This window comes from Bidens hawaiensis, unplaced genomic scaffold (genome assembly GCF_021521415.1).
Source record: "Bidens hawaiensis isolate Kalapana, Puna unplaced genomic scaffold, B.hawaiensis_p1.1 tig00041199_1, whole genome shotgun sequence".
NCBI lineage: Eukaryota > Viridiplantae > Streptophyta > Magnoliopsida > Asterales > Asteraceae > Bidens > Bidens hawaiensis.
This window is the reverse complement of record NW_027505705.1, coordinates 65,340-137,428: the sequence shown is the minus strand read 5'-3', so window position 1 is coordinate 137,428 and position 72,089 is coordinate 65,340. Positions and strand designations below refer to the sequence as shown.

The 72,089-nt window shown below is 37.2% G+C and overlaps 3 protein-coding genes across 4 annotated transcripts; 2 read left to right on the top strand and 1 right to left on the bottom strand.

The window, feature by feature from the left end:
• Positions 1-13,973: 13,973 nt before the first annotated feature.
• On the top strand, positions 13,974-18,153 carry LOC143614841 (uncharacterized). The gene is made up of 12 exons (XM_077088162.1): positions 13,974-14,116; positions 15,053-15,137; positions 15,222-15,273; positions 15,373-15,393; positions 15,481-15,534; positions 15,662-15,712; positions 16,288-16,350; positions 16,465-16,530; positions 16,654-16,692; positions 16,791-16,907; positions 16,983-17,075; positions 17,829-18,153. Exons 1-12 carry the CDS (start codon positions 14,029-14,031, stop codon positions 18,102-18,104), a joined length of 1,005 nt encoding a protein of 334 aa, XP_076944277.1. The 5' UTR covers positions 13,974-14,028; the 3' UTR covers positions 18,105-18,153.
• Positions 18,154-18,971: 818 nt separating this feature from the next.
• LOC143614844 (protein ARABIDILLO 1-like) lies at positions 18,972-31,442 on the bottom strand. 2 transcript variants are annotated; one of them, XM_077088168.1, is made up of 13 exons: positions 31,257-31,442; positions 29,574-31,159; positions 28,983-29,141; positions 28,833-28,913; positions 27,903-28,034; positions 27,670-27,797; positions 27,355-27,442; positions 22,218-22,312; positions 21,420-21,483; positions 20,716-20,891; positions 20,396-20,617; positions 19,471-19,555; positions 18,972-19,382 (listed from the first exon to the last, which is right to left on the bottom strand). In XM_077088168.1, the coding sequence occupies exons 2-13, from the start codon at positions 30,951-30,953 to the stop codon at positions 19,209-19,211; spliced, it is 2,784 nt and encodes a 927-aa protein (XP_076944283.1). In that variant the 5' UTR covers positions 30,954-31,159; positions 31,257-31,442; the 3' UTR covers positions 18,972-19,208. The 2 variants fall into 2 exon arrangements, with proteins under 2 accessions (XP_076944283.1, XP_076944282.1); XM_077088167.1 differs by having other exon boundaries at positions 29,574-31,442.
• LOC143614842 (uncharacterized) lies at positions 31,348-36,032 on the top strand. Its single transcript, XM_077088164.1, has 6 exons — positions 31,348-31,445; positions 31,709-31,775; positions 33,048-34,034; positions 34,190-34,667; positions 34,756-35,022; positions 35,701-36,032. The coding sequence occupies exons 1-6, from the start codon at positions 31,348-31,350 to the stop codon at positions 36,030-36,032; spliced, it is 2,229 nt and encodes a 742-aa protein (XP_076944279.1).
• The last annotated feature ends 36,057 nt before the right edge of the window (positions 36,033-72,089 follow it).

The window sequence follows — 72,089 nt, the reverse complement described above, 5'->3', positions numbered from 1 at the left end:
AAACTTGAAAATTGGCTAATAAATTTTAAAAGTGGATATTTGTAATGTGACAAATAAAAAAGGAAATGCAGAAACTTTTAATGGGACGGAGGGAGTACTTCTCATAACTTCTTGTTAATTCGTATAACCTTAACTAACTCACTAACATATGTCAAGGCTCATTAAGACACAAGATTGTTATCTAGCCATACATATGTATATAACAACAATAACAACCATACCTAGTAAAATCTCACTTATAACAAAGTTATAAATAGGATCCCAAGAGGGTATGATGTAGGCAAACCATACCTCTATCCCAAATGACAGAGATACTTCCAAAGAGACCCTGACTCAAAAAAACATATGTATAAGACAATATAAAAGGAAAACAAAATTCAACACTAAACATCTAAACATCGGAGAAAACAACAAATACAATATATTAATAATAATAATAATAATAATAATAAATAAATAAATAATAAATGGTGATAATAGTAATAAATAATAAAGGTATATATACCATAATTATGTAAAAAAAATATATATATTAAAAATATTTTATCGTTTAGCACTAAAAAAGTAGGTAGACAACTAGGAACTTGAAGAACTATTAGTATATGAAAAGAAAATATCATAGTGCCACGTGACAAAAGAAGGTAAAAAGAAACTCTTAAGATATTTCTAACCTAAAGACTATAAGTTTATTTCTAAAAGTTCTTAACCTTAATTTAACGTCTCCAAGAATTCCGATTCTCAACCATGTCCTTAGAGAGGTGTTGGTCTATCAAATCCTGCTTAATTTCTCTTCCTAAGTCAATTTGGGTCGGCCTCTACCCCTCGTTCCCTCTATAGTAATGTTTCTACATATCTAACAGGATCCGTTGTCTTTCTTCTCTTCACATGTCCAAACCATCTCAATCTGCCCTCGTTTATCTTATCTAATATGCTAGTCAACCCTAATCTTTCCCGAAAATCGTTGTTTCTTATTCGGTATAACCTTGTGTGCCATACATCCACTTTATCATTCTCATCTCAACGACCTCCACTATGTGCATATGTGCCTTCTTAATGGCCCAACAATATGTTCTATATAGCAATGCAGATCTAACTGCGACCCTATAAAATTTTCTCTTTAGTTTAGTTGGGAATCTCTTGTTGCACAAAGCACTTGTAGCTGCTCTCCATGTGCATCAGGATGCCTGGACGCGGTGGGTCGTGCCACTATCTAATTCTCCACCGCTCTAGACAAACGATCCTCCTTGTCGTTTACCATACCAAAGTCACGATGTAGATACTCAGTCTTAGAGCGACTAATCTTTTAACATTTCCTCTCTAAAGTTGCTCGCTAATCCTCTAGTCTCATGTTTAGATCTAGTTTTATCTCGGAAACTAATGCAATATCATCTACGGACATCATGAACCACGGTACTGTCTCCTAAATAGACTTTGACAACTCGTCTAAGACTACTGCAAAGATAAACGAGCTCAACGCTGACCCTGATGAAGGCCTACCTCCGTGGGGAAGAAGACAGTATCCCCAACAGGCGCACGAACGCTTGTTGTCTCCAAACATACAAATTATCTCTTTATACTTCTCTAGGACCCCTCTACTCTCAAGGAAATCCCAAATCACTTGACGTGGCGCACTGTCGTACGCCTTTTCTAGGTCAATGAACAAGTCGGTTCAAAATAACTTGTTATAATCTATTATGGGCTTGTATAGAGTATTCACACACAATAATTAATAGGCCAAAATTGGCTTGTTGTAACGTGAGGCAAGTTTGTTTAATTAAACTGTATTAATGTCTATTATGGTCGAAAAACAAAACAAAAATAGATATCCGCCGACAATTATTAATAGATTTAAGAACACCGCTAAACTTGTTAATCTCTCTCGTCGGTGACTATGGTGATAAATGATACTATTAATTATTAACATAATATATAAAAATTGTTACTATTCGTTTACTATTTGTTAACATAATATATAACATTATAATATTAATTAATAAATATTACAGTTTTTATCAAATTGAAACGAAAAATGGTTAAAAAAAGATTTATGAATTGATAATGTGCCCTCACCTAGATGGGGTTTAACATAGAAGTACGACTCCGTTAATCAATTGAACTGAAATTGTTACAATATGAAACTTTAATGACTCAATTGTTAAAAGTTTGTCAATTAGATTAAAATGTTAATAATAACAAACCACAAGGACCAAAATAGAAGTTCTCTCGATTAATAATTGTAGTAGTTATGATTATAGTTATTAATATTATAAGAATAATATTTGCCATTATTGATGACATTTTCGTGTGTTATTTTTCCATGCTTCAAGGTCAAACAAAACAAGAAGCATGCTTGTCACAAACTCATAATCAAGCTCGACTAAACTTCAAACAACCTAAATACAACACAACTTTAGTCCATTATGAAATCAAGGAACAAAACAATGATATCAACACTCTCTAATACTAAAATTAGATTAGACCATCAACTATGATTATCTGTAAACAAAGAACACTAATAATCGGCTATATCTCATAACTGAGAACCCTACTTTTGGGATAGAATATGTTTTTAAAGAGTGAGACGATGCGAATGATTATCGGGTAAAAACAATCTGTGCTTTTAACACTCTTTTTATGTTATCAATAACAAACATGTGGCCTTGGGCCTTGACTTTCATGAGTTTCCATCCAACCCATCAGACTTCAGTCTGTAATTCATAAGCAAACCACCTTGCAGCATCGACTTCAAGCCCAATAGCTCTGGATGACCAGCCCAAAACATATGTGTGACATTCGCCATTTTCAATTGTATATGAATTCATATTTTTATTTGTATATTCAGGTCCATTTTTATTAATAAAATAATGGAATCATGTTTTATTTTATTTTATGTTATCTCGTCTTGATGTTATAGTATCAATACCATGCCTTAACTCGCTTAATTCTTGCTCAAAATCGCATTTTGGGATGTCTAGGGGCTAAAAATGTGAAAAAAAAGTTAAAAATCTGGCTAAAGTCCACCCGTAGCGCGTTGCGACGGGGAGACTTCAAGCCCGTTGCGGTGCGTGACGGGGCTTTGAACCAACAAAAATCGTTTTTTGTTCGTTTTCGATCGTTTAACCATCCAAACTCGTTTATAACCCGTCCAAACCAACCATGACCCGACCTATAATAATTTTACAAACCTCTAACTTATTTTTATCTCTGGTTATTTATTTAAGTTCATAATCTTTTGATTTAAAATTTTAAACTCCCAACTATCTTACATGAAGGCTCATTGATGGAGCTTGTTCTTCTTGTCTCTAAACCCTAATATCTCCCCTGTAAATACCCATTCCCCTTCATCCTTATTCTCTTGCTCATCTTCTTCTACTCTCCAAACTATTTATATTGCAAGTTGTTCTAGCTAATTTTGCTTAAGTTTGACTTTAAAAGTCAACATAACCGAATCTTGCTTTTCAATCCGTTTCTGGTAAATACTTTTGATGTTTCTCTAATTTTGCTTAAGTTTGACTTTAAAAGTTAACATAACCGAATCTTGCTTTTTAATCCATTTCTGGTAAATACTTTTGATGTTTCTCTGTTGTTCTAAGCTATTTTATATTAATGGAACCATTCCCCTTCTTCAAACCTCATTTGGTTAAGGGTTTTGGCATCCAAATACACATTTTTGCATTATAAGGCTATTTTGTTTATTTCAGGATTTTCACTTGTATAATCTTTCTATTTTGTTTAAGTTCTGTATTTTTAAGATTACATATTATTTCTATTGTTTTGGGTATGTGGCAACCATCCTTAGTCATACCGAGTCACGGACCGAGCCGAAACCCAACACTCATTTAAAACACTTTAATTAACATTTAAGCAATCAAGTTGCATGTTAAAGCTAGGATCCGAGTTTTACTCTTTCTCCACACTTACTTTATTATATTGGAAGTATTGGAACCGAGCTTGGTCATGTACCAAGCCTTGGACCAATAAACCAAAAAATCCGAATATTAACAGAAAACCTCGCTTAACCTCAAGAGTTGGTGTTTAAGCGAGCGAAACATATTTTTCTTATAAGTTTCTGTCCCATTCCATATTATTCATATTTCTTATGATTTTGGCATGTTGGAACCAAACTTGGTCCTGTGCCAAGTTCGGGACGGCTAGAACCGAACACTCGTTAAAGCTAAGATTTAGGGTTTTTCTTAATAAAACACCCAAATTTGTTTGGCTTCTATATTATTTAAGATATTTAATCTATTTCACATTATGTACTTGTTGGACCCAAAATTGATACAATATCAAGCTCCGGGCTGATCTAAATTGAACACTCGCTTAAACCCGAGTTTGGGATTTTAATTGATAAACCTCCCAAACTTGTTTACGTTATTGATTTTTATGAACTAATTCATATATTTTATTGTTAAGGAAGTCGGGTTCGAATTTCAATTTCTGAACCGACTAAACCGAACTGTAACATCCTACTTTTGATAATAATAAATAAAAGAATTTCGTTTACTTAATGGTGAATTATTATTTACCTAAGATAAATAAAAAGAATAGACTGTGGGCTTGGACAATAAAATATGGAATAAGGGGTGGTGATGGGCCTTAGGTCCATGGGCTTAAGGGTATATAAACACCCTTAAACCTCCCTAAAACCCGCATTTCAATAATCCAGCCTCCACCACACTCAAAAACACACACAAAGCTCTCTCATCATTTCGGACCTAGATCCGAGCTGAAAAAAGGTTGGAGTTCGTGTTCAAAGCATCAACAAACAACAAGAAACACGTCTAGATTCACGTGATTGAACCTAAAGCCGAAGCTAGAAGTGAACCAAAAAGGTACGCTTTATGATAAATGTTAAGTTTTTGAGGTTGGTTTGCCTTAGGATTTGATACTAAGACAAATCAGGCCTTATTATGTAAGAAAAATGTAAACTTGAACGTAAACATGGTGTTTGGAATGAAACGGGGTAAATGAGTGGCGTTTGGACCGTGTTAGAGTGAGAAAAATGAAGTTGTTATGGACCGAGACACGTTTTATCATTTAAAACGGGCATAGCGGGTTGCAAGGATGTGATTAGGAAGAAAAGACATGAAAAACCATGTATGAATCGAGTTCAGGAAAAACTCGATTCGTTTGTAAATAAAACTAGTCGAATCGAATGGAAACGAATCGAATCGAATTCAAACTCGATTCAATTGGAATTTCATACTCGATTCGATTGGTTTGAAACTCCATTCGATTGGTTTGAAACTCGATTCGAATGGCTTGAAAACTCGATTCGAATGATTTAAAAACTCGATTAGAATGGTTTAAACTTCAATTTTCTGATGAGGTTTTGAGTAAAGGTTTATTAATGAAAATAAAACTTTTCCAAGCTGACCTGCTAGCTCGACTGCAGCCAGGGGCTCTGCTCCTTTGACCCTACTATGGGCCATCGCTAGGGGTTTCACCAACCTATAAGAATGATATAAGTTAAAGGTAGTCATTGATACTTATAATTATTACATAGTTAGCTGTGCACAGCTAATCAGAGGTATTACAGTTAACTATGAGAGGCACAGGATATAGGTGAGTTTCTAGCCTCATTTTCTTGTTATGTTTTCGGGGCTGTGTGCATACTCGATGTGATTAGTTAATACATTTACCTTAAGTGGTAAGTGTATGATATGTGAATGTTCTATGAATGACGTATGAATGATATATGAATGATATAGAAAAGGTTAAGAGTATGTATGAAAGTATATGAATATAAATATAAAGAAAGGTATGTATGGTTGTATGGTAAGAGGGTGGCAGACCCTAATAATATATGTGAAAGGATGGTGGTAAACCCTAATAATATTTGTGAAAGGAGGGTGGCAGACCCTACTAATATATGTGAGGTTATAGGGCGAAAGGCTTTTTAAAATGTATAAGTATGTATGCAAAGTAAGATAAAACATGAAAGTATGAAAGAACGAAAGTATGAAAGCGAGAATGAAGGTATATACTTACGTATGTACAAAAGAAAGTAAAGCAGGTTAAGTATGTATGTGTGAACGTAATGTATGTTGCCTAATTAACTAGAACTCACACAGTGTAGCTGACTTTTAGTATGCACACATCTAAATAGGTTAAAGAAGCTAGCTTGAGGATGACACATGGTATGGACTGAACGGCTGGCATCTAGAGAAGGAAGACATGATGTTTTACTTTTATGTTTTATGTCGAGAAAATTTGTGATGTCTTAAGGCAAGTATTCTATGGTTTATAAGAAATGGTTGACCTTTAATATTTCCGCGAAAAGTTTTAATTCACTATGATATTTAGAACTGTGTTTATGAGTAAATCCAACGCTAAAGTAGAGCACCGGAACCGGGGCCTTACATGAACAATTCGTTTAAATCGAATTTTGATGCTTACATTAGTGGGATCATGCACACATGCATTAAACCAATTCCCCTGTGTAAAACTCAACAAAAGTTGAGTAAAACTAGGGGTGCAAACGAGCCGAGCCGAGCCCGAGCTCGACCAAGCTCGAGCTCGGCTCATTTAACTTACACAGAGCTCGAGCTCGAGCTCGGCTCATTTCGAGCTCTATTTTCAAAGCTCAAGCTCGGCTCGTAAGTAGATTTTCAAGCTCGAGCTCGGCTCGGGCTCGGCTCGTTTACCATTTATTAGTTATTTTTTAAATAATATAATTATTTTTATATATTATTTTCTATTATATTTTATGTATAAATAATATATATTATTTAGTTATTTTTATTTATTTTTTATAACATTATATATATATATATATAAATAATTATTAAATATATATTTTAAAAAATTATATAAATGGCAGGCTCGTTTAGGTTCGCGAGCTGGCTCGAGCTCGATAAGTGAAGCTCGGGCTCGGGCTCGTTTATTTAACGAGCTTACTTTTAGGCTTGAGCTCAGGCTCGGGCTCGATTAAGCTCGGCTCGTTCGAGCTTTTTAACGAGCCGACCCCGAGTAGCTCGCTAGCAGCTCGACACGTTTGCACCCCTAAGTAAAACTAAAACATCAAGCCCGATTTCACTTAATCTTATCATACTGTCACTTAACCAATTATTTAATGTTTCAAAATGCATAACTTAAATCCCGAAAACGCAAGTTTTATTTTTTTACTCTATTTTTATTTATGTTTTACTCCTCAAATACTTGAAATTAACTTCAAGCACTTGCATAATAGGACACGTGACGTGTGTGAATATATATATTAAAATTTAAGTAAAAGTTCCACACAAATCGGGTTTTAAAATAGGTTTTCATCTACAACTAAACCACACACGAAAGGCAAGTGTACCTATCGTTTGTAATAAAGTGTCGGTATGAACCAAGTATCAATCCATGGACACAACAAATTTCTAGTACTAAATCTTTGTAAATGACTAACCGAACAAGTAAATCTTAAGTTGAATTTTAATTAACTAAATTTGCATACAATGAAAATAAGCAAGTAAAAACACAAGAATATAATCAATCCAACAAACCACCTAGACATGAATCCACTCTACTAATATGATAAAATAGCAATAATATGGTAAAAAATCATGAATCTAAACATAAATACTAGATTACAATAAAGCAACCTAATACTAGCAAATAATCATCATGATGGGTTTTCAATCAAGAGATAAACATAGACTAACTTGTTTGTCAAAACAACAAAGTCTCATAATCAAAGGAAAGCTAGCATGAATAACATTCTAACCACCTAAGATTACACTAAAGTAGCCAAATTTATGAAATTAATATAAACTTATGAAACTTTAACTAGCAAGTCATCACCAAGTCAAGAATCATAACAACACTCATCAATTCTCCAATATTAAGTGAAAGGTTTCATACTCATCAATAATTATATAACCAAGTTAATTTTTACTAGTCATTCCTAACTTAGTAATATAAACAAAGATTTCATGAACATTCAAAGTTTACAAACAAACATCTAGAACATAGTTTTCCAACATGAATGCCTAAACATTTGCAAAACTAACAAGATTATGTAACATAACAAGCATGAACACCATCAATATCAACTTATAAATTCAACCATATTCTTGAAAGAAAACCACTTTCCCAAAATCATGCATAGATAATATATCACATTAATAAGAGTTTCAACATTGTCTAGATAGCAAAAGTAATTAGCCCATAAGGCTTAATACAACTACAATCAAACTAGAAATAAGCTTACAAAACATGTTCAAGAAAAATGGAGAGTAAACTAAGATCAAAGAAGGATTGAAGAATGGAATGATGGATCTTGAGGATGGTGGAAGCCTTCAAACTCTCAAGGAACACATAAACTAATTTTCAAGGGTTGAGAGAGAATCACCAAGGCTTCACACACCAAAATGAAGTGAAAATAAGTGTTTATAAGCTTATGATCAAAGTGCATGGTCATGCACAAAAAGTGCATGGTCGTGCACTACTTTGGGTAAGTCAAACTTTCACTTTCGGCGGCTCAGAGTTGCAGGTTCCAAAAAAGTGCACGGTCATGCACAAAAAGTGCATGGTTGTTCATATCCGTCACTAGCTAGTGCACTTTCAAAATTAATGTGTCTTGTCCTCGGCATCGGATAGTGCACGGGCTCGTGCCCTCGGAAGTGCATGATGGTGCACAAAAAGTGTATGTTGGTGCAGTTTCACTTTTGGCACGATAGTAGATGTGCACGGGTTCCAATAAAGGTGCACCGTCATGCACATAAAGCGCATGATGGTGCCGTTTCAGAGCATGGTCATGCACTTTCCTAGCATGATTATGATGTGCACGGGTTCCGATAAAGGTGCACCATCATACCCATAAAGTGCATTATGGTGCAGTTGCTCAGCATGGCCATACACTTTCTTAGCATGGTCATGCACTTTTTTAGCATGGTCATGCACTTTTGGCAGATTCTTGATTTTTGTCCAAAAAAATGCCATCTTTTCATCGTTTCTTCGTCGGGCAGGCGCCCGGACCTGCAAATTCATAAATAGCTCAAATAAGTACCGAATACAACGAATTTTCATGGAGTTTTACCAAAATTAGAGGATAATTTGATACTAAAAGGTGTACACTTTGTGTTACATCAACACGCATGTTAAACCGAACCGTTGGGCTCGCCTAGTTGAGGAATCGATTAAAGTCTTCTCCACCAAAGTCATCTTTCCAAGTGAGTAGTTTCACTCCATGTTTTCCATTTTATATTTTGGGGTAGCTTGTATAACACTATTCAACCACATTGTTTAAGACTTGGATCATAAACTGTAACATCTTACTTTCGGTTATATTAATAAAATAAAGTTCGTTTATTTTATAGCGGGTCGTTATCGGTTTAGTTGAATAGAATACGAGATGGACTTGTGTTGGGTAAATGGATATGGGTTATGGACTTGGGTTATGGAGGAATGAAGGAAAGACCATGGGCTTAAGCCCATGATCAAAATATATATATACCCTTAATCCTCCATTTAATTAATTTACACATATCCCTTACACCTCTCAAACACACACACTTAAGCTCTCTCTCTCTCTCTCTCTAGCCTCTCTAGCCGAAATATAGAAGAAGAATCGGATCCTGACCCAAGGTATGATAGTATTTTGTTGTATGAGCTTAAATCCGTTAGTTATGGTCACTAAACGACAAGTCGACACCGTTAAACCGTTTAAGTCACGAGATCCGGGTGGATTCGGGTATAAACCGAACCTATGATGAGCTTAGGAGTCACCCTAGCTCAGATCTGGATTGAACGGGACAAAAAACGGTGAAAAACGAGCTAAAACCCGTTTTTTCCGGCGAAATCGCGTTTTTCCGGCGGCTTTCCGGCAAAGGCGGCGCTGGAATAGTGGTACGAGGATAAGGAATGTCAGGGAATGTTCTGACATCCCCTGACCTAACCCTAGTTTGCTAGGGAGTAATTGACGAATTAGAAGCGATTCGCTAGCTGATTCGTCTAAGGGAATATAACGAACTAGCTTTGATTCGTGTACTAATTCGTTAAGGAAAGATTAGCGAACTAGCATGTCATTCGTTATGGAAATAAGGGCGAACTAGGCCATTCTCTAAGGCCATTCGCTAAGAGAGGGACGAATGAACCCCCTTCGTTATAGGGTTCATTCGTTGACCAGATCAGTTCGTTAAGGTCCAATTCGCTATAAGGACCAGTTCGTTAAGATGCCTGATTCGTTACAAAGGCAGATTCGCTATAATGGCTAATTTGTTATGAATTCCCATTCATTAAGAACTGAGTGACGAATTAGAACTTTGAAAGAATGACAGAACAGTCCCTGGACTTAGAAAAGAATGATTTAATTACAAATAAACCCTTGAACTTTTAAGTAGCATATTATTCAATGATTCAAAATGCTAATGGAAAATGTGATAAGACAGTTAATGAAAATAAAATTTTTCCAAGCTGACCTGGCAGCTTAACCCCAGCCAGGGGCTCTGTCTCTTGGACCCCGCTAGGGGCTGCCGCCCCTAGAACCCTGCTGCCAGGGGCGCTGCCCCCGTACCCCCGTTCGTTGAGGGTAATGATTAAACTAGAAAGGCGATATGTGTAGTGATAGTTTACTGAAACGTATAATTATTATACAGTTAGTCGTGCACAGCTCAAGAAGGGAATAACAGTAAACGGTGAACGCAACCGCATTGAGGTGAGTTTCTAGCCCCACTTCCTTGTTATGTTTTCGGGGCTGTGTGCATACTCGATGTGATAGTTAATACACTTATCTTAAGTGGTAAGTGTATGCCTTGTATGATTTATGTATGATGATTGTTTGACGGTGCGTGAACGATCTTTGGATATTGCATGTATCGTCAGGTGGTAGTTAAGATATGATTGATAAGTATGATGAAAGATATGATGTATGTATGAATATATGATGTATGCATAATGTATGTATGTTATGATGATGGTACGTGAACGCTCTTCAGAGATTGCACGTATTGTCAAGGAAAGTATGTATGAACAGGTACGGTATAGTTACACGAAACAAAGGGACCAGACCCTTATAATATCTGTGATGTTAGGGACCAGACCCTAATAATATCTGTGATGTTAGGGACCAGACCCTAATAATATCTGTGATGTTAGGGACCAGACCCTTATAATATCTGTGATGTTAGGGACCAGACCCTTATAATATCTGTGAGGTTATAGGGCGTAAGGCTCTTTAAAACGTATGATTATGTATGTAAAGGAAGTATGAAGGTAAGAATGAAAGTATATGCACTTACGTGTGTATGTAAGAAAGTTAAGAGGTTAAGTATGAAATGTAAGAAGGTATTGTATGATTATGTGATTAACTAGAACTCACTCAGCGTAGCTGACTTTTAGTATGCACGCAGGTGAGTAGGATGAGGCAGCTCGCTTGAGGAGACACGTGGCACTGAATAAGGGGCTGGCATAGGAAGACTCAAGACGTTTAAGTTTAATGTTTTGATTATTTTGAAAGACAAGATGTTGTTTTAAGACAAGAGGTGTTTTGTTATGAAATGTTTTATGAAAGCTTTTATATTCCGCGAATGTTTTAATTAACTCTGATATTTAGAACTGTGTTTATGAGTAAATCCAACACGAAAGTAGGACTACCGGTAACGGGGCCTTACATAAACCCACAATTCTAAATTGTGCGTTGCTTAGATAAATTTGCTCGATTGATGTTATAATGGATTATGTGCTTATTTGTTGTTGAGCCTCATCCTCATCCTCATCCTCATCCTCATCCAAGTATGATCATACGCCCCTCCTTGTAATTAGGTTGTTACCATAGAAATGAGCCTCATTTACTTACGTTTCATGTACTTCATTGTTGCATTTATTTATAGTTGAACACGTGAATTGTGATTTTGGCCTCATACACATATAAAAACTATTGAATTTCTACCAACATTCGTGTTGATCAAATTTATCTTTATACATGCTACATGTATGATAATAGGTTGAATGAAGATTTGAAGGCATATCACCTAGTTTAGACCGCAAGGTTATCTTGAATGGAAAAATAGTATTAAGTTGTTTGGTCGTTTCCTTATTTGAATTGTATTTTGTAATTGAACATGTTATACTTGAGTTTGAATTATTGAATGAGATGTTTAATTATTGTCACTTAAATAGTGTCATGTGTTCATGTGCAATCACGTTGCTCCCCGACATGTTTCACCGTTTTTGATCAGGTGTGACAATATGCAATTAAAACATAAGAGATTATTAAACAACTAACGGACATGTTTGGATATAAATTTGATAAAGACATGTTATTTTTCAGCAACACTAATTCTTATGTTAGCTTCAAATCGGAAAACACCACCACTGGTATTGTCGTTGTCCAAACACAACCAACGACCATCCATCCAGTTTCGATGTCCAGACGCAAATAACCGAACCGTCGAACATCCATACATCGTCACACCTACAACCCGATCGGAGACCATCCATTGTCGAGCATCCATCCATAGCTAGTATCCACAGCCGCTCTTGCACCCCATCGCACACCATTCACTGTCGGTATGTATATTGATTTATATTTTGTTGCCATTGTGGTTTGATGTACAAGCTTGTATTTTTTATTCTTTGTTTTGACGTTGCTAGTTAGGAAAAACTTAGTTAAAAAAAATCCCAAACCCCAATTTCAATACTCATAGACAAATACATTTCCCGGAGGTGAACACCATCGAAGCATTTTATTCTAATTCTTTGTCTAACCACGTGAGTTTCAACAGCAACAAAATACGAAGTCAAAGTAATTACATGGGCTAGTCTTATTATAGAGGTAGGGTAGTGAAAAACTCCAAATACCCATAAAGGAGTATTCGCGGGCCATCCAAGACTCCCTCAAAAGTCACCCGCGGAATGTCCTTATCACTCGCATAACTCAACTTAGAGGAAAAGTAGCGAAAAGCTCCAAGGACCATGAAACAAGACCCACGGACCACTTAAGACTCCCTCAGAAGTCATCCGCAGGGTATTCCCATCATCCACGAGATGATAGAAGGGTGACGTCAGCAAATCAGTTGTAACTAACTCCCTTCTTTGAAGATTTACATGAAGATTCCCTCGTGAAGAGCACGTGACGTAGCAACCAATCAGAGAATGACAGCTGGAAAGGTTGTTATAACCGTGCACATGGCCAATTGTCATACCCTGTCATATGAGGACACGTGTCCAGTTTGTTACGAAGAGCATCTTCTAGAAGAGGACAGTTATACCAATAATATTCCCTTAACCACCGGCTATAAATACACACTTCATTATCATGAGGTATGAATTGACACTTCAGATATTACATCAATCACTTTAGTACTTTCTTGTAAAAGGACTGTACTTATTCTCACGCCAGAGGGTGGTTACGGGAATGCTCCCACTCTTGTCCTTCCCGTAACGAGCTCATAGGGTCATGTTTTGCAGGTTTCCGTCGCCAAAATTGTTGAGCTTTCATTTGTGTTAACGTATTACTTGTCATTTAATCCATACCCGGTGGAATCATCCGTCTAACCTATTCGGGTTTAGATCCATGTTTTTTCACTTATAATAAACTAAGTATAAATTTAAAAGTCGGATCAATAAACAAACTTTTTTTTTTTCAGTTTAAAAAAATTATATAATTTAATAACTTCTCTCTCTCCAATCCAATTATTAAATTACTATATTAAAATGTGACAAGTGTGGGTGCAAAACATGTGGGTTATTTTACTAGAGATTTAATTTCAAATGATTATTGTCAATTTCTGCGTCTAACTGGAGCCTTCTTGAAACCCACGTGTCTCTCGATTGCATCACAAACTTCAACCAATCAACACACAATAGTAATTTGTCAAAATAATACTGTAATAACCTTATCTTTCGCACGCACACACAAACAGAAACGTGTAACTAATGTATATCTATCTATATCCAATAAAGATCTATCTATGTTAACCTTTTTACTGTTAAAAACTTGCACCTACCAAAACCAAACAAATCCCCAGATTCGATTAAAGGGTTTTGTTTGTAAGCTTTTGATCAATCTTTATACACTATAAAGCTTCCATTTTTATGGCATCTGTAACATTATTAAGAGTCTTTATCATCTTCACTTTGCTTCCACTAATCACACATTCAGTCCCTTTTGTTATCTTTCATGGTAAATCTTTTTTTCCCTCTTTGTTGTTTTTGTGTGAATTTGAGGAATATATGTTGTGGGTTTTGTTGAATTTGTATCTATCTGGGATCTTGCTTTGGTCTTAGGTTATTTTGTTGTTGTGAGAACTGAGAAGTGATGTTTGACTTCAAAAGTTCAGGACTTTATGTTTTCTAAAAGTTAAATGTACATTGTTGTGTATGTTCTGTTGCTCAAAATGTTATCTTTTTGCAAAATTCCCTTCTTTGTAGAACGACATGTTGGGGAAATTAGTGAAAACGGGTTATCTTGGATATCCGAGGGTCGCGAAAAGCACTTTCCGATCAAAACTATTTGTGGTTCCCACATGTTTTGACCGGATAAAACTCAGACTGAGGGCAAGAGTTTAAGTATGAATTTGATAGAGTTTTGTGAACCAGGAAGTTTCATCGTATGATCAACCGATGGTTATTAGGGTTAGGGTCAATGATAACTGCTTTGCAGTCATCATGTTTTGAATTTGAAAATCTTCAAAACACACTCCTGATTTTAACACCATATTTAACATACGAAATTTAAGAAATATAAATTTCTAATGCCTAATGCGATTTTAATGAAGCAACATATGTCAAAATAAAAAATTTCCACCCCAGCCAGGGGCTCTGTCTCTTGGACCCTGCCAGGGGCTGCCGCCCCCCGGATGTGGAGATTCTTAAGTTGATTATTGTGAATTCGGAGATTCAGATTCAGTTTATCAGTTGCTTAAAGTTTGGGATAGTTGCATAATTCTATAATTATGTCAATAATTAGGTTTCATACGGTTGCTTCTTACCTGACTCTCCATATCTATTGTAATCATAGTTAGTTTACCAATTCTAACTATTAATGATTTCTTCAAGTTCTTGATCCTATTGATGATTTCTTCAAGTTCTTGATATGTTTATGTTACCGTGTTTATAGGCATTGCGGATAGTTGCACCAAGAAAGGAGTCAAACATTTTACTGATCACTTAAGCGAGTGGGCTAATACTGAAGGATATTGCATGTCTGCACTCTTTTAACTTGTAATCCTATAAAAATCATTTCTTGATAAGTAAATGTTAAAAAAATTTTTTTGTCTTTTGTGTAGAGAAATTGGAAACGGAGTGTGGGATTCTTGGTTTATGCCCTTTGAGGACCAGGTGGTTAATCCATATTTGTTATGATAAAATGTTTACACTTTATTTATAATCAGTAGTTATTGGAATGATAACAAGGGATTTTCTTGTTTGGTCTTGTAGATAGAGATTGCTTGTGAGAAGGTAATGAAACTGATGCCTGATGCTCTCATATTTTAAAGATTTTCTTTTTAACTCGTTTTAGATGCATGTCTCTTCTGTGATTAACAGGTGAAGAACATGAGTGAACTCAGTCAAGGTTATAACATAGTTGGACTTTCCCAGGTCAGAATGATCAAGATCTGTTACATTTTTGCATAAAAATGACATTTTTATGGTTTTGTTGACCTGCAAAATGAAAATGTCAGAGATCAAGTTTGGTGAAAACTTAACAAGTGTAGTGGTTTTGCAGGGTAACCTCGTAGGCAGAGGAGTTCTTGAGTTTTGTGATGGAGCGCCTCCAGTAAGTGATTGGCAATAATATTTATGTACATGATAATATATTTGGAATCAAGGACTTCTAAGAATTGAAACTATAATATATATATGAGCTCATGTTTCTTAAGAAAACTCAAAACTATCTTTTGAAAAATATTAGTGTATTTTCTCATTTGACATGTTTTTTGTATGAAGGATCATTAATTTAGTTGTTTTGGTAAGTCTGGTAATTATTCGATCAAATATTGATTTGTTATTAGATGTTATTTATTATAGAAATGCATTTTTAGGAGTTGCATATTCGGGTAAAAGGTAAATTAAAATAATATTTATAAAAAGGGGATATTGATTTGTTATTTTGGTATAATATATGTTAATTCACAGGTTGTAATTTTTAAATCATTGCTGTTATGAGAAACTTAATATTTAAAGATGGTAAATTAATTGATAAACAGACAAAGTAAGTAGTAATGAATTATACTGAAAGTAGAAAACAATTCTCAAATTAGTAGGAGATGATTCAGCTTGTTAATTAAAATTTTAAAAGAATAATAAGTTGTAATTAAGTCAATATGCATGCAAATATACGTTTTGTAACAGGTGAAGAACTTCATATCAGTAGCAGGTCCTCATGCTGGGGAAGCATCGGTCCCATTTTGTGGTGTAAGTAGAAAAAAACACTCATATGCATGCGTATACGTATTTCTCATATTTTGTTTCTTAACGACAAAAGTTTAAACCATTTTGGTCATAAATATCTTATTTTTAAATTTGCAGACTGGTGTATTGTGCGTTTTGGTGGATAGTTTAATCCAGCTAGCAATTTATAGCGGCGCTCTCCAGGTTACATTTCAAGGGTAGATTAGGAATTTGATCAATAATGAAACATATTTTTGTTCACTTAAATTTAAAATCAGTCCAGATCTTGATTAAAATTCTTGTTAATGTATCATGTTGGTTATACAGGAACACTTGGCTCCAGCAAATTACATCAAGATCCCAACTGTCAGTAAAAATCTTTTTTATACATTCCTTACAATCATATGATCTTGCAGCATATAATAAAAAAGTGATGATTTTTTGATGATTTTTTTGTTTTATAGGATCTTGATGCGTATCGAGAAGGGTGTGAATTCCTACCAAAGCTAAACAATGAGTTTGAAAAAAATGCTACTTACAAAGAAAGATTCTCTAGTTTGCAAAACTTGGTGCTTATAATGGTAAGATTCCAAGTCCTAATGTACAACTTTTATTACATGAACTACAAGTTGATAACCGAGTTTTCGATTCCACAGTTTGATAAAGAATCAGTTTTGGTACCAAAAGAAACTTCTTGGTTTGGATACTTTCCTGATGGAGCCTGGGATCCAGTACTTCCAGCACAAGAGGTACATCATGCATTGATGAGTTGTACGGTACAGCTCATCAATGTATCCGCATGTCTGATCCATGCACCAATAGGTTTACATTACAATTTATCAATGCATTCATGGAATCTTGATTTATATAAGGGTGTGAATTTCTAGTGCGACACGAACCTAACACAAAATTCACGAGTTTGGGTTTTTTATAAACGGGTTCAGGTTGAACTCGCGAACCCATATAGCTAAATAGGTCTTGTTCGTGTGAACGCGGTGGGTTTGCATGTTGACCTATTTAACCCTTTTGTTTTTTGTTTTTGAAACTTTTTTTTTGTCATAAATTAAAATTGGTTGGGTGTTTTATGCCAAAAGTTCAAATTTAAAAGGGAAATTGAAAGTTCTTCCATTTATTCCTATAAAAAAGCAAGGATTCAAGAATCCCTTAATCCAAATCAAGGAACTATTCATACATTGTTGAATCGAAATAAGGAATCTCAATCTTTGATAATTTTGTCATCATCCAATTGTTCTCGAATAGGCCATATGCGAATGCAATTAATAAAATTAAAATTAAATCGTGTTGAAACGGTCGTGTTCGTGTCAACAAGCAAATATTCGTGTTATATTTAAGTTCATATTAAAAACGCTATTTTCTGGTTTGTGTAGTATCATGTTCAAGTTAGTGTCAAATTTTCGGGTTTGGATCAGGTTCGACCCTACCAACCGACAAACACACGCGTTTAGCACTCCTAATCTAATTCATGCATGTACCTTGTGCAGACGAAACTATATATCGAAGACTGGATTGGTTTGAGGACATTAGATGAAGCCAGGAGGGTCAAGTTTGTAAATGTGTCGGGAGGGCATCTCGATATGTCAGATGATGATATGAAGAAGTATATCGTGCCATATTTAATTGACGAAAATACACCTGGCCCGGTTCTGGCAAAATCAACTCGTGAACAAGCTTCACGGTCTTCTTCTAATGCCTTGGGTTTCATCAGAAAGCTAGGTGGACGTCAGGATCTTCAACTAAATGTTATTCATCACTCATAACACGATTATTGTTTCATCCATACATGATTTTTGCTTTTCTTGAAGGGCATATGTAATTCTACTAGATTTATACGTAATTTGATCCGTGTTCATCGTAGTTATCATCAATAAAATCGTTCAAAAGTAAATTGAAGTACTTTTCAATAGGTTGCTACTGTAAGCAGCACCGCCCCACAAAGAATATGCGTCGTATGAGGCCATTCAGCTGACCAACCCCGAACCGTGTGACTAAATTAAACTGGTTTGGGCATAAAACCCTGTCTGTGGGGTGGCCTATCACATTTTCTACATATTGTACAAGTCTAACATTTTTCATGTCTTACATGCTCGTTTAAAAACCTTTTGTTATACGGGCCTGTGCTACATTTTCTTTGTATCATACGTATAAGATTATACGAGTCATATGACATGTAGAATATGCTACGAGCCTCATGAATTGGTAATCGCGCATGGATAACGTGTCACTGGTGTTAATATAGCCGGCCTCTTACAATACAAAACTGACCAAACAAAAGCCAAAATTTTTGAAAAATTATAACCAACTTAACATATGATACTGTTTGATGTTGGTTGGATAATGGTCCATAAAAAGAAAAAAGAAACATAACGAGCCGATCAAGAATTTACTTTTCTTTTTTCATAAAAATTTATTTTTCTTTTCCAATTTATGGACCGACATGGTTAGAATCCGAACCGTACATATCTGGTCCGGCTGTGGTTTAGTTTGCAGAATTATATAAAAACTAGACTTAAAAAAAGGGTTGTTGAGTCAATGTTTTTCAAAATTTCTGAAAAAAAAATACTTACCCTACAAAACTAGAAAATTAAATTTTTACGTGTGTGTATACGGAGTGAAAAACATAATCTATAATAAAAAAAACACGCGAAAGTAACAACTAGGCAGTTTATAAAAGAAAGAATTTAAGTACAGACAAATCCATACAAACAGACTCGACTAGAGCTCACCAAGTTATGGTCCAAACGGTCCGACCCATAAAGCACTCAGAAAAAAGAGAAGAGAAGGGGGAGATTATGGGTAGGTATATGGTAGGTATATAACTGTTGACATTCAGGTTGACTTTATTATCTAAGTTAACCTTCCTTCTATGCTGACTCTATCTGGTGGTGCTCCAAGTTCCTGAGCACAATCCGTGCAAATATCTTTGCTTCTAATGGAGCCGAGGCTGCAGCAGCTGCAGCCCTTAGAACACGTGGTGCCCCCGATACTTGCAACAGGTTCACGTGGTGGGGTGCGTGTCGCCCACCAGGAACAGTAAACTGTACAGTTAATAATCAGAATAAGTTAGTTGATTGTAAGTTGTGTTGTTAAACAAGTGAAACGAGGGTGGGGTTGACTGTGTTTGACCTGAAGTAGAGCGAATGCAGCGCATGCTTTGAGCACGGGAGACTGATTGCGCAGCATGGATACGAATCGTCCAATTTCAGCTCCGCTGAGAATGTTAAAAAAAAGCACAACATAACACGTGAAAAGGTTAGGCGGGGCGTTTTAGACATTTCAGGACATATCGGAGGTCCCCTGTTTGTTACTCGAGATCAAAACGCCTTTCGTTAGGGACTTCATGCCATTGTAGCAACAGTGTAGTTTAAGAGACGTAATTTCATTTTCATCACATGTAGGGTTCGGTTAGGCAGGGGTAATTTAGTCATTGCCCCTAGCTTTCTCCTTTTTAGAAGAAAAAATGCCCATATTACACATGTATACAAATAGGAGTGTAAATGAGCCAAGCCCTAGCTCGTTTTGGCTTGAACTCAGCACATTTAGCTTACAAAGATCTCGAGCTTGGCTCGTTTCAAGCTCTATTTCTAAAGCTCGACTCACCTCGTTTATTATTTATTAATTAACTTGTCTACAACTATATTTATTTTTTATATATAAATTTTATTTATAACTATTATATATAACATGATATACATTATTCAATTATTTTTATTATAGTTTTACATATAATATTTACTAAAAAAATAACATTTAATAATTAATATACTAATTAAAAAATTATATAATATAAGATAATATCTAAGATATAACTGGTTAAATACATATATAATAAATCAAATAAAAACTATATTGTTGACAGGCTCGTTAGCCCACTTGAGCTCAATTAGTGAAAGCTCAAGCTTGGGCTCACTTATTAAACAAACTCATTTTAGGCTCGAGCTTGTTTAAGCTCAGCTCGATTCAAGCTTTCAGTGAGCCAATCTCGAGTAGCTCACGAGTTGCTTGGCGCCTTTACACCCCTATATGTGTGTGTGTACTTCAATAATCATACCTGCATCGCAAATGACCTGCTTCAAGAATCCGGGCAGATTCAGTCACTTGTGCCAATGGTGCAGGAGCCGACGACAGTGAGGCAGCAGAAAACGCTTGCGGGTCAGCAAAAGTCAACACAAAAGTTTCAATGTGTTTCAAGGCCATTCTCCTTGCCCTTTCTAAGCCAACACTCTTTGAACCGCCTTCTGCTGAACTCCCTACCAGAGCATACTCATCCATTCTGTACAGAAAACAACAAGATATAAGAAAAACCTTGACCACAAAAGTCAACACAGACCATAAGACTTGTTCAAGATAGATAACTGTTTGAAGATTTACCGGCCATCAAACATGTATGCCAAAGCTAAAGCAGCCATGAAGCGTGCCATTTTTGACATTGATGAAGAACAAAGATGAATTAAGGCGGGAACGCCACCATCTTCTACTATTCGTAGAGCGTTTCCTGGATTGAATGCAAGATTCCAAAGGGCCCCGGCTGCGGTCTCGTGGACATCCTGATATTGTACCGACATTTTAAAATTACATAAATCAGTTTAAAAAAAATATGCTAATATGTATCATAATACTATTACATATGTACTATAAACTGTTAGTTAATAATTTTGAGTGTTTCTAGAATTTTGACTAGTTAAAGACTTAAAGGTAAGATCACCAATAAGCAGATTATTACATATTATTAAATACTATAAACCGTCGATTAATAAGAACCTTTTTTATAACATTTGTAGTCTATGATTCCAAAAAACTATCTTTTTTATATATCATGTAGTAAATAATACAGGAGGTGAAAATATTTGAAACAGGGTAAAAACTAAAACTAAATTAGTAAATTTAGTTCTCATTTCTGATTATCAAGACAATTATAATCTGAAGATGTGTGAAACAATCAGCTTTGTTGAACAACAAACTTGAAGAGCACAATAAATTTCTTCTAAAGTATCAGAATATTTTTCTATAAATAAAAATATGAAACATGAATAACATGTATAGGAAGTAAAAAGGAAGGAGAAACAGTCACTCACTTCTGTCTGAGAACGTGCTAAATTTATGAGTGGTGCAACGCCCCCTTCTCGCCCAATTGCAATGCTAGTAGAGATCAAACAAAACACAAATAACGCAAATGTTATATGTGTGTTTTTTTGTATATATATACACACACACATATATAGATATATATGTATGTGTATGTATACGTATATGTGCGTATACGTATACGTTATGTTTATATATGTGTATATAGAGGATGGTTCTACGCAGAACACTAGATAGTGCAAGAACAAGCAGAACAAAATGAATCATTCGTTATTTAATCTTTACATTTTCTTTAAATAGATAAAATGATGGATATGTAATGTTTATTTGTCTCTCCTGAAATAAAAGAAATAAAAAAAAACTTTCATTTTTATATATATATAAACTACACATGTGTAAGTCATGTGTAGACTATAAAAGTACACATAACATGCATATGTATGTAGGTAAATGATTAAAATTTTACAAAGCAAGTGAAAAAAAATGCTTTTGAGTGTTCTTAATGCACATAAACGTATACACATTTGTATTTTAGAAGTACAAAATCTTGAAAATATGAACCATTAATAAAAAAAATTAAAAAGGTAAACTAAACGATTTAGGCTCGCTATTTTTGTTCGGGCAATAATTAAGTGTTTTGAAATGCAAAATCATACAAACTCTAAAAAGGGTACTTTCTGTATAGTTTCAATATAAAAGATGAAAAGATGCTTTAATCGAATAATATAGTTAGAACAAAAGTTGAAGTTTGAGGTTTTCATAAAAGAAGAAAGAGAATGTAAATGTACCTGTTAGCTTCTGAAACTGAGAGTCCCCAAAGAGCACCAGCTGCTCTCTCCTGAAGACTTGGAGACGCGTTTGAACATGACTGAGCAAGAGCAACCTAAAATCACAAGAAAAAAACAGACATTTAATGCACATAATTATTGGTTTTCAAGATTGATAATAACAAGGTATTACGCCTGCGCACCAGGATGAAATTTTTCAAGAGGCCCATTCAAAATCCAGTTTTGAAACTCCTTAAAAAGACTTACAAAAAATTTTTATACATTTTTCGCGTTTAAAATAGCATTTCAAATTACCAAGTAACCCGAGAAAGAATTAAAAGTGTTCTATGCTTCCAGTTTCCAAAGAATTTAAGATTCCAAAGAAAAAGATAAGTTCACTTTAAAAGTTGGTACGAGATTAATAAAAGTTATATGTTAATCCAAATTGGTTCTACTATAATCCCTATAGCCATATTGAACGTATTTTCCTCCAGCAATCCCATACGTATTTTCCATGTCATCAAAAAGGCTAACGGGGTTACTTTTTCAGTTAGTATGGAATTACAGGAGAAAAATACATTCAAAGTTGGGACTGTCTGTACGCATTTCCTAAGTTGGGATTAATCCCGGCCAACAGATGAAAATTGAGATTATTAAAATCAATAACTATTGTTTTTATCCCTTTTAGATCTTTCATAGGGGAGCAATATTTGACTCCAAAACAGTTACATAATAATAAGTTATGTTGTGTGGGAAGAAACGAGCACATGGCCATTGTAGATGGTAAGCAAATGAGCCCAGGAATCGAACAGAAATCACTTGTATTTCACAAGTTTAGATATGCAGTACATCCCTATTTATAGGCTAGGACTACAACTAACATACTAAACAACTAGACAAGTTGGTAAGTAAACTTGTAAGAATTAAGATACAAGGAATCTTATCTAATAATAACTATATAATTCCTTAAATTGGAGTATATATGTTAATCAAGCCCTAACTTGTTACAAATATAGCTTACTCTACTTCTACGCAAGGCTTTGGTGAATACATCTGCTAGCAGGCCTCCACTTCGTACATGAGACGTCTTAATCGTTCCATCTTCAAGCTTTTCTCAAGTGAAGTGACTATCGCTTTCTATACGCTTGGTTCTTTCATGTGATATTGGATTACTTGCAATATGAATTGCTGCTTGATTATCACACCATAGGTTCGTTGAATGTGTTTGTTTGAATCTAATTTTGCCAAGATTCCGAACCCAAACTTGCCATAGCCCTGTATTCTAATTTTGCACTCAAACAAGACACAACACTCCGCTTCTTACTTTTCCAAGACACAAATTTACCTCCCACAAGAACGCAGTATCCCGTTGTAGAACGTTTGTTTGTCGAGTCTCTATTATAATCATCATGGTAAACCCTTCTATTGTATGATGACCATGGTTTTGGCATGAGATCCCACGACTTGGTGCGCCTTTTAGGTACTTAAGAACGTGACAAACAACTTCTTAATGTGAGGTTCTAGAAGATGACATGAACCGACTAACCACATTTGGAAATGGTTGTAAAAATCCCGATTAGGCTCTGATTAATCTCGGTTAATCGTTAATCCCCACCCCGCCGGCCGACTAGCGATTACTACAACACTAGGGAAAACAATATATGGCGTGGTAATAGTCAGATGGTTTAACTTACCAATGATTCTTCTATATTTTTCAGGTTCTTCAAGATCACTATCACCTGCCTTCAACTTTTCGTTCAATATCACTAGCACATCTAGACTCTTTGCTTCAATCATCCCAGACTCTTTGAAGTACATCTAAGCAATATTTTCGTTGACTTAAGCACACCCGTTTTTTTTTACGGGAAACTTCATGTGACGATACAGAGAAGATTAACATGGACTAATTGAACACCCTAGGCAAATCCCACATCAGACGTGAACAAGAGAGATTCTTGGTTCATAACGAATGCCGCCTCTTAATCACCGACACGTTTTTTCCGTGAACAGGAGAGATTCTTGGTTGATAAAGAATGCCATGTCTCTTAAATCATCAACGTGCATTTTAATGTGGAGCACATGAAAACTCCACAGTTAAGCGTGCTATGGCAGGAGTGGCGATGAGTGACCTCCTAGGAAGCCTCCACCGGAGCAGGCAAAAACAAATCCGTGAGCTCCCGGATGGGCCATCCATCGGGGGCAAAGCAGACAGTATTGATGGTACGAGGGCGGATGTTACACTTCGATTCCTAGAAGGTATTTTAGTGTTCCTAAATCGTTTGTCTAAAACCGAGTCCCAATGAAACCTTTCAATTTCTTAATACCAACTTCATCACTTCCAATAATTGCTATATCATCTACACGTACCACTGGGAGTATACATCTTGAACCCGAAGAAGTGAAGAACGCCGTATGATCATAGGAACTTCTTTTTAATCCAAATTCAGTTACCACAATATTGAATTTACCAAACCAGGCATGAGGAGATTGCTTGAGACCATACAAGGATTTCTTAAATTTGCACGCTTTGCCTGACGTTCCCCCGTTCCCCTGAGCGAAAAATGCATTTTTGATATCGAATTGATACAATGCCCAATATATATGGGCTGCGGCGGCTAACGAAATGAACAGACAAACAAATGATAACTTGGAAACCAGAGAGAAACCTCCGAATAATCCATGCCACAGGTCTGAAGATAGCCTTTTGCCACTAGTCGAGGAACCATCTAGCTTGACTTTAACTGTGAACTCCCATTTGCAACCAATTGAGTTTTTGTTGACCGGTAGCTTTACAAGAGACCAAGGTACATTGTGTTCCAAGAGCTTTTACTTCCTCAATCTTGGTCTTACGCCATCTAGGATGAGCAAGAGCTTCACAACCGTTGTGGGAATCGAAATGAAATTGACTGCTGCAACGAATGATCGGGACAAATGAGGCAATGGGATACGCACAGGCATGTTTACCCTTACGAATGGCAATAGGGAGATCAGTACCGGGAGTATCAGGAGAATCATTTGATGAATCTTCCGACGGAGCAATTGATTCAGGAACAGGATATGATCTTGAATGATTTCACCATTGATAAACTTGACAAACAGGAGGTTGGTTAGTTACTGAGGGTTGCTGAGAAGTAGCTAGTTGTTCAGAGATTTGGGGCTGGACGGATTCAAAGATTTAGAGCTGGACAGACTCTGGCTGAGCAGGACCAGTGACTGGCTGAGATGGTGGAGGAGATACATTAAGTGGGTAGACTATAAAATCATCGTCACTGAGGAGATGCAGTAGCAAATTTACCTGCCTTAGAAATGTTGCAGTTGGAGGTACAATTTGTTCTTTTGAGACACCAACATTGTTGTTTGCAGCAAGATGGGCAAAAGAGTTTCTTGAGATGCTATTGTACTTCGTATGCCCAAACTCATGACAATAACTGCAATCAACATTGTTGTAGTCGGTTGTGGGAGCACAACCTCTTTGAGTGGGTGTATGATTGTTGTGACCACCACGTGAGTTACTTCGTATGTGGGCGGTAACTAATGGGCTATTATGAGCTGATGGTGTTGGAGATGGAATGCTTTCATGACGTAGTAATCAAGCAAATGTCTTCTAGAGAAACGAGATGGCAGATTCATTTAGCAGCCGGGATCGAATGACATTAAATTCTGCTTGTAGGCCGGTCAGGAAGGTCATCGCAGCAATTTGTTCTCGTTGGGTTTTCATTACCCGTACATCACACCTGAGGGGTAAGAGAGAGTTTAATTCCACATACGTCGTTAGTGATCAATCAACTTGAAATAGGGTCAATATCTGACGGGCGGATTAGAAGTCTGATTATCAAAGCAAAATCGAATAGAAAAATGTGATGCAGAACCGAAGTGCTTCAAATAAAAATTTTAAGTATACGGTTGTGGTTGGAAAAACCAGGCAATGGCAACGAATAAAGGAAGGCGGTGGTCCGGTGGCAGACACGCTCTCACGTGCCAGAGTGGGTGGCAGCGGTGGCATGTGGGCGGTGACTAGCGGCGTGTGGGGTGGTTTCTGGCCATAAAACTTTCAGGGTTACTACTTCGGAGGGTGGCGAACTCGATGGTGATGAAGGTGAGATGAGGTCATCATCATCATCATCATACTAAGTAAATCCCACCAATAGCAAAGCTATTGTAAGGTCTGAGGGGGTAAGATGTAGACAGCCTTACCTCTACCCCATAGGAATAGAGGCTGCTTCCGGTGAGACCCCCGGCTCGAAGGTTACTAAGGTTCAACTTTTGGAACATGATGTACAACTCTCAGAAGCAAAAGTTGGCTTTGATACCATGTAAATGGTAATACAATGAACCCATGAATCAGAGTGAAATCACTTGTATTTCACAAAATTAGAAGTATACAATACATTCTTATTTATGTGAAAGGACTGCAACTAAAATACTAAACAAGTAGACAAGTTGGTAAATCAACTTGTAAAGTATAGAGAATCTAATCTAATCTAATCCAATAACATTAATATAATATGTTATATTATCTAACAAGTGTTTTTCACTGGATTGCTACCTAAAGCTCTAGTTACTCATTGACTTCTAAAGTCAACATTGATAAAGTAACTCCTTGTGTTTATTTAAATGACTAAACAAATCTAATGTAAGATGTTGCATATGAATAGGGGTGTAAACGAGCCAAGCCACTCGTGAGCTACTCGAGATCAGCTCGCTAAAAAGCACAAATCGAGCCCAACTTAAACAAACCCGAGCCTGAGCTATTATCGAGCTCGAGTTGGCTCGTGAGCCAAAAACAAGTCTAGTATTTATAAACTTTTTATTTAATATATTAATATGTAAATAATAATTATAATATCAAGTTATAATTAAACTAACTAAATAATATATATTTTGTTATATATAAACGTATAATTAAAATTCTATGTAAAATAACTATAAATGTATATAAATTAATTAATTAAAAAATACAAGTCGAGCTTGAACTCGAGCTTTTAAAATGAACCCTACATATAAACATAAGATGCCGCTAAAAATGAACCGAGCTAAAGCCAAGCCTAGGCGAACCTGGGCTCATCTCGGCTCGTTCACACCCCTACATATGAACATAAGATGCCGCTAAAGTGTAATATAAACCAGGAATCTAAAGTCAAAGAATAAAAGGCCATACCAAGGCTTCAACACCACCAGCTAATGCAATACCCTCCCGGTTTCTGTCGTCGAATGATAAATTCCATAATGCACCAGCTGCTTCTTGCCTGATGAATAGCAGATGAAAACTTTTTACACCAAAATACATAATAAATTAAACATCTACTTGAACAGCAATTGGTTCCCGGTTAAAAGATATATAAAACATAACTAAAGGGTGTTTGGAATCCCAATGTGTGTTTTGAGAGTGATTATATGAATATCCAATAGTCACAATCAGATGTTTGAGTGTTTAAAAAATCTGGTTTTTTAAGAAATAAATTAAAAAAATCACCTGACACCATCATGTTGTGAACGGATAAGTTGAACAAGTGCATCAAGAGCACCAGCTTCTTGTCCAACCGCAGCATTGTTAGTGTTGCTATCACCATGAGCTGCCAAATTTGCCAATGCACGAGCTGCCTATATAATAATAACCACAAAATAAGAAAACACATTTCTTTGATATTTTATTTGACTTTATACATTAACTACCCTTAAATCATTAAAAGTAGAATATCATATTACCTGCTCTTGCACACCCTCGTGCTTGCACTTACGGGCAAGTGTTACCAAAGCATTAATGCCACCAACACTTGCAACTTCCATGCTACATTTATCATCCGCCGCCAAATTGGCAAGTGCGCCTGCCGCCCGTTCCTAAAATCAAGAAATAATTTGAAAAACAAGTCCCGAGCCTTTGTAAACGTTTGGTACTTAATTATTTGGTACAAATTACTCTATTTTCTAGGTAACCCAATTTGCTTTCCATAACTATATTTGGTTTCACTCATACCAATAAGATATTACGACTTATTTTGGTTGAAAATCAAGAAATCTTTAATAAACAAGTCCTTGCCTTTGTCAATGTCCCAATGACCCGCTTCGATTTCCTAATTTATTTTTTGTTTCTCATAGAAATAAGACATCAGGACTTATTTTGACTGAAAATTAAGAAATCTTTTAAAAATAAATCTTTGCCTTGTATATAGTGTTTATCATACAAAAATTGTGTGCATATTACTTACTTTCTAGGTCCACCTTATTTCATTTCTTAATTGTTTTTGGTTTTGCTGGAATGAGGCAATTCTTGAAAAGTGAAAACTTACATATTGACAGAAAATTAAGAAGTCTTTTAAGATTTTAGTCACTGCCTTGGTAAAAGTCATATATAATGCTTACGATTCTAGATATTTGTATGCATTCCCTTACTTTTAAAGATACCCTATTCACTTTTCCTGAAAATTTTTAGTTTTACTAAAATAAATTACATAAAATCCTAAATGTTTTAATGTTCAAAGTTCAAGCCAAGAAAAATATGAGAAAAAGCCTTTTCCTTTTCAGAAGTCAACCACCTTGTTTACCAAACTTAAAATCTGGTAGAAATTTCTTCACTTTAAAAGTAACATAATTACGTTTGCTCATTTTGAACATGCGACACAAAATCATAGCACGTACCAGAACTCCATCGCCACCTCTCGGCCATTTAAAGATTAAATCCACTAAAGCTTTTATACCACCAGCTTCAGCAATAGCTCCCTGAAACAAGATTATTCGTATTTTTAGTAAAGTGAAAATTATGACAAAACAGATAATTAAACAAACAACCTTATGTTCTTCCCCAACAGAAAGATTCCAAAGCCCTCCGGCAGCCTCTTCAGCCACCATTCTGTTCATGGATTTGGCTAGGCTTGCAAGAATGGTGATGCCGCCACCTCCCGCCACAGACTTGGCAAAAGCTGGATTCACTGAAAGATTTGCAATCGCCTACAAGAAACACCTACTTTGTTTAACTACCATAATATATTCCATCTTTTTGTGATCAATTTGAATAACTTGTGTGGCTTCTGACTGAATCCCATCTTTCCAATTGGTTAAATTACCGTAAATTTTTCTATCTTTTTGTTATTAATAGATCAAGAAAATGAAAAGGATTCAACTTTTGTGGCTTCTGAGTGAAGCTCCTCTTTCTGTTTTATTAGACTACCATAAAAATTCTTATATTTTTATGATTAATGAATCAAAAAAAAGTGACAAAGATTTAACCTTTGTGGCTTCTGATTGAAACCCCTCTTTCCATTTTGTTACATCACCATAAAAATTTTTAAATCTTTTGCCCCTCTTCCATTTTGTTAAATTACCAGACAACTTCTTATATTTTTCTGATTAACAAATCAAAAAAGTGAAAAAAGATTCAACCTTCGTGGCTTCCGATTGAAGCCCCTCTTTCCAAGATCTTGCAAGCCCTAAAAGAAGCTGAATGCCACCGCCTTTCATCACCGCCTCGGCCCGCCCTACATCCACATTGGTGTTTTCATCATCAACCACCACAAAAGTCGCAAGCCCGGTGGCAGCCCGTTCTTGAACATCTTCTTGAGAACTCTGCAACAAACCAAGCAAAAGATCCGCACCTTGACTGAGCCAAAACTGGTCAAGCCCGTTCGGGTTACTTTCGGCTATACGTAAAAGCGAATGTGAAAGAATCCATTCAAGCCAAGTCATAAACTCATCCAAGTTCCCATCTTTCTTCTTCAACCCGTTTCTCCAAACAGAGAAAATGGTCCGTTCTTTCTCTATGTCGGGAAACATAGGAGATAGTTTAGCAAACGTATCATTAAAAAAACTAAGCATCATTTTACCATGACAATTACTCTTCGTATAAACAGTAGTGTCTTCCTCTAACAAGGGGCAATTAAACGCGCACAAAAGTTCCAAACTATTTAATGACGAAAATATCCTCAAAACTGCATTCGGAATCACATCCGTTCTAGAAACATCCAAACCTTTCAAATGTGGAAGCTTGCTCCAACTTTCGCCCGCCAAATCCCATTTCACGTTTGTGGTCCCTGCAACCGATAGAAAACGAAGCGAAACAACGTTTCCTAAAGCCACCTCATCGATCTTTAAACAATCGATAAGCCCGAATTCATAAAGATCCGGGCAACGGGAAGCTAAAGCATTTATGGCGTCTTTATTGACATCTCGAATACCCGAAAGCCGAAGCTTTTTTAGCTTCGGGCAGCAATTAGCTATTGAAAGTATTGAATCACTAGTAATCCGCTCACAGAAATCGGGCCCAAGTTGGAGGCTTTCAAGAAAGTTGTGACGAGCTGCAAGTACTGAAAGAGTTGAATCGTTTAGTTTCCTACAATAGTCACCACTCAAATCTTTCAAATTAATAGCCTGAAGAAAGATTAACGGATCAGCATTGTCTGCCCCGCGAAACCGAAGTTTCTGGAGACTGGAACAACGTGAAGCTAACGAGCCCATTGCCTTCCAATCACATTTATGAGCCCGAAGATCCAACGATTGCCATAAGCACGAAGACGATCCGAGAGATCTCCAGCTTTTGCAAGTGGAAGACAAATTTGCCCGATCGCGATAATTCAAATGCGTAAAAAGCTGAATCACAGTATCATCGGGCAACCGGGTCCAATCCACAAATCCATCCTCGTTCAGTTTCAAATAATCTGCATCCTCGTTTTCGGTTTGGTCTGGTAAATCCAACTTTGGGGCTCCTTTGGCACACTTTCGTCTAACCCTTCGACTCATCTCACAAATCCCGACAAAACCAATCATAAACACACTAAAGATTCAACCATTGTAACCTCAAAACATCACCTTGCTCACACAAACAAAAACCCTTCAATCAATTAGCTTTAGATCAAGAAAACACCCAAAATTGAACCTCAAAAGCAGCACAAACAATGAACATTAATCAATCTTGAAGCCCAATTTGTATAAGCATAAAAGAACCCCCTTTCAGTAACCCTATAATAATCCAACTAACAACAACAAAAGTAGGGTATACAATTAAGCAGATTTCACATCAATCGATACAATTTCAAGAAAAACAAACAAGAATCTGCGAAATAGGCAAACCTGATGTGGGGTTTGAATCAAAACCTCAAATTGACAACACCCATGAAGAAATCAATCGCCTTTGCAGCAGATTGATGACAAGAAGCTGAAAATGGTGTGGTTTAGAGAGAGAAAGATAGAGATGAAGAAGGGTCTAGAGCGAGAAGGAATAAAGGGGACAAATATGAGCAAGGGTCGGAGAGAATTCAGGTACTTATGGTGTATATATGTATGTATCAAACATAGAATGAATGAATGAATGAATGAATATGATGACAATGAGAAGCAAAAGCCCAAACCCACAAGGGCTTCTTGTGTTATTGCTTGTGTACATTGATTCATTCATTTCATCATGTGATTTTGGGTTAATATTTTTTGAAAGTTACATGTAACATACATTGGTTTACTTTCAACCTTGTTCAATGGGAATCAATGTAATTGATTCTAATATTGATGTTTTACTCTTTTTTTAGTGATGGCATTATATACATTCTTATTCTGGCTGATTGGATTGCGCCTTTTAGAGTATGGGATTTCTCGGTAATCAATATGAGATTTTAAAGATTTCGTTTTTGTTGGACGTATATTACAATGTGCGGTTTAAAACCTTGACTTGCAATGAGTGTTGTAGAGGTTATGTGGTTACTTGAGATTTTATGCTATAGTTGTTCAAAGTGAGGAATGTGCATAAGGAAGAGAGACATTGATTTAAAGTGAAGAATGTGCATAAGGAAGAGAGACATTGATTTGATTCATTTGTATGACATTGTTATAAATGTACCATAGCCATTGCTTACCATTGAACTTTGTTTACATGTTATTTGATTTATCGATATTTTGGAGATGCTGATTATGAGTTATTTGAGGACTTGAGTGAGAATGAGAGTCGAAAATGTGTTGTGCTTTAACAAAATCCTTAATAAGGTTTTTCACATGGTTTCATCCATAGAGAGAAACAAGTGGGCCGTAGTGTACATGTACGAAGTCTAATATGATCACGTGATGAGGTGAGCATCTCATTTAGATTGGATCATGTCAAAATGTTAATCCAAAATGCTTACGCATTGTTGAGTACCAAAGTGGAGTGAGTGACTTGTGGTTTAAAGAAGTGATATGTTCAAGGTTTGGTGATATGTTGTCTTGTGTCTTAAAACAATTAAAACTTGTATGTTGCTGGTTTGTGTAGGCCAGGTAGGATTTTTAACAACTTTGTTGCATTTCTAGGTTTCAGTTTATGTAGGTTAACCACGACTTCTATCTTGTAAGAACCTTTATGTGGTTGCTTATGCTTGTCATGTGTTTGCTTATGTGCTTTGTTGTGATGTCTTGGATATATATTTTGCTTATACCAATAACTCTGTTTTGTGATGGGCTAAGCATTGTTTGAGAGGGGGGGGGGAGGTGTATTCAAGATTATTCTTCTATTAATGGAGAGTTTTTGGCTTTATGACGTTTTTGTTTCAAGGGGGCTCATCATACTCCTTTTTGATAATCACAAATTGTTACGCTATTATAAGTAGGGGGACTAAAATAGTTAATATTGAGTTAGTTAGGGACTGATTGGTAATAGTCTGAAAGTTGTAACAATTACTGGTATATGACAGTTGAATCGAGCTAACAAACTCAGGCTTGGATTTGATTAATTCTCTTCTTCCTCTTTGTTCATTTCTCTAAATCTAAACCCAACAGTGGTATCAGAGCTGTTCGAACCTCTCGGACACTCTTCCACCGGCATTCAATTTCAATCGACATTCAATTTAGGGCAAAATCCCCCAAATTGAATCAATGGCAACAACTTGCAATCAAGATTAGAATCAAGAACTGGAGAAGACTGTAAAGGAACACGAAAACTCGTTGCTTCGATTAGAATCAACGGTTAATCGTAATCAGCGATCAGTTGAAGATCTTCGTGAAGTCTCAAAAGGAATTAAAGTTGCAACATACAAGAACACTGCGGATATGGCGGAATTGAAGGCAATGATGACGGAATTACTCAAGAATCAGAAGAATAACAACAATGGCGGTACCAATTCCAACAACCACAACAATGGCGGTGCCAATTTTAACAACCATAACACCAGTTTCGATCATGAAGCAGGCCCTAGTCATCACAACAATTACTGTAATCAGGCAGATGGTTACGAATCACGATTGTCTCGGAATTTCAATCATTTCACTAAGCTTGATTTTCCACAATTTGATGGCACAGAAGTGGAAGAATGGATTTACAAATGTGAGCATTTCTTTGCTATTGATGAAACACCTGAAAGATTGAAGATCCAATATGTTGTAGTAAATCTTGAAGGTAAAGCACTTAAATGGCATCAATCTTATATGAAAATAAGGCAAAATTCTGGTGTAGAACTTACTTGGGATGAGTATGTTCGATCTGTGACTTCAAGATTTTCATCGGTTTTAATGGAAGATGGAATGGGAGCCCTAAAAGCACTAGTACAAACAGATTCATTGGAAGAGTATTTTGAAGCCTTTGACCTATTACTTAACAGGGTCAATATTATTGAAGAATATGCTGTAAGTCTCTTCATCCAAGGGCTTAAACCTGAAATTCGTTGTTATGTGAAACTTTTCAAACCCACCACCCTAAAAGATGCATACCACTTAGCCAAATTACAAACTGATGCTAATATCACCATGTTGAATTACAACTCATCTCACAAACCTATTTCCAGCTATACCCCTAGAGCTCCTACATCTTTTTCAAAAGGATTTGCACCTGCTGCAAATACAAATAAACTATCTTTGCTACCAACACCACCAAAAGTTCTTAATCCTAATCCTGTAAACTCCTTTAAACCACATAATCACCGGAGAGTTTTTAGTAAAGAAATGGATGAGAAGAGGGCACGTGGTGATGTTTTTGGTGCCCTGAAAAATTCACATCTACACATAAGTTCCCAAACAAGCAACTGTATATGTTTGAAATAAATGAGGAGGTTGATAATGATACTTATGTGGAAGAATCAACAACTGACCCTGTACAAGATCAAGATCCTCAGATTTCATTGAATGCAATTACTGGTAATCCTTCCTTTTCCACCATGAAAATTGTGGGAAATATAGGAACTAAACCATTACAAATATTAATCGATAGTGGTTCCACACACAATTTCCTTAATGATAAGTTGGCTACAAAACTTCAATGTCCTGTGCAAGCTGTAAGCAATATGCCAGTTACCATTGCTGATGGTAATAAACTAAACTGCATGAAAATCTGTAAGGATTTCCAATGGAACATGCAAGGCAATTGGTTTAAGGGTGATATGTTGATTATTCCATTGAGCAGCTATGATGTCGTGTTAGGCATACAATGGTTGCAGACCTTAAATGACATCACTTGGAACTTTAAAGAATTAACTATGAAGTTTACTATTGACCAACACAATTTTGAACTAAAAGTGTCAAATCCAAGGGGTAAGTCTATGTTCAATGGAAAGATTAAATTCCTGGTTGCAGCAAAAAGATACCATTGTCTAAGCCCATCTTTGCAGCTTATCTACAGATTCTGATCTTCTTAACCAACACCAACCCACTGTGATTGGATCATCTGATCAGGTAGCCTTAAATGCTCTTTTAAATAAATTTGATGATGTATTCGCTATCCCGAAAGGACTCCCCCCTAATCGTCCTTGTGACCACAAGATCAGATTGAAAGATGCAAATGTCAATTTGAACTTGAAACCCTATAGGCATCCTAGTGCACAAAAAGATGTCATTGAACAAATGACTCAAGAGTTAATTGATTCAGGGGTGGTGAGGAATAGTACAAGTGAATATGCTGCTCCTGTAGTACTAGTTAAAAAAAAGATGGTACATGGAGGATGTGCATAGACTATAGGAAGTTAAATGAAACAACAATTAAGAATAGTTTCCCTATTCCTTTAATTGCGGATTTATTAGATGAACTAGGTGGAGCCACTATTTTTTCTAAACTTGACCTGAGATCTGGCTATCACCAAGTCAGAATGTCTGAAGAAGATGTTCCAAAAACTGCTTTCAAAACTCACCATGGTCACTTTGAATTTCTGGTATTACCATTTGGCCTCACAAATGCTCCTGCAACCTTCCAAGCCTTAATGAATGACACCTTTAAATATGTCCTAAGGAAATCATTTTGGTGTTTTTTGATGATATATTAGTATATAGTCATTCTTGGGAACAACACCTCAAAGATTTACAAGTGGTTCTTTCCCTCATGAGACAAAATGAATTAAGAGCAAAAAGATCAAAATGTTCTTTCGGGGGTCATCAAGTGGAATATTTGGGATATGTGATTTCAAGTAAAGGGGTAGCTACAGATCCTTCAAAGATTAAAGCCATCAATGAGTGGCCTACTCCCACCAATGTTAAGCAACTTAGAGGATTTTTAGGCCTTGCTGGATATTATAGGCGTTTTATCAAGTCCTTTGGGTCTATTGCAAAGCCTATGACTGACTTATTAAAAAAGATGCTTTTGTGTGGCATCAAGAAGCTCAGAATTCTTTTGAGCAGCTTAAAGTTGTCCTGACTAATCCACCTGTGCTTGCATTACAAGACTTTTCAAAAACTTTTGTCATTGAAACTGATGCATCTGCAAGAGGCCTAGGAGCTGTGTTAATGCAAGATAATCATCCAATTGCATTTATAAGTAAGGGTATTTCAGTCAAGCAACAAGCTTTTTCAGTTTATGAAAAAGAATTGTTAGCCATATTGCTTGCTGTAAAACACTGGCACCAGTATTTGATAACAAAACACTTTATTATCAAAACTGATCAGCAAAGTCTTAAAATATTTGCTTGATCAGAAAGTGTCACACCCTTACAGCAAACTTGGCTTTCTAAACTCCTCGGATATGATTATGAGATCAGATATAAACAAGGTAGTTCTAACCTAGTTGCTGACGCTCTTTCAAGGGTACAAGGATTAGCTCTCTTCCAACTCTCAGTTAGTTCATTAAATCCCTTGTTGTGGGACAGAATTCAGAAATCTTGGGCCGATGATTCTGAAAGTCAAAACCTAATAGCCAAATGTCCGAGGGTATTTTGGTCAAAAATAAAACTTGGGATGGTAGGACTCTCAAAAGAAAAGGGAAGCTTTTGACTGCTAATGATGCTTCTCTTAGGCATGATATTCTTACTTATTGTCATGCTTCCTCTATGGGTGGTAATTCAGGAATTAAACCTACTCTAGCAAGATTGAAAGAAACCTTCTATTGGAAAGGATGTAGTAAGGATGTTCTCCAGCATGTGCAAACATGCAATATCTGTCAACAAGCCAAATATGAAACCTTAGCCACACCGGGTCTCTTACAACGTTTACCTCCTCCTCAAACAATTTTTAGTGATCTGACCATGGACTTCATCTCGGGTTTACCTAAAGTCCAAGGTAAAGATACAATTCTGGTAATTGTTGACAGACTTACCAAATTTGGCCATTTTATTTTACTATCTCATCCTTACTCAGCTCCACAAGTTGCTCAAGCCTTTATGGACACTGTTTACAAGATTCATGGCTGTCCGAACTCCATTGTCTCAGATAGAGACCCAATTTTTCTCAGCAATTTTTGGAAAGATTTTATGAAATTGTTGGGAATTACTCTATCTTTCTCTACTGCGTATCACCCTCAGTCGGATGGGCAGACTAAAGTTTTAAATCGGTGCCTGGAATCTTACTTAAGATGTATGACAATGCATCAACCCTTACAATGGGTAAAGTGGGTACCTTTGGCACAATGGTGGTACAATAGCACTTTCTATTCGGCTATTAAAATGTCTCCATATGAAGCCCTTTTTGGTATAAAACCCCCTATTCATCTACCTTTTATACCAGGAAACACACAAGTAGCTGCAGTAGAGAAAATCCATAGAGACCGTGAAGCCATGATTCAGCAATTAAAAGCAAATCTTGAAGTCGCTAGAAACCGCGTGAAACAACAAGCAGATGCCAAGAGAACTGAAAGATCTTTCCAACCTGGGAATTGGGTCTATCTCAAGCTTCAACCGTTTGTACAGTCCTCACTGAAATCACATCGTCATCAAAAATTGAGTCCACGTTTTTATGGTCCATTTTTGGTTCTGGAAAAGATTGGCTCTGTGGCGTATAAGTTGGATCTACCCTCGGAATCTCAGATTCATAGCACATTCCATGTCTCATTACTCAAGGCAGCTAAGGGCGAAATTGGTCAGATTCATCCATTACCCACAATTCCTCGATTTCAATTTCAACCTCGTGCAATTGTGGATAAACAAATGGTCAAACGGAATAATCGAGCTACAACGAAGGTTTTAGTACACTGGGAAGGTTTACCTTTATCGGATGCTACCTGGGAATTTGCAGATGACTTCAAATTACGATTTCCATCTTTCCATTTTTGAGGACAAAAATGTTGTTAGGAAGGGAAGTATTGTTACGCTATTATAAGTAGGGGGACTAAAATAGTTAATATTGAGTTAGTTAGGGACTGATTGGTAATAGCCTGAAAGTTGTAACAATTACTGGTATATGACAGTTGAATCGAGCTAACAAACTCAGGCTTGGATTTGATTAATTCTTTTCTTCCTCTTTGTTCATTTCTCTAAATCTAAACCCAACACAAATATGTGAAGAAAATTTTGAAGATCGAAGACATAAAGTTACAAATTGAAGATAAGACCTTGAAGATCTACAAAGTGAACAACATGTTAAAATTTGAAGACTTGAAGATCAATATCTACAATGAGCAACAAGTTAAAGTTTGAAAATTTGAATATCAAGGTCTACAAACAATGCCTTTAAAGACTTCAAGATGAATACTTGACTAATTGGTGATAAGTAATGATCAATGTGTGTGACATTGTTAACATAGTCATGTCATTATCAAAAAGGGAAAGATTATTGGGAAAACAATGATTTAAACTTTAATCAACTTTGATGTCTTGATAATGACTTAATTAGCATGCGACATAACAGAGTATTAGTACATCAATTCAACATACTCAAGATCAAAGTTAGAGAAATCAACAAGTCCAAAATCTACAAAGTGTTAAATGAAAATCTTTATGTCAACATTACAATGAAGACATCACAAGACTAATATACTGAAGATTAACACCTTAGTTAAGTTAGGTTTTTAGTTTTATCAACTCAGGAAAAGTTTATAAAGATGAATTTAAATAAAATTGTTTAAATATATAGTATTTGAATTCCAAATGTTATTTGAAAGATATATTCTACTTTAAGAATGTCTTACAATCAAACCATGCATTGGACAACTAACCTTCATCAAATGGGAAAGTCAAACTTTGGGATTAAGATTATAAAATATGTTTAACCAAATTGGTGAAATACTTGAGGTGTGTTGCATGGTGAGTGAGAACTGAAAGGGATGGCTTTTCACATGTGTTGGTCAACCAAAAGAAGTTAATAATCAAGACAAAGACCACACCTACTGAGACACCCCACATATTCAGGTTAACTATTTTAACACAAACTTCGTTATCCTACATGTCATGCATAACATTTACACGGGTCAGTAACGAGTCACAACACAAGTTCGTCTTTACGCGTTGGTGATAATTTCAAACAGAAATACAATTATAATTGTTATGTGTAGTATGATTATATGTGTCATGTGATTATGTGTTGCATACCTTGCTATATTACAATTAGGTATTATAATATTAGTTTAAAAAAATTTAAAACCCGTCGCGCTACGTAACGGGTCGGGGGTTGGCCGTCGCAATGCGCAACAGGCACCTACGTCGGGGTTTTTGTTTAAATCCAATTTTAAAACCCTAGACACCCAAAACTATTCTCAGGTTTGGGGGAAAACCCTTAGGTGCTTTAGGCGGTTTTGGTGATCTAGAGGGTGCTTGGAGGTGCCTTTGATCATTCCTTGCTCCTGTTAGTCATCAAATGTAAGTGTAATCATTTAATCCTTGTTTCGTGATTATGTTCTTGAAGAGAAACCCTACATGCTTCAAGTTTTCTGTAAGTATTGTTTAGGAATCATGAGTATGATGTTGTATATTCATTATATAATGAAATAGAATGTTAGGGTGTGTCGTATACATGCTATTGTGTGAGTTTGATGTTTAAAAGTTTTTGACAGATTCATACTCGCCAATCGTTTTGGCTGTAACTTGATGATATGTGCATGTTTTGAATTGATACTTGATGCTAGATGATACTAATCTAAGTCTGTATAACTAGAGTTTGTAATTTTTGGATGCATGCTTGATAGGATTTCTGATTTTACAAGTTAACATATCAAGGTTATTTCGAAAAATTGTAACATGGTCTCGATTCCCGACAACATATATTGAAATTGACAAAGCCAAATTGGTTGGTTCTACTTCTGGAACTCAATATTATGAGCCTAGAAGACAACCCAATTAGTCTTGCATGATTTGGATAAATGATGTGAAATAATCATGAAAATACTTTTTGTTGCGCAATCTGTTGAACGAAGCATACCTATATGTAGTGTTGGAATTACTGTGATTATTGTGAATATGAGAAAACTATAATAAGATTTCTAAGAAACCTAATCCAAAGTTGCTTATGTGGAAAAATTTTAAAATTTATTTGTAAGTTTTACTCAGTTAATAAAATTCGTACTATTGGCATTAATTTCAATCACCAATGAGTTGTCAGGTCAAGTTTGTGTTTGTGTGTGAATCTATACATGAGTCTTAGGGTCATGTATTGTTGAACACATTCTCATAGTTTAGCATTTGAACTAGGTTACAGTTAAGCGGACATACTTTTTTCTTGTTTAGCTTTTTGTGGAGTCTTGTTCATGCATCCTAAGGTGAGTTCATACTTTTCATATCCTGTTTCTAGGAAGAAAACACTGACAACTTTTCAACTACTTGTTTTTGGGAATGAAAACATAACATTTCTTATGCTTATTTTCGGGAAGAAACACAAGTGTTGTTTAGTTTTAGTAATTTCTATTGGATATATCACTTGTGTACTAGAAATGCAATATCACTAAAGTCCTTACATTTGTGAACCGTTAGAGATAGGGTATTCTGCATGTAATATTGAATAGTACTATTGGGTTTGACTAACCCCACCCGGGCTAGCCACTCTAGCACGACGGAAGGTCGTAGAAATGGGTGCATTCTTGACCTATCATTTCAGACTAGTGTTTGAGATAGACTTGGTTTAAATGCAAACTATATGTTCAACAGTCGACATCGGTTCAACTTTCTGGTAACATGTAAGAAAGGCTAGTTACCTAGATATGATAGAAATGTTCTAATTAACTAACACACATTGCTTTTCCATTTATTAATTACTTTTGAACTAACCAACCACGTGTTGACACTTGAGTATTTACTACTTGTCTGGTTGCTAGGTTCTTTTGAATAATGTCGCTTGCATGTGCTTTGGAATTTTGTTTAGATTGTTATAGACAATTAAATCTGGCATAAGGTCTGAGATGGGTTGTGCATTGTTTTAGCACTTGGTTTTACAAATTACTTTTAATTGTTTTTCAATACGCTTCCGCAACTTAAACTATTTTGGATTATTTTATTCTCTCATATCTGGATGAGAGTCATTTAATGTTCTTTATATAAACCACATGGTTGTTTGGTATAATGAATGATCTAACCCTGCTATGGCATGCGCCTCGTGGAAATATCTCATTAGTTATGTATTTGAGGGTGTGACACATATGTTCACATTGTCAAAACCATTGTAGTGGACTGGGCATCCACAATCACTTGGAGCGACCGTGGGATCGACCGTCATGTGCCCAGTCACTTAGTCTTGTATCTCACATGCTTGGTTATAAATATAAGACTTATTCAAACTAAGTCGTCACTCTTTTGCTCTACAACATATACACATACACTTAAAGCTTACTATTTCGTTATTCAAGTATAATCAAACTTCAGTTATCAAAGAGAAGAGATTATCAAGTAGAGAAAAAAGAAAGAGCTTTTCAAAGTTACTAACCTACTATCTTAAATTGTATTTTGAGAGGTCAACACTAGAGTTTGTTATAGTGACAAGTTAAAATTCATTATTTTGTTGATTATTTGATAAGGGAACACACTATCTTGATATAGTATTGTTTTGTAATGTGTCGAGAATTCTATATTGATATAAAGTTATTTAGTTATCAGGTGAAAACTCGATATCTTGATATAGTGCTATTAAGAAGAAATTATAAAGCTAAGTACTTGGTGTAATTGGTGAATAGGCAATCCCTACCATCTATGGAGACGAATGGCGAAGAAAAATCTCGATCGGTGGATCGGGGAGAGGACATAGGGTGAATTAGTTAACATTCACTTGAGCCTCTATAAATCCGGTTGTGTCATCTCTAACCCTTAAATTATTTACTTATTTGTGTTTATTTTATAAGTTATGAAAGGAGTTTAACAAATTAGTCATTAGTGTTTATGCATGATTTGTTGTCCGCAACTGATCGAAGAGGCGGCTAGGGGTAGTTTAATCAATAGGTTATAATGTAATATGGCCCATTCGCTATGGATTGTATAGTGAATGGGGTTGTTAGGCTTAAACTTAATGGTTTGTACTTAGTTGGGGTTAGTATTGGGTTTTGTATGTAAACCGAGATCCTTATGGATCTCGGTGGGCTTTGGGTTATTGTTGGGCTAGTGTGTTGGGTACTCTATATATAGATCTTATTGTATAGGGTTAGGTTGGTTTTTTCATTTTGTGTTTTCTTGGTCGTCCAATATTGTTTTCATATTGGACGAGTATTGTAAGCAAGTGCTTAAGCACCAGACGTTATTAAGAACGTGTGTTTTGAAGCATTTCTTTGTGTTCTTCGTGTTATTATTAATCGTTCTTGAATCATCTTGTGTTGGATTTCCACTCCAACATCAAGATTAGTTGATATCATATTGAAAGATCCTCCACGGTACTTACAATTGATATCAAAGCCTTAGACCTATTCAGGCTCGTTATTGTGATATCAAGGATTCAAGATCTTGGTACCTTGGTGAATCAGTTTTTTTTCACGGAAAATTGTTGATCGGAGAAGAAGAGGGTGTATTTTTTATGAAATATTGGATTTGCCTTGGAAACAAATCAAATCCTATTTTTGTCGGAAGTTAGTTACAGTTTAAAAAATTCGTTCTCGGCAGATACTCACTGTTCTTGGCCAACTTAACCTTCAAAGCAGCGTTCTCGGCTTCAAATCAGGGTTCTCGGCCAACTTAACCTTCAAAGCAGCGTTCTCGGCTTCAAATCAGGGTTCACGGCCAATATTTGTAGTTCTCGGCCAACTATTTAAGTTCTCGGTCAACTATTTCAGTTCTCGGTCAACTGCTTGGTTCTCGGTCAACTGAACAGTGAACAGATGTGATCAATTTGATTTGGGCTTTGTGTATTGGACTTTAGAGTTTCTCATGAATAAAATTACCTTTGGACTAATTGAACTAAAATGGAACAATTAACTAACGGAAATGTGTCATCCAATGCCTCACTTCATCAAAAACTGGACTCCATAATGGAGACCACCACTCGTGTGCCCCGTCTTCTGTCTCATGAGGGGTTTAGCGAATGGAAGTTTCGATTCGAGAAGTTTGTTAAGATGAAGGATTCCAAAATCTGGAGAAGTATTGTTAGGGGACCTCAAAGAATCACTTATCAACGTGAGAACACAACTGAAGTTATTGTGAAGCCTATTGCTTTGTATGATGATGATCTTGCTAAAGTTGAGGAGGATAAAAAGGTACTCTCAACTTTAACTATGGCACTCTCACCTGAGATTACCCCGGGCTTTAAAGAACTGCAGTATGCTAAGGAGTTGTGGGAGGCATTGATCGAGGTGTATGAGGGAAACGAATACATGAAGAGAAGTCGCCAAGACCTACTGCATCAGAAATTCAATATGTTTGATCATGTTCTGGGAAAGTCGTTGGAGACTCAGCTTAAAGGTTCATAGCTCTGGTGTCTGAGATGAGATCTGCAAGCATCTATCTAGCAACTTTTGAAATAAACAACAAGTTGGTGAATTCATTGCCTAAAAGCTGGGATATGAATGTTGCAGTTATCAAGAAAACTAAAGATCTCAACAGAATGTCTATTTCTAAGATGATGGCTACTATTAAGGCATGTGACATGGATGACAAGCAACGTGCAATAAATCTTGCAAACTCTTACACTGCAGCTGGGTACAATGTTGCTTCCAACAATGCCCTCATCTCACAAGACAGTTTCTTAATGTTCAAGACCACTCAGCAACTTCCACCTCAAGGAAATTTCCAAATGTTTAAATCCACTCAGGGCCAATCATCTTTCATTCTATCTCAACTAGCTCCAGTGTTCTTCACTAAGTCTGCTCAATCAACTGCTGAAAATGGTAAATCTCTATCATCTGGCGCTGCTCCTGGTCAGAACTCCAGTCAGATTCCTTCCAGCCCAAAATAAAATCAAGAGAACATAGCTCTAATGACGGGGTTCATGAACTGCTACAATGCATTCCTAGCTTGAGATTTGGTTCAACCTGTAGTTGCTGCTGAGCTCAATCAGATCCATCCTGATGATGTTGAATAAATGGATATCTCTTGGCAAATCGCCATGGCAGTATTTCGGGCTAAGAAATTCACCAAGAGGGCGGGAAGAAAGAATTGGAATATGCCAAATAATCAGAAGGTGGGTTTCAACAAGGACACTCTGAGATGCTACAACTTTCACGAGCCAGGTCACTTTGCTCGTGAATGCACTAACCCAGCAAAGGAGGGAAATACGGAAAGAGCACTGGTTCCGGTGGGAAATGTTAGAGGAGAAGTTGGGGGTAGTTCGGGAAATGGTGAGAGGGGTTTAGTTGCTCAACAATTCTCTTGGGTTGATCAGATGGCCACTCTCAACATCAACAATCAGACTGCCAACTTTGCTCATGTTGAGGACACTGAGGAAGAAAATGCTGCTGAAGAGCAAGTCAAGGAACTTCAATTTGCACTCATGGCCTTCACTCCTCCCGGCTCATCTGAGGTAAGTTTTCAATCATGTTCTCAAGATTTCATTGATAAAATAAATTTATATAAGCTCCATAATGATAACTTGATTAGAGATATGAAAAGAGTAAATTCTGAAAACTTTGGACTTAAGAAAAATGAAAAAGTTTCCTAGACAAAATAGAAGCACAGAAAAAAGACATCTCTAAGCTTAAATCTGATTTCAGTATAAAAAGTTGTCACCACCTAGATGCCAAACAGGAAATTGCTAAACTGGAATCCTCCAAGTTAGAAATTCTGAATCTAACTAGTAAATTTGAAATGGCTGAACTAGACTTTAAAAAATTCGATAGCTCCAGTAAAGTAGTTAATTCCATGATTGAAAATCAGTTATGGTGTAAAGAGAATAAGGGTGAGGGTATAGGATATAGTCAGGTACCCCCACCATATAATGACAACTATACAGGTCTTCCTCTTACAAAAGAGCAGGAAGAGAAGGTTAAAGATATGAAGTATGGTAAACAAGCTAATAGTAACAAATCTGTAAAAACAATTGTGTGCGCTTCGAAAGTGAACGACTCTATTGTGTTTGCTTCATGTGCAGAGAAAGTAATCATTGAGGAATGGACTGATGAGGATGATGACTCCAGTGTTTCAATTAATAAAGACTTTAATTCTGATGTTTCTTTAAAATTACCTATTTTAAATTATGTTATTCCGACTGTTTGTGTGGAATCTGGTTTTAAGAACAAGGATGCTTGTGTGGTTGATTCTGTTAAGACTTTGAATTCTAATAATGTTGTTCCTAATAAATTTAAAAATTCAAAAAATTCCAACAAGTATTCACCGCCTAAGTTTGTCAAAGAGGGATGCTCAAATGACAAACAAAGTGGTGAACATCATGCTAAGAGAGCTGGTCCACACAACCGGTCCAGACAAGGAGTTGCCCAAAATAACTTCTATGTTAAACGTCAAACTTGTTTTAATTGTGGCACTCCCGGTCATATTGCCAGAAATTGTCCACATCGTCCATATGTTCCTTATTATGGATTTTATCAGAGGAATATGCCTTATATGTCTTAATCCCTATAGGCACAATCAGGCTAATCCCACTGACGATGATTGGAACAGAAACAAATCTGACAGGTTTAGTCCTCATCAGACCAAACCCAACATGTTTCGTAAAGAGGTTAGAAAAGGTGCTTCGGTTCCTATAACGAACAAGAATTCGAAACCGAATCAAGTGAAAAGGACAAAATTGTCTGTCTCTAACCCTCAAAAACCGGAGATCAAGTCGTCCATTCGTACATATAATGCTAAATCTAACAACGATGACATGAATGGTTGTCTAAATCTCCGGTAAGAGAGACTTTGAATTCTATGTTAGACGATCAAAAGGATATGTCATGGCAACCCGTGACAATTTTAGATGAGTCAGGGTCACCCAGTGTAACTATGGACTGGGTACCAAAGTCTAACTGATCTCGCGCATCGTGTAGGAACAGCTATGGAGGAGTATCATCAGACCTTGGTATGTTGATAGTGGTTGTTCCAGGCACATGACAGGAGACATTTCCTGGCTACATGACATTCAAATCTTTAATGGTGGGTATGTGTCCTTTGCGTGAGGAGAAAAAGGGAAGATTACACAGAAGGGTACTGTAAGTAACGGTGTTCTGAAATTTGAAAATGTTAATTTTGTTCCAGAATTGAAGCACAGTTTGTTGAGCGTGTCACAAATCTGTGATAAAGGTTTTTCAACTCATTTTACTAAGAAAGAGTGCTTGATTTTGAAACATGGTATCATCATACCAGAAGACTGGATTCTTGTTCAACGCTTATGTGATCGATATGAACAAAAATGTTCCTGATGAAATAACCTGCTTGTTTTGAAAAGTGTCTGAACATAATGTCATGCTTTGGCATCGGCGTCTTGGTCATGCTAATATGAAAAACTTGAACCGTTTTGCTAAGAATGATTTGGTACGTGGTTTACCCGTTAAAGATTTTGTTACTATTGATTTTGTTACGAACTTTAAATCATTGAAACTGATATATATTGATAAACTTTCAAAAACAAATACATTGAAATGACAAAACGGGTCAGTTTAACGAATACAAATACAAATACGGATACGAAAAACTAACAAATGTCTCATCTCTCTCACTTTCTCATATTAGATATTAGTATAATACCTCGAATAGTCGTAACGATACCTAATCTGATCAATAGAAGCTTTAGTACACGAATCCAATCTCTACCTGAACAAGGTGAGACTTGGTTCCATCGTGTAAAGTTTTCAATCTCATGATTATCGGTTTATACTAATAAACACACACACGCTCAATTATGATAAATTAGTTGTTTAATTACTAGGAGGCTCATAAACAATAAACCTTTAAGATGATACATTTGAGTTTTTGTACAACTCACATTTATGTGAGACAACTGGTTTTCAAACATGTCATTGAGATTTTTAAACTAACTAAACTCATGACAGAGAGTCTAAATGTTTTCAAAAATATTTTCCAAAAGGTTTTTATTACATTATAGTGATTAAGTATATTTAGACTTACGGGATGGTAACTACTGGTGTTATGAGGTTTTATATACAAGGCTTGCCTTACTTGGTTATTACACGTTAGTTATTGGAAAAGTGTTAGCCAATAAGTAATATGACCACAGTCATAGATATAGTCGAGTGATAAGTACCTTTTGGTAATTTGTAAGCAAACATGTATAAAAACATGTTAATGATGTAATTGTAAAAATGTGTCATTTACAAATGAATGAACTCATCAGTATTCCTGCTAACTAAATATTTTTAAACATGTTTCATGTGACTTCTTAAAGACACAAGAATGATGTTGCAGGCCTTTCAACTTAAATAAGTGATTTGTCACCGGAATAAAGAAATATGTTTTTTTAAATTAGGGCTTATCCTAGTAAAACTTACGTTTGTATACATATAGGTTTTATACTCTGTTTGTGAAATAAAAATCACGGTGTTTTTACAGTCTGGTAATTTTCATAACTACGGTCCTGATGAATAAATCCCCTACCAAATTGTTGGTACATGATGTCAGTAGTTCAATATCTAGTGTCTGTAATCGTGTTAGTTGGTTTTGTTTTTGTGTTTTAGTTAAGTTGTCTCACAAGTTTGCCTGATATAAGCGAACTTGTGGACAAGCGAAGTTATTGACAACTTCGCCTAGTCTGTTAGGCGAAGTTGTCGATAACTATATATGTTTGGCTACGGCTTATGTTTAGCAAGTTTTGAGAACGTGTAATTGTGATTTGCATATCACGTGTTAAAGGAGTTGCAATACAACGTGTCTTTTGAGTATTGTAACGTGTATTTGTGCTTGGTTTTAACGTATATCGCATCGAACACTCGTATCGTCTTACGTAGGGATTCCGCACCTACGTAGTACGAGATACTTCCGTGTAGATCCGGCTGGGAAACTACAATTGGTATCAGAGCTTTTGCTCGTGATTGTGTGGTTCGGGGTTATCACACGAGTGTAGAAATCGATCCGTTCGACTATTCGCGGGACGAGTTTACGTTGAAATACCGAGTTTTTGTGTCCTACTCATCTACCACTATCAAATATAACCCATTACACCTTCGCATACCTCGCAATACGACAAATTAAAACCTGCAAAATCCTTGTGTTCATCAGACGAAGTTGCCATCATTGTTTGTAGGTTTTAGGCGAAGATATAAGTTTAAGCGAAGTTATCATTAACTTCGCTTGTCTCACAAGTTCGTTTGAATTAAGCGAAGTTGTCAAGAAGCGAAGTTAAACACCAAGCGAAGTTAAGGTTTAGCGAAGTTAAGCTTAAGCGAAGTTAAGCATAACTTCGCCTACAGGGCACTGTTCAAAATAATAAAAAATTATTTTATACTTTCCTTGTGTTTTGAGTTGTGTTTCTTTCAACGATGACTTCGGTAAACATCACGGAACTAGTGAAAATGGAAGTTGAAGCCGGTTCAGCAACTAAGGCTCCGAAAATGCTTAAGGGTACCGATTTCGTTGCTTGGAAAGATCGATTTGAACAGTATGTTAAATATGAAGATGCTAAGATGTGGGTGTGCATACAAGATGGATACATTCCACCAACGGCCTTGTTTGAGGGTCGTGATCAAATAAAGATGTACAGTAAGATGGATGAGGAGGAGAGGAAAATGTATGAGGCAGAGAGTAAAGCTCATGCGGCTATCACCATGGCTCTTCCACAAGAGATTCTTCACACCTTCAGGAAATACAAAACCGCTAGAGAGCTATGGGAAGCGCTAGAAAATCTATATGAAGGGAATGTGGGGATACGTGCATCCAAAATTAAGCTACTAAAAACCCAATTCTCGGTGTTCAAATAATTGAAAAATGAATCACTTGATGATATCATCACAAGGTATTATCACATGATGACCGAACTCAGCAATTACTCCATTGTATACAAAGAAGAGGAGATAGTAGAGAAACTTCTTGATGCTCTTCCACCGAAATGGGAAATGTACACGGTTTTGATGAGAGAAGATAAAGAGTTTGCCGATATTGATTTGGAAACAACAGTCAATAAATTACGAACTTTTGAACTAAACATGGTTCGGAAAGAGACACCAACTGATCAGGTTTAGGATCCGGGAATGTACGCTGCAAAAGTTAGTTCAAGTTCAAGTTCAAGGTCAGAATCATCTGCTTACTACTCAAAGGGAGACTCAAGCTCAAACTCAACTCATGATGGTCATGTGACTCTCAACATGGATGGTGATGTATGTTTTGTAGCTGGAGGAAGTAATTCTTCAAAACCTCAAGCCACAACTGGTAGTTTTTCCTCAAATGTTCCAACCAGCAACTACTCACAGATGCCCATGAGTGTTAAATCAACTGAACAGCAGTTTGCTCTCTATGCATCCTTCATTGCATCTTACGAAAACTACATCAAAGGTAAAATAGTCGACCCTGCAACTTTAGATGAAGACTATGATCAGATCGATGCTGATGATCTAGAAGAGATGGACCTGCAATGGCAGATGGCTATGATAGTAAGAAGGGTTAAGAGATTCATGAAGAAAACAGGCAGAAAGTTCATTGGAGAAAGACCAGGGTTTGACAAATCAAAGGTTAGATGCTACAACTGTCAACAAAATGGTCACTTTGCCAAGGAATGTACCAATGAGAGAGTCGAACGTAGTCAGAACAGGCCTGCACAACAGAATGGGGGAGATAGTGAGGATAAGGCTATGGTATCTAGACACAATAGTGGGTATAACTGGAACCTACAGGTTGAGGAAGTCTTCGAACAGCAAATTTGGTGAACATCGAAACTGCAGGAAATGAGAAAGTGACGGGAGAAAATCAAGCTTACATGGCAGAAGTGAACGATCAGCTCTCAGAGGTAAGTTCTGAACTTCATTGTATGCAATGTGAAAATCTGTCTGAACAATTGAAAACAGTAACTGATCAGTTTGTTAGTTTGGACGCTCAATTTAAAACGTTAAAAGAAGATCATCATTACACTAAAACTAGAGAAAACAGTTACTCGGTAAAAATAAAAGCTAGTGAAAAAGATATCAGAAGTCTTAAAGCCAGTCTAGCTGAAAAAATACAAGTAATTGATCTTAGTTATGAAGTGTTAGAGGAAAAAACCAAACTAATTGCTAACAGGGATAAACAGATAGCTGATTACCAGGTAAAAGTGATGAAATTAAACAGAAAAATTGAACAATTTAGAAATTCCTCAGCAATGCTTGATCACATCGTAAGTGTTCAACGTTCCCCAGTTAACAAAGGGGGAATTGGATTTTCTGAGGTTCCACCACCATATAACCATAACTGTACGTATGATCCTAGTAATCAGAAATCTGTTGATGTTGAAATTAGTCAGACAGTTCCTGTCAAAGTTTCGATTAAAGAACCTGAAGTTAGTAAAAGCGAAACATGTAAGCCTGTTTCAAATGTTAAGATTTCTGTTCCTATTTCTGTCTCATCAAATTCGTACAAGACATCCGAATCTAGTGAGATAAAAGAAGAGGTAGTGTTACTAAAACGTGGGGAGGAATATAAGCCAACTGAAAAGAACACTCCCCTAAACCCGTTTGTCCCACCATATGTTAGACAAACGAATAGTAATGCAACCTCAACATCTGAAACAACTGTTGAGACGAAAGTTAAACACATGAGCTGTTTCAGATGCAATCAAATAGGACACCTGATTGCTGATTGTCCTCTAAATCAGAGATTTAGAGGTATGAGGCCTCCGAAAACTGAAAATAAAACTAACAGTAATTACTATAAGGGTAAGAATGCTAACTCTCCAAAATTCAGACATTGGACTAATCCAAGATTTCAAAGAAATCGATCTCAGTTTTTCCCAGTTAACAACCGAACCAACAATTATAATTCAGTTAATCCACTAAGGTTTGGATGGCCTCATAGTCAATTCTCAAGAAGGTATCCTTATAGAACTTACAGAAATCGTTCTCAATACGGGATGCCGTTTAACAGATTTAATCGACCCAAGACCAGTAGGTCTTGGGTCCCCAGATTTTAATCCTTTTCTTTAATCGTGTAGGAACAGTTGAACAGGACTGCAAACAATCTGTGGGTAGTGGACAGTGGATGTTCCCGGCACATGACTGGTAACAAGAATTTGTTACACGAATGGAAACCTGTTCAAGGAGGAAGAGTTAGTTTCGCTGGAGATAGCGGTGGTAGAATTACTGGTATTGGAACTGTGACAAATGGTAAAATGAAGTTAGAAAAGGTGAATTTTGTAGAAGAGTTGAAGCATAGAAGAGTTGAAGCATAATTTGTTGAGCGTATCTCAGATTTGTGACAAAGAGTACACAGTGCACTTTACCAAAGATGAAGCAATTGTTCTGTATCCTGGTTTCAAGATACCAGAGGCATGGGTGTTGATGAAAGCTCTCTACTGGTAGAAGTGAGGACCAAACACATCCGAAGATATGTCCTTCAAACTGAAGCAACCGACATAATTCTAAGCGATAGTGACATTTTTTTTAAGTAAAAACGAAAAATACGGTTACTCGGGATTGATCATCCCATTAAGCTCAACGAGATTTTGAAAACGAGTTCTGTCAAACGCTTTAGTAAAAAGATCAGCGAAATTATCTAACGAATCAAACTTTTCGAGCACTATTAATTTCTTCTCAGCACAATCCCGTATAAAATGATGACGAATGTCAATGTGTTTAGTTTTGCTATGTTTTACGGGATTGTTAGTTACTGAGATTGCAGCAGTGTTATCCATACAAATAGGAGTTTGAGTAAAATTCAGACAGTAATCGCGCAATTGTTGTTGTATCCAAAGAACCTGGGAGCAGCAGTTTGATGCTGCCATGTATTCTGCTTCACAAGTAGAAATGGCTACTGAGGTTTGCTTCTTGCAATGCCATGACACCAATCTTCCTCCCAGAAACTGACATCCGCCGGTTGTCGACTTCCTGTTCTGATTGCACCCTCCATAGTCAGAGTTTGTGTAAGCAACCAAGTCTAGATCTCCCCCTTTCGTATACCACAACCCCAGCTTAGGCTTGCCTTTGAGATACCGCAGTATTCTCTTCACTCCCTTCAGGTGAGATTCCTTTGGGTTTGCCTGAAAACGAGCATAGAGACAAACTGCAAACATAATGTCAGGTCTAGATGCAGTTAAATACATTAAAGAACATATGATTGCTCGATATTGGGTGGGGTCCACATCTGCATCACTGTCTGAATCAACACCCAGTTTGTGGTTGACGCAAACTGGAGTATCAAATGGAGTGCTGTCCTCCATCTTGAAGCGTTTGAGAACGTCTTGGACATATTTAGTTTGATGGATGAACATCCCATCTTTCTTCTGATCAACCTGCAATCCTAAAAAGAAAGTTAACTCACCCATTGCACTCATTTCAAACCTCTTTTTCATGACTTCTTCAAACTCCTGACACATGACGACTTTTGATGCAGCAAATATGATGTCGTCTAAGTATACTTGAACTAGCAGAAAATCTCGCCCTTTTCTCTTGACAAACAGCGTGCTATCAATCTTTCCTCTTTCAAACCCATTCTCAAGTAAGTAATCAGATAAGGTGGCGTACCAGGCACGAAGGGCCTGATGTAGTCCATATAACGTTTTACTCAGCTTGTACACATGTTCAGGAAAGTCAGGGTCAGGAAAACCCGGAGGCTGTTCAACGTATACTACCTCAGCGCCGTCCCATTCGATATGTAGAGAGCGTTAGCAAGAGGATATTCGCACAGTGCAGAGCGTCGAGTGCTCGAAGTATACCAGAGCTTCGTCCACGACATACTCCGCTTTTTGGTTATTTGATCAACCCGGCGTATGTTGCTCCTCGTGGGGACGAGTTTCGGGATCCGGCACCGCAACAGGCTGTTGGTTCCCAACCACCACCTGCGGTACAGCAAGCATTGCCTGCTGCTCCTGTTGTGGCACCGGAGGAACAAGTAGACCTTGAAGCTGCTTTTGGTGGCCAAGGATTTTTTTGATATGGAACGAGTTGATCCTGAGGCAGAGGTTCAGGTCTCAATAGCAGAGGTTTCTGGTGTTGAAGTGTCAATGGTAGCTACGTCTATAGCTGATTCTGAAAGAACCAACTCTGACTCCTCAGCTGATGATGTTGCTGAAGCAAGACATATACTGGTCGCCCAAGAAATAATTCATGGAAAAAGAAAGAAAGATACAGATGACAGTGAGTCTGATTTTGAGGAGGAGTTGGGTCGTTTGATTCGTCGATCTAAAAGGGTTAGAACTGGTGAAGGATCGGGAGCTGGTGAAAGCTCGAGGGTGGTTCTTTTCTCTCCACCCGCCTTATCTAGTATGACTATGGTCCCTGCGTCCATGACTGTGACAGGACCAATCACCTCGGATGTTCCCGTGGTATCTACATCATCTTCATTTGGCATTCCACCCACTACTTTTCAGTTTTCGGCTCCAGAAATTGTTGCTTTGCCACCTCCTACACTTACTCCATCGGAGGTTGTTGCAAGATTCGTTGAGTCGATACTGGTTGCCACTGCAGGGTTATCTGTTACAATACCACCTGCGGTTACTTTTCAACCTGTTTCTGATGTTCCGGCTACCTTGGGAATCCCTCCTCCGTATGCTCAAGACACTTCTCATATGAGGTTTGATTTTGATGCAACTTTATCTGACTCAGACAGGATAGCAGCTCTTGAGAGGGTCGTGGCAGAACAGTCAAGAATCAACCTGATCCAGACCCACGCTATTCAGCGCCTTGTTGCAGAGAATCAGATTCAGTCATCCCTCCTGATTGAACACGGTAAACTTTTTGATGCTTTAAAACAGTTCTTAGCATCTCAGGGGGAGACGAGCTGCAAGGGCGATGAGTTGCAGACGAAGAAGAGTAATGATAGAGAAGATGATCCCAATGCATCGAAAGATGCAGGTGGTGAGTTGCCAAGAAATGAACAAGCTCTTGGGAATTCCACATCTCAGGGGGAGTCAGCTGGTGCAACAGGTGAATCAGGGGGTGAAGATGTGGTGGTAGTGGATGATGAGGAGGTGTTGGATGATGATATTGTAGGTGACGACGATGTGTTACCGGCTGAAGAGATTGAAAAGATAGGAGCTGACATTGTATTTGATAGTGAGATTGAAGAGGGAGAGATTGTGGAGGAAAATGTTGAGCATGAGATTCCGGAAGCTGATAAGACAAATGTGGGTCATGATATGGGAAGTGATGAGACTGAATGGGAAGAGCAGCCGAAATGGAAAGAAGAATACGCTCAATGGTTCGTAAAGACAAAGAAACCGGCGGTTCCTACTATGTTCAAGAAGAGTTACAACATTAAAGGGTATGCTGAATCGAAAAAGGGGATTATATGCTGGTTATATGATGAGCAGTTGAGGCTGTTTGTGATCAAACGTTTTGACGGAGTTCAGTATTTCAAAAGGTTATTGAGATCATTGAATACCTTGCCGGAGTGTGAGGTGAAGGATTTAGCCAAGTTGGGGTTGATAAACAGAAGTGATGATAATATGGCTAGGATTATTGGAAAGATCGTGTGGAAAGAAAGTATAAAAGAGAAAAAGTTCGTGTTGTTAAAGCCACAGAGAGGGAAGCTAGTTGAGGATAAAGACAGAGGTATGAGAGCTGATGGAAACCTTGGATGGTAATGAAGTAAAAGCCGATCCGGTGTTTAAAAGAAGTGCCGATGAAACAAATGCCCAAGGATGTCTTAAAGAATCTGAAATGGTGGTATGTCGATAGTGAAACAGCTGAAGCGGTGATGGAGGACGAAGATGAACAAGAGTTGCTGAGAGTGTATGATCCAATGCATTTGGTGAATTTGTCTCAAGCTGACTTGCAGGTGCTGAACGAGAAAAAGATATTCTATATTCCTGCATGGAAAGAAGAAGCCAAGAAATACCAGAGAGTTGTCTCTGTCTGTATAAGACAGGGAGTTCATGCTTGAAGACGGGTGACTCGAGTTTTGGGATTACACGACACGTGATTGAAGTTAGAGATATGATGCTACTGCCAAGGGGGAGTCTGTTGGTACATGATGTCAGTAGTTCAATATCTAGTGTCTGTAATCGTGTTAGTTGGTTTTGTTTTTGTGTTTTAGTTAAGTTGTCTCACAAGTTCGCCTGATATAAGCGAACTTGTGGACAAGCGAAGTTATTGACAACTTCGCCTAGTCTGTTAGGCGAAGTTGTCGATAACTATATATGTTTGGCTACGGCTTATGTTTAACAAGTTTTGAGAACGTGTAATTGTGATTTGCATATCACGTGTTAAAGGAGTTGCAATACAACGTGTCTTTTGAGTATTGTAACGTGTATTTGTGCTTGGTTTTAACGTATATCGCATCGAACACTCGTATCGTCTTACGTAGGGATTCCGCACCTACGTAGTACGAGATACTTCCATGTAAATCCGGCTGGGAACCTACACAAATATTTCAATTAACACCGATTCCACAGCTCGCGTTCATGTCTCCCCTCCAGGGGTACAAGGTCAGGGGTTATGACACCTAGCGGCAGTGTATTCAACGACCTTAACATTCTTTTAAAATACTGAATGCCGTCATACCGTTTAATCACAAAGAGCTTCAACTGCTCATCATAGATCCAGCAAATAATCCCTTTCTCATCTCTCTTGCACTTAAACACCCATTTTGTGCCTATCGCATGCACATGCTTCGGTTTTTCAACCAAAGTCCAAACTTCCATTTTCTTGAATTGAGCCAACTCTTCTTGCATAGCTTCGACCCACGAGCTGTCCTTGAGAGCCATTTGATAATTCTTCGGTTCAATCTGGCTGATAAAGCAGGTGTAGAAGCATTCGTTGATTATCCCTGTCTCCTTGATGCTTGTGTAAACACAGGTGTGCTCATTCAAACTACGTCTTGTTTGTACACCGGAGGACACATCACCAATCACATTCTCCAAAGGGTGATATTTATGAATTCTCGTGGTCGGAACAGAACCAACATGCAAATTGTCTTCCAAGTTAGAAGAGAGCTCGTCAATGGTTGTTTCATGCTGAGAGTGAAATGGATTGAAAAATTCTTCTTCAGTCGAGGCAGCAGGGGTATCGACAGCATTTGATGAGGAAGGTTAACATTTATCGATCAGCTGTCTTTGCAATAGGTTTTCTTCCTCATCAAGGATCATCTTCGTAGCAACTCTCTCTTCTTCTTCAGCAACATCCAAATACGGTATGTTAAAAGACTTAAAAGTTTAACATAGTCGAAAAACTCAGCAGGTCCGTTGCTTGGTTTTGGCGGTTGGTAACTTGTGATATCGGTGTTACACACCACCTCAACCTTGCTGGTCGATGTATTAAAGACACGTCTGTTGGGAGTCCCAACAACATAACCGACTAAGATTCCTTCATCGGCTACTTCACCAAATTTAGAATTTGTCTTCAAAATCGAACAAGGGGACCCAAATGGTTCAAGACCACTCAAGTTGGGCTTTCTCCCATGCATAAGCTCATAACACGTTTTACCAAGTCTTTTAACAGTTAAGACTCTATTCAGAACATAACAGGCTGTAGCAACAGCTTCATCCCAAAACACCACAGGAAGCTTTGAATCAGCCAGCATTGTTCTGGCTCCTTCAATTAATGTTCAGTTCTTCCTTTCAGCCACTTCATTCTGTTGCGGTGTATACGGAGCGCTGTATTGGTGTTCAATCCCTCTCTGAAGGCAGAAGATCTCCATCTCAAAATTCTTGAACTCCGTTCCATTGTCACTCCTGATGAACTTAACCCTTTTATCCATAATGTTCTCAACTTTGGTAATCAAATTCTTCACCATCTGAGCCGTTTCGTCTTTTGATTTCAGGAAATATACCCACGAATATCGTGAGTAGTCATCAGTGATCACCAAGCAATAAGAAGTACCTCCTAGACTTTTTGCATTCACGGGACCGAAGAGATCCATGTGAAGCAATTCTAGAGTACTGGCAATTGAATTGACTTTCTTGGTGAGATGGGATTTCTTGTGCTGATTTCCCTTCTTGCACGCTATACATTTATCTTCAAAATTGAAATTCTTCAAGGGAACGCCCAGCACAAGTCCATTCCAGACAATGTGGTTCATCTTCCGAAGATGAATGTGCCCCATTCTCCTATGCCACAATTCGGACTCTGATTCACTCGCTTTTGTCATAAGGCATGATTCTGCCGTGGCCATTTCAGTTGATCTCATATCCATAATATATGTATTTCTTTCACGTGGAGCCTTCATCACAATCCACTCCTCTGGAATCTGAAAACCAGGTTTCAACACAATCGCCTCATTCTTAGTAAAATGAACGGTGTACTCCTTATCACAGATCTGCGACACACTCAGCAGATTGTGCTTCAATTCTTCTACAAAGTTAACTTTCTCCAATGTCATCTTTCCGTTCGACACCGTTCCCATTCCTGTAATCTTGCCACCACTCGCTTCCGGGTCTAAGGTGATGAACATGTTGTGACCCGGGAAAAATTGTCTCTGATTATCTCCTCCGTCATCTCTTCCAGCACCTCCAGCACCGGCAACAGCAGCCATATCTGCAACAAACGAATCAATTTAGATAAACGTTAAAGCATAACACAAGTTCGCTTGTTACCATGAGCGAAGTTGTGATTAAATCTGTATCGGCGAAGTTAAAGATGGGGCGAAGTTAGGAACAACTTCGCTTCATCTTTAAGTTCGGCTAATAATTAAAAAATTAAAAGGTCCAGGCGAAGTTAATGATAACTTCGCCTCACCACAACATCGCCTCAGGCGAAGTTGAGCCTCAGGCGAAGTTACGGATAACTTCGCCTAAACCTTAAGTTCGCCTGAATCTGAATCGGCGACAGTAAGGATTTCGAACGACGTGCCGTTGGCGAATTTAACGATTGTGGAGATTAAGGACTCTGAAACACAAGTTTTTAAGGATAACTAGACGACCAGGTTGTACATGACCACGTGAAAACAAGGTTTGAAATCGGGTTTAAGGATCGATCGGCCGAGGTTATTAACCGGTCATCGAAACAACCTTAGATTAACATCAAAGAACAGATAACACGATGTAATGACCCAACCAACCTTTAAATCGGTTTGAAATCGAAGAAAGAAAATCAGATGATAATGAATTAAGTTCGCTGTGATAATCGAGATTAAGTTCGCTGATATTGAAAGTTATGAACAGTTTGACCTTAAAAATTCTTTATATAGGGTCAGAGATTATACAGGCGAAGTTACGGTTAACTTCGCCTAGGCGAAGTTATTCATAAGTCCGCCTGTTTAACAACATCGCCTATATTTACAAAATCAATCCTTATAATTTGAACATTTTGCAATTAAGTTCTAAAACTTCCCTTTAAGAATTAAATGACACGATCAAGTCCAAATAACCAGATAAAAAATTATAAAACTACCTAAGTACAAGAAACTTTTAAAAATTAAAGTATAAGGGATCAAATTTCAGTCTCGATAGGGACTACTACGTTTTAGAAAAGATACGAACAGAAATCATACTAATTACGTGACTATCACATAGATCCGTATTTAGCTGTATTATGACATAAAGAAACAGGTTGTAAGCAGGTAAATAACTTAAGATGGTTTTCATCGTTTCAGTGATACGAGTTAAGTTCAATTAATCTCAAAAATTAAGTGGGCAACAACTCAGAGATTATGATGCCTCCTATCTATTCTCAAAGCGTATTTGGCTTTCCCCAAGTCACCCCGAATTGACTTCGACCCATAGTGTCTGATTAAGTTTGTAAGTACTCTTCATCTGCTTCCCGTTCTCTTTCTTACTCAATGCTTAAGAAGTCTTGATATTTTGAACTCTAGAATGTTTCAATAACTCATAAGTTTTTTTTTTTTTATTCAAACATTCATATAGACTTTAGAGTAGTAAACAACTGCAAGTCCCGAATCTGGATCACTGCAGTTTCTTGAAACGCAATCTTCACGGGAATCAGAACACTTACGGGCTCGTGTATGACTGGGTAATCGCTTTTCTGCCTATCATTCGGAAAGATATATATGAAGACATGCAAAACTCTTAAGGAGTTTCCACGTAAAATCGAGTAGTTTTAGTTTGTATCACATCTACATTTACGCACCATAAAAAGTTACCATGACATACAATGACTGTCCTAAAGCCTTTTAAGCCTAATAACTTCACTAGTTAAGCACACAGAATCAGTATATCCATCATTTTCCAAGGTTGGATCAATTTCCTGTTAAACATAGCAAACGAACTTCTTACGAAGTAGTAGACTTGAAAAATAATTTCATTTCCCCTTAAAAATTTTAACATTAATCGCCCCGACCAAAACAAAGTCTTCAGGTAAACGGCTATCCCGAAGATCCAATGGATCAGCTGGACCGACCACATACTAGTATGTGTCCTTCTAACTAAGTATGATCGACTAATTTTAAGCGAAAAAATGAAAACTCATCATAAACCGCCCCGGTCACTTTCAGTCATCTGGTTAATGGCTATCCTCAAAATCTACAAGTAGAAAATGAGGACCAAAACATATCCGAAGACAAATCCTTCAAACTGAGGTAACCGACATATTTTAAGCGATAGTGACGTTTTTTTTTTTTTTTTTTAAATATAACATGAAAAGCATGGTTACTCGGGATTGATCATCCCATTCAGCTCGATAAGGTTTTGAAATCTTGTTTTGTCAAACGCTTTAGTATAAAGATCAGCGAAATTATCAAGCGTATCCACCTTTTCAAGCACAATCAGTTTCTTCTCAGCACAATCCCGTATAAAATGATGACGTATGTCAATATGTTTAGTTTTACTGTGCTTCACGGGATTGTTAGTTACTGAGATAGCAGCTGTGTTATCAATGCAAATAGGTGTAAGTAAGAAATTCAGACCATAGTCGCGCAACTGTTGTTGAATCCAAAGAACCTGGGAGCAGCAGTTGGATGCTGCCATGTATTCTGCTTCACAGGTTGAGATCACGACCGAAGTCTGTTTCTTTCATTGCCACGACACCAATCTGCCACCAAGAAACTGACATCCTCTAGTTGTTGACTTCCGACTCTGATTGCACCTTCCATAATCAGAATCTGTGTAAGCAACTAGCTCCAAGTCTCCTCCTCTCGGGTACCACAACCCCAGCTTCGGTTTGCCCTTGAGATACCGCAAGATCCTCTTCACACCCTTCATGTGAGATTCCTTTGGGTTTGCCTGAAAACGAGCACAAAGACAAACAGCAAACATTATATCAGGCCTAGAAGCAGTTAAGTACATTAAAGAACCTATAATAGCCCGATACTGAGTTGGGTCCACATCTGCATCACCGTCTGACTCAGCACCCAATTTGTGATTGACGCAGATTGGAGTGTCGAATGGAGCGCTGTCCTCCATCTTGAAGCGTTTGAGCACATCATGGACATATTTGGTCTGATGAATGAACATCCCATCCTTCTTCTGATCAACCAGCAATCCTAAAAAGAAAGTTAGTTCACCCATAGCACTCATTTCAAACCTTTTCTTCATGACGGCCTCAAACTCCTGACACATGGAGACTTTAGATGCAGCAAAGATAATGTCATCCACGTAGACTTGCACCAGCAGGAAGTCGCTTCCTTCTCTCTTGAAGAACAACGTGCTATCTATCTTCCCTCTTTCAAACCCATTTTCAAGCAAGTAATCTGATAAAGTTGAATACCAGGCACGAGGTGCCTGATGTAGTCCATACAATGCCTTGCTTAACTTGTACACGTGATCAGGAAAGTCTGGGTCAGGAAAACCCGGAGGTTGCTCAACATACACTACCTCATCAACTTTCCCATTCAGAAACGCACTCTTCACATCCAACTGAAATACCTTCATCTTCCTATAAGCAGCGAATGCCAAAAACAATCTAATGGCTTCCAACCTTGCGACAGGAGCGAACACTTCATTATAATCAATCCCCTCTTGTTGATTAAAACCTTTAACGACTAGCCTCGCCTTGTATAGAACACAAACCAAACAAACACACGAAATAACCGAACACACGTTATATATTATAACTCAAACACGTGACGTAATATCACTGTTACAGACTCTCGTCCTCACGTTACAACGAACTCAAACTACTGAAACGAACTTAAACCACTTTTACCGGCAAAGCTCACTCTCCCTCCTTGAACAGGTTTCAAATCGTGTAACAAGTATTTGTTACCCGTCATGTGCCGGGAACAGCCGCTATCTACAACCCAAAGATTGTTGGCAGCCCTGTTCAACTGTTCCTGCACAATAAAGCAAAAGATTAGAATTTAGGGACCCAAGACCAATTGGTCTTGGATCTATACATCCCAAACTTTGGCTTTCCAAAGTTAGTATCTTGATAATTCCTGTAAGTCGATTGATTGTGAGGCCTTCCAAACCTTTGTGAATTGAAAGAATTATAGCTTGTGGTTTGGTTATTAGCAGTGTAAAACTGAGATTTGTTTCTATGAAAACCTGAATTAGTCACATTTTTTATTTTTAAATAGTTTTCATTTTTAGCAACATGATAATTACAATTAGGCTTATTCTCAGTTTTAGTAGGCCTTACACCTCTGAATCGCTGCTTCAGAGGGCAATCTGCAACTAGGTGCCCTAATTGATTACACCTAAAACAACACCATGCTCAACCTTTTTATCAACCGGTGTTTTAGATGTCGAGGCTTTATTACCGCCCATTCGTCTCACATATGGTGGGACGTACGGGTTTAGTGGAGTACTCTTTTTATTCGTCTTATCTTTCTCTCCACCATTGGGTAATACCACCTCCTCTTTTGCCTTACCAGACTCGGATGACTTATCCGAATCCGATGAGACTGGACTTGGATCAGAAATTATAACACTTGAAACAGGCGAACTTGTTTCGCCTCCACTAACATTTGGTTCTTTACAAGTTACTTTAACTGGTACTGTCTGAGCAACCTCAAAGTCAACAGATTTCTGAACACTAGGGTTGAAAGTGTAATTGTGATTATAAGGTGGTGGAACCTCATGATAACCGATTCCTCCTCTCTTAGCAGAGGAACCTTGATCACTAACAAGGTGATCAAGAATAGCAGAGGAATTTCTGAACTGCTCTAGTTTTCTATTCAGTTCCACCACTTTTACCTGGTGATCAGCAATCTGTTTTTCTCTATCAGCAATTAGTTTGGTTTTTTCTTCCAAAACTTCATAGCTTAAATCAATCACTTCAATTTTTTCAGCAAGTTTTGTTTTTAGACTTTTAACATCTTTTTCACAAGCTTTTATTTTGACTTTATAGCTATTTTCTCTTGCTTTTGTAAAATGATGATCTTCTTTTAGGGTTTTAAATTCAGCATCCAACCTAACATACTCATCGGTTATAGTTGCTAATTGCTCAGACAAGTTTTCACATTTAGAGCATGTAAGTTTAGAACATACCTCGGAGAGCTGGTCATTAACGTCTGCCATAAGAGCTTTTTCCTCTCCGGTAACCTTCTCACTTTCTTCAGTTTCTACCTTTGCCAAATTTGCCTGCTCAAAAGTTTCTTTAGAAAGCAGGTTCCAGTTGTATTCACCATCTTCTCTGGACATCATGGCACTATAATCTTTTCTACCCTCACTTTGCTGTGGTGACCTACCCTGACTTCGTTCCACACGCTCATTCCTGCATTCCTTAGCAAAGTGACCGTTTTGCTGACAATTGTAGCATCTCACCTTCGTCTTGTCAAACCCTGGCTTTCCACCGACAAACTTTCTTCCGGTCTTCCTCAATAAAACGCTTCACTCTTCTTACAATCATGGCCATCTGCCATTGCAGATCCATTTCCTCCAGATCATCAGCATCAATCTGGTCATAGTCTTCATCCAACATAGCTGGATCAACAACCTTCCCTTGAATGTAGTTCTCATAGGAAGCAATAAAAGAAGCATAGAGACCAAACTGCTCTTCAGCAGACTTGACACTCATAGGCATCTTGGAGTAGTTGTTGCTGGTAATACTTGGAGAGCAACTACTCTTGCTTACCTGGGGTTGAGAACCACTCGATCCACCTGCTTAAGCCTTAAACCCGAAAAAATCAAAAAAAAAAAAATTTCCTGAAAAGTACTGTAGGCGAAGTTACGGATAACTTCGCTTAAGCCTTAACTTCGCCGCTAATTAACTTCGTTGAAGAACTTCGCTGATGATTAACTTCGCTTAAGGTAAGCGAACTTAGGAGATAGGCGAAGTTGTAGAGAACTTCGCTGAGTTAGGCGAACTTGAGAAGGTAGGTGAAGTTGTGGATAACTTCGCTTAACCTTATATCTTCGCCGAAACCCTACGTATCCTGACGGCAACTTCGCCTGATGAACACGGACGTTTTTGCAGATCTGGAATCTGGATTTTACAAGGTTTTTGACGGTGCAAAGGCTTGAACACGATAGTAGGAGGTAAGATTGACTAAAAAACACAGAAAACACGTCCCGCGAATAGTCGAAACGGGACGAATTCTATACCTGCGTGAATATCCCGAACCACACAATCGAGAAAAAGCTCCGATACCAATTGTAGGTTCCCTGGACGGATCGCACGAGATATATCGGTCTACTCAGGTGCGGAATCCCTGCGTAGATCGTTACGAGTATAGAACACAAACCAAACAAACACACGAAATAACCGAACACACGTTATATATTATAACTCAAACACCTGACGTAATATCACTATTACAGACTCTCGTCCTCACGTTACAACGAACTCGAACTACTGAAATGAACTTAAACCACTAACTCAAACCAAGCCGTAAGCTGGTATATAAATACACGACAACTTCGCCTGGCATGTTCAGGCGAAGTTGTCCATAACTTCGCTTGACTAACAAGTTCGCCTGTTAAGCGAACTTGTCAGTAACTTCGCTTAAACATACAAAACATAATTAAACATTACAGACTCGATTACAGACACTAGATTATGAACTACTGACACTATGCACCAACACATCCTGATCAGCCATATTTTGCAATTTAAGGCCTAACTCATTTATATATAAAGAGGGTTATAAACCTAAACGAAAAGACAACATATTCCAGCCGATTTTGAGAGGGGAACCAAGGTTTTGAAGGTGTTTTGAAGCTAGGAATCAAGGAGGATTGAGAGTTCTTTTATACGGGTGTTCAAGGATCAATTGCTAAGGGTTTTATCGCTCTAACTTTCATTCCTTGTTCATTATTCGTCATGTCTTTCCTCTTTGTTTTTAACACTTGTTTAGGATTGTTTTTAATAATGATTCTAGGCTAGACTTCATGTCTACCTAGGTTTAGGATTGTTTTTAATAATGATTCTAGGCTAGACTTCATGTCAAAAACTTGATATGCTAAAAACAGTCAATTAAATATTAACTAAATTAAACAAGTAATAAAAACCAGACCTAAGACTCAACTACACAAAACACCGGCAAGTGAACCGATCAATTGTATTAAAGCTATGTAATCCGGAATATCTAACCCACATGACTCTATAAATTACGTAAATTAACTAATTAGACTCGACTTACGACACGACTATTTATTATTAATGTTTTAAGGGGGTTTTTAAACTAAAACTAAACTAAGAAAGCAAATTAACAAGTAAACTAGAAACAAGCAATCAAACACAAGATCGAAACCAACAAGAGAAGGAATCTACCTATGTAAGAATCCCATGCATCAACAATCATCAAGCAATGGACAAATAACATGATTATGGAAACTGATTTCTAAACATATTCATCTAACAAACCCTAAGGACCCTTGACCGAATCAAACGAAATCCCAAAGAACAATTATTAGATTATTAAGCAATCAGTATTATTGATTTCCTTACAGTCATCAATTAGGGCTAATTAATAGTATCATAAAGCAAGCAATCTTAGGAAACACTAAACCCTAGATAACTTGATAAGCTAAACATGACATCATGAACAAGGATCAACACAATAAGCAAGAATATTGTCACTATCTATCCTAGCATGCAATTGACCAAGACACATGAATAACTCCTCACCTTACAGCTATTGGAATTTAGCAAAGCATTCAAAATCCTAATCAACTATCAACAAGCTTCTATGATCTAATGGGCCCATTCAATCACAATAATCAAAACACCAAGTAATGATTTAAACATAAACCCTAAATCTAAAGAACACAATCAAAAGATAAAAGATCTATGTGAAGCAATAGTTAATAATCAATCAAGATAATAAATACTTATACGCATCATGAAAGCAAAATCAAGTCTTTTACTATTAATAAAACGAAACCATAATCATAACATTATCCAAAGCAAGAATCAAGTCAAAAACATGTTCATTAAACCTAGGTAGACATGAAGTCTAGCCTATAATCATTATTAAAAACAATCCTAAACAAGTGTTAAAAACAAAGAGGAAAGACATGACGAATAATGAACAAGGAATGAAAGTTAGAGCGATAAAACCCTTAGCAGTTGATCCTTGAACACCGGTATGAAAGAACTCTCGATCCTCCTTGATTCCTAGCTTCAAAACACCTTCAAAACCTTGGTTCTCCTCTCAAAATCGGCTGGAATATGTTGTCTTTTCGTTTAGGTTTATAACCCTCTTTATATATAAACGAGCTGGGCCTTAAATTGCAAAATATGGCTGATCAGGATGCCTAGGCGCCCCGCGACCGGCTAGCCTTCCCCGTCGTGCGGCGCGGCGCCCTCCAGGAGGAGATTTTTCTTTTTTTTATTTTATTAAAAATCTTGTAAAATCTTGATAAATCTTCTTCCTTGAACTTCAAGTAACGCTTAGAACCTTCTAGACATTCTTTTCCTTGACTTTTAAACCACCATCTACATGAAAACAAATCACAAAACTAAGTGGAATAATCATGTAATCATTAACGAGCAAAACGAACTTAAACTTCTTATGAGATGATAGAAAGAATTAGATTTAACGTTCAAGGCACCAAACGATATAAAACATGATAACTATAAATAACTTGACTCAAAACCTTAAATACTAAAAGATAAACGAAACACAAATTACACCGAACTCAAAACATTAAATAAAGAAAACTTTACAAGGGATTCGAGATGTATAAATAGACGTATATCAAATATCCCCACACTTACTCTTTTTTCTTCCCTGAAAAAGTCTGATGCTGTTGGATCAGAATCGGAAAATATAGTCTTACAAACATATAGGTTAAATTTTTAAAGCTTAGAAAAACGCAAAAACCGCGATCACCGATATTGTTGTCCACTTAAACCCATGCCTTAATCTTTACCGGGACAAATAAGATCCAACAATAATAGTACTCAGTGGTTTACACAATTAAGACCCGCTTATTTTCAGCTTTTACCGGACCAAACCACCCCAACTTGACTTAAACCTCAAAATTAGCAGATTTAAAACTGTTGCTCATTTTTTATCATGAATAGTTTAGACGATCAAGGGTATTGTTTATCCACCTAAGCTTAAGCATCAAAGTCTACCAAGCAGCCATTAGATATGATTAAGGTACAATTAATTAATAGCTAGTGTTCCCCACAACATGACATACCCCCGTTATCAAGCAATACACCGAACCATTACCTTAGGTGAGTATGAAAAATTTCATCTGTAGGGCTTACATGTGGCGTGTCCCTTGTGGTCCGTTTCTTAATGGTAATGAGACGCGAGCAAGGGGACCCCACATGGCTAACAGCGTGGATGATCAAGTATATAATGCATTTGTAGTTTTGTACTTTTTGTGATCATGTTTAAAGACTTATGTGGCAGAAATCTGCGGGTTTGCTCTTTTTTAGCTTTATTTTAAATATTCACAACCCCATTTGGAATTGTGAATACCCAGATGAATAGTCGGCATACAGACCCATGGTCTCCAGACCCGGGATATCCCATCAATACAAGATTTAAAGTTATAAAACTATACGCCAATGATGTGTAAAACACTAAAACTAGCAGTTTAAGATTTATATCACAGGTTACACGGCATACTCTAACGTTAAACCTACCCAAGCATCAAATGATAACGTATTCAAATTTTTAAACTTCATAAACTTTATAATATTTTCACTTTTCATACCAAGAATTGAGACTTGAGTATGGCTGACCTTTCATTACTTATTTTCTACGGACAAAACGTTTTACCCACAAGAAATTTCCGACCCATTTTATCAAATTGCCCTTTCATTTTCAAGGTTGAGCCTACCGACACATCCCAAGTTAAGTGCGCTTTCTTTTATTTATCTCATATTATTAGTAGTTTGAAAAACCAATTTCCGATAAGCATCATCATCTCCCACTTTAACACAAAAAACTAACTTCAAGGGACATTTTTAAACATTTTTAAATTTTTTTTTTAAATTTTTATTTTTTTCAATTTTTTTATTTTTCATAATTTAAAGCAAAATTAAACTACGACTCAAATATCATATCCCCACACTTAAATTATGTATTGTTCTTAATGCAAGGATAAGGACGACTAAGATAAAAATAAAATAAAATAAAAAGTCGGACTACAAAAACTATAAAAATAAAAAACAAAAGCAGAATAAAAAGTTAATAAGCTAGATAAATGGAAAAGACTTAGCTGGTAATATGCGCATGAAATATGATGCTAGAGTCTTCTTTCCATGAATGCCCTCCAACTCCGAACGTGCTTAGCAAATCAGTAACTCCTTCTTTCTCTCACGAACGCAAGCGGCAAAACAGAACAAACATATCTAAAAATGTATCTTATAAAATTGATAGATATTATGCAATTAAAGTGTTTCAATCAACCGACAAATATATAAAACATGAATAATCAACAGCAAATAATAATAAAACATAAAGTATACGGCTCAGCTGCTCCATCCCCACACTTGTGTTTTTCATTAAATTCTTCCTTGGGGATCGTCTCTCTAGCTCGTTCAATCTCCAAACTAGCAAAACTTAAAAACACAAAAAACAAAGAAAAACTACAAAAAAAACTACGTTAAGGACTCAAAATATAATAATAAAAATAATAAAATGAAAGAAATTGTACAAACTCTACACTTGAGTTTTCACTCAAGAACCCATGTTATGCGAATCACGTGACGGACCGAGTGGAGCTTCCTCCACCTCGGTATAACTCCAATGCCCTCAAAGATTTCGAATCACGGTCCGACCATTCGTCAACCTTTTTCTTCTTCTTTTTAACTCCACGAACCTTTTCAATCTTTCGCTTACCACCACCTCTTTCTCTAACACGCTTTACCATTACTCGAGAACTCGAAACCTCTCGCCCCTTTTTCACACTAAAACTCACTGAACGGGAATTGTCAGGACTAGGACCCATGCCAGAGATAAATGATTCTATCGAGTAAACTAGATGACATGGATCGATAAGACCGTCTTTACCACTCGGATGTCTCATGGACTTGGCAAAATAAGTGGCACTTTCATCACCGGCTCTAAGAGTGATTTTACCTTCAAACACATCAATAACCACCCTAGCAGTACGTAAGAATGGATGACCCAAAATGATAGGAACTCTCTCGTTGGCCTCCATATCTAAAACAACAAAATCTGCGGGAAAAATCAAATTATCAACCTTAATGAGCAAATTCTCCACGACACCCCTCGGATACTTAATGGAACGATCGGCTAAGGACAACGTCATACGAGTAGGGGTAAGCTCTACTAGGCCCAATTTTTCATATAAAGAATACAGCATGAGGTTTATACTAGCTCCAAGATTGGCCAATGCTTGACACGTCGTGTCACTTCCGAAAAGACATGGAATGGTAAAAACGCTGGGGTCGGGTAATTTCACCGGTACTTTATTAAGGACTACTGCAGGACACTCTCCATTTAGCGGTACAGTCGACAGCTCCTCCAACTTATCCTTTCATTTAAGAAGGTCTTTTAAAAATTTGGCGTATTTAGGCATATGCTGGAGGACTTCGACGAACGGGAGGTTGACATTCAATTGGCTAAATATATTGAGAAAATGCCCGTAATCTTTCATATACTGTTGATGTTTTAGACGGGCGGGATACGGGACATAGGCAGGGTTAATGATGTGTGGTGGTGGCCGGCCTCCAACCGGCTTCTTCTCAACTTGTGGCTTAATAATTGGCGTTTTACTTTGTGACTTACCCGGAGCCTCTACCTCTATTTCCTCATTTACCAACTCATTGTCCCCATATTTCCCAATTTCTTTACTAACTACCACAGGACAAAAAACCCTACCACTACGAGTGCAGATGGCTTTCAATTGAGCAGCCGGATTAGTTTGAGAAATACCCGAAAACTGACCTGGGGCCTTTCTTCTAAACGACGAGCAATATCACCAACAATTCTTTGAATATCGAGAATAGAAGATTGTTGATTCTTGAAGAGCAAATTGTGTTAGGCAAACTTTTTCTGTGTAACTTGATCTCTCTCTAGGATTTGCTTCATCATCTCTTCCAAATGCCCAATTCCACCGTTCGAATCATGCACATTATTTTGAACATTAGTACCATCGGTGTTATTATTATTAAAATACTGACCTTTTGCTGGAGCATAAGAATTTTGAAATCCGGGTGGTGCGCCTGACGGACGCCAGTTGGAATTATTCTGATTCAGGTTTTTGTAGGTGTTCCAACTCCGATTATTGTTGCTATAATGATTGGGAAACCTATTCTGACCAGCGACAAAATCGACCTGTTGATTCATCACCGGGCACTCCAACGTACCATGTCCACCTCTACAAACTCACACCTGTCCACCTTGGCCTTCAGCTCCTTAACATCTCTAGTTAGTGATTCCAAAGCAGTAGCCACACTAGCATCCAGATTAACCTGGTGTACACCTCGAGCGGACGAGGATGTACTACTAACGGGAGTGGAATTCCTGCGATGTGGCTCTTTGGCATAATCGGATTGAGCAAAGCTCTCAAACATCTCGTTACATTCGGTGACATTCTTCTTTGCCAGTAAACTTCCTCCCGCGGCCGTGTCAAACCGAACTTGGGCTTCGTAGTTCAGCCCATTGTAAAATTTCTCCACGAGAGCCCATGGTGTGAGACCATTCTGTGAACAACGGGCTAGCATGTTCTAAAAACGCTCTCAAGCATGACAATATTCCCCTCCCCCCCCCCCCCCGGTTCCATGTGAAAAGAATGAATTTGATCACGAAGAACAGTCGCTTTAGCAGGTGAGAAGTACTTCTTAACGTAACGCATCCCAAGTAGTGAACGTGCCAGGTGGCTGCGTGTCAAGCCAAGTAGCTGCTTTACCTGCAAGTGAAAACAGAAACAGATGTAAGAAAATAGCATCTTCAGTAGCACCTTGTAAATTAAAAGTTTTAAGAACGCGGTAAATTCGATTAATGTGAGCCGGTGCATCCTCGTCATCACGCCCATGAAACTGATTAGTTTGGACGATGTTGTTCATGATGTATGACGGAATCTACCATGAGTTGGGATTGTCGATCTAGGAAACGACAATGCATTATTGGTTTCCGGTTAAGCCATCGAAGGCTTGAACAACAATTGTCCTATTGTCGGCCATTGGGACGTCTGGTTGACTTTTCAGACTTTGTGGTGGTGAACTGGGTGGTGACGAATTTGGTGAGGAAGCGGGTTCTGACGTTTGTTTTTCTGCAGACGAACTAGCCTCGGTCTTCAACGGGGAAAATTCCAGATTCTCTAGCGGTGGTCCTTGTGAACGAAGATGTGGCATGAACCTAAAAAACGCAACAGACCAAGTGAGTAGACTCGAATACTTAAAAATAAACTAAAACTTAAATTAACTCCTACGACTCAAACAAAACTAAAACAAATAGCACGTATGTAGCAGATAAGTCCAAGTAAAGCTAAAAACGCAATTGCTAAGACTCCCCGGCAATGGCGCCAAAAACTTGATGTGCTAAAAACAGTCAATTAAATATTAACTAAATTAAACAAGTAATAAAAACTAGACCTAAGACTCAACTACACAAAACACCGGCAAGTGAACCGATCAATTGTACTAAAGCTAAGTAAGTCCGGAATATCGAACCCACAGGACTCTATAAATTACGTAAATTAACTAATTAGACTCGAATTACGACACGACTATTTATTATTAATATTTTAAGGGGGTTTTTAAACTAAAACTAAACTACGAAAGTAAATAAACAAGTAAACTAGAAACAAGCAATCAAACACAAGATCGAAACCAACAAGAGAAGGAATCTACCTAGGTAAGAATCCCATGCATCAACAATCATCAAGCAATGGACAAATAATATGATTATGGAAACTGATTTCTAAACATATTCATCTAACAAACCCTAAGGACCCTTGACCGAATCAAACGAAATCCCAAAGAACAATTATTAGATTATTAAGCAATCAGTATTATTGATTTCCTTACAACCATCAATTAGGGCTAATTAATAGTATCATAAAGCAAGCAATCTTACGAAACACTAAACCCTAGATAACTTGATAAGCTAAACATGACATCATGAACAAGGATCAACACAATAAGCAAGAATATTGTCACTATCTATCCTAGCATGCAATTGACCAAGACACATGAATAACTCCTCACCTTACAGCTTTTGGAATTTAGCAAAGCATTCAAAATCCTAATCAACTATCAACAAGCTTCTATGAACTAATGGGCCCATTCAATCACAATAATCAAAACACCAAGTAATGAATTAAACATAAACCCTAAATCTAAATAACACAATCAAAAGATAAAAGATCTATGTGAAGCAATAGTTAATAATCAACCAACATTATAAATACTTATACGCATCATGAAAGCAAAATCAAGTCTTTTACTATTAATAAAACGAAACCATAATCATAACATTATCCAAAGCAAGAATCAAGTTAAAAACATGTTCATCAAACCTAGGTAGACATGAAGTCTAGCCTAGAATCATTCCATACTTACTATCTTTTGCTCGCTTAAGCCACACTACTGGATCTTCTGCGGGAGTTGTTGGACGAGTTGTTTGGTTGAAATGAGGTGAGCGAGCATTCACGAAGTGGAATGATAGATCTTGCTGATGTGGATGCTTAATTGATGTGTGGGTGAAAACATGTGTTTATAGTGTGCCATCTCGTGTATTTTAATTATTTAAATGCATCGAACTCGATTGCTTTGAGTGTTTTTATGTTTACAGGTGCGCGGAGCTTAATGAAGTTAATTTGGAGTGTTTAAAGATGAAGAAATGATCGAGAGCTTAAACAGATTGAAAGTTGAGGAAAACGAAATTGGAGCATTTGGCATTGTAGCAGCCGTAAGCTACGGGGTTCAGACCGTTGCCTACGGCCAAATGGGAGCCGTAAGGCAGAGACCAAGGGTCGTAGGCTACTGTAAGGCCCCGATCCCGGTGCCATACTTTGGCGTTAGATTTACTCATAAACACAGTTCCAAATATCATAGTTAATTAAAACCTTTCGCGGAATATATAAATGTCAACCATTCATTAAATAAGTCTTAAAATTTAACTAATCTAAAATAAGGGT

Bases quoted from the DNA above. Each gene is read 5' to 3' on its own strand.
- LOC143614841 (XM_077088162.1), top strand. From the start codon at position 14,029: ATGGCATCTGTAACATTATTAAGAGTCTTTATCATCTTCACTTTGCTT. The intron at 16,693-16,790 runs GTCAGTAAAAAT...TTTGTTTTATAG, and splicing joins ATTACATCAAGATCCCAACT to GATCTTGATGCGTATCGAGA. The intron at 16,908-16,982 runs GTAAGATTCCAA...TCGATTCCACAG, and splicing joins AAAACTTGGTGCTTATAATG to TTTGATAAAGAATCAGTTTT.
- LOC143614844 (XM_077088167.1), bottom strand. From the start codon at position 30,953: ATGATTGGTTTTGTCGGGATTTGTGAGATGAGTCGAAGGGTTAGACGA. The intron at 29,142-29,573 runs GTTGAATCTTTT...TGTTTCTTGTAG, and splicing joins TTCAATCGGAAGCCACGAAG to GCGATTGCAAATCTTTCAGT. The intron at 28,035-28,832 runs GTACGTGCTATG...TCTTGATTTTAG, and splicing joins GAGGTGGCGATGGAGTTCTG to GAACGGGCGGCAGGCGCACT.
- LOC143614842 (XM_077088164.1), top strand. From the start codon at position 31,348: ATGGTGTGGTTTAGAGAGAGAAAGATAGAGATGAAGAAGGGTCTAGAG. The intron at 34,035-34,189 runs GTAAACTCCTTT...ATAAATGAGGAG, and splicing joins AAGTTCTTAATCCTAATCCT to GTTGATAATGATACTTATGT. The intron at 35,023-35,700 runs GTGAATATGCTG...TTATTAAAAAAG, and splicing joins GGTGGTGAGGAATAGTACAA to ATGCTTTTGTGTGGCATCAA.